Here is a 71,109-nt window from a genome sequence, read left to right on the forward strand (position 1 = left end):
ACTTAGAGTAAAGAAATAGAGCAGCTAGGGGGCGCCTGAGTGGCTCAGTCAGTTAAGCAGCTGCCTTCCACCCAGGTTGTGGTCCCAGGGTCCTGGGATCGAGCCCCACCTGGGGCTCCCTGCTCAGCGGGGAGTCTGCTTCTCCCTCTCCTTCTGCCTCTGCTCGTGCTCTCACTCTCTCTCTCAAATGAATAAATACAAAAATCTTAAAAAAAAAAAAAAAGAACAGGTGGAAGAGTGTGACTGCGTTTTTTTGCCCCAGCATGCTGGCAGAGAGAGTGTGTGCTGGCAACTTCTGACAACAGGAGGGAAGGGAAAGAGACAGGGAGATGTAGTGGTATTGTGGAAAATAACCAATGGATTCTTCCCCGTTCTGGGTGCTAGTGGTCAACCCGGGAAATCAACGAGGCAGGACTGAAGGACCGGGGCAGTAGGCATAGGACAGAGTGGCTGGGGGGCTCAGGGAGCAGTGCCCTCCACTAAGTGCTGGAGAGGCGGAGAGCCAGGCAGGAAGGTGCTGGGGTGCCACACCCGGCTCAGGGAGGCGGACAGCTCAGGAATTCACTGGAGGGGATTTGAATGGGCATTTAAACAATCACGTTTGTCCAGTGGGTGTCACAGGTTCCCCTAGAGAGTCCCAGTCATCATCGGGCCAGCTAGCTGGGCGAGGATCCGGGGCAGTGGCGCGTGACCAGCACTTCGAAGGGCCCTGCCCTCGGTATAATACTCTGCTGTAGCCCTCTGGAAAAGTCTTAGTGAGTTTTGAACAAGGGGCCCTGTACCTTCATTTCGCATCGAGCCATGAAATCGTGTAGCCAGGCCTATTAATGGTAAGTCGGACATTAGGGGAACCCAGTGCTATCAGCATTCACGGGAGAAGGGGAGACTCGTTCCCAGCTGAGGGTGGGCAGGGGAGAGGAAAGGAGGAGTCATGGATGAGGACACATTTTGAGTCTGACCCTGAAGGATGGACAGGTTTCAGACAGGTAGAAATGAGAGTATGGCTGTCTGGTTGGAAGTATACTGGCCAAGTCAAGGGGTGGAGACGGATGGGCCGTGTTTAGGGAATGGTAAGAACCCTTGTAAATGCGGAGTGCCTCTTCCTAGGGGCAGTGCCATGCTCAGCTGGCCTTTCAGGGGGCAGCCTTTTCCCCAGGGCCTTTCTTAGTATTTCCTCCAAATGCCATTCTGCTAGATGCCTGTCCAACCAGTAAATGAAATCTAGCCATGTTATTCGTAGGAACCAGAAAGCAAGGGAGAGGCAGGGATGGGGAGAGGCAGATATAACAAATAATCAAATAGAAACTAGTAATTGAAAAGTATGGCTATTGAAATAAAAATACTTAAGTAAAATAATAGATCAAATACAGACCAAGAGAAAATCCAATCTGGAATCCCCACTGTCTAACTTGTCTTCCGTCTTTCATAATGCAAATTCTGTGGGGGCATTTGCACAGCAGCCTAATGGTGGAGGAGGAATTCTGACCAGGGTCCACGTCTTGTCCTCTGCCCTCTACCCCACACGGCCATGGCCCCCATTTCATTCCATAGCGATGGGTTGCCCCAACGAGAAGCCTAGTGGTCCAGAAACAATGCAGGTGTTGGCCTTTATAAAATCACCTAGAGTCCTACCGCGACACAGATAAGGGACAACACGAAAGGAAAAACATGTTTTCTTTTAAACTTCTGTCTCTTCCTCAACCTTACTACCCTAAAATTGGCATTTAAAATTTTATTTCTGTTGACATATGGATCATGAATGACATGCCAATATACATTTTGCAGTATTCCAGTGTGATTTGCATACAGACTAAAGTTTGCCCCTTGATCAACATGCTTTGATTTTTTGTTTATTGATTGATTGATTTTTTTATTTTTCTTTTCCCATGTTTTCTAAAAGTTGGAGCTTCCTCTCTTAAGTTCAATGGGAAAGAGTGCCATAGATAGCTCGTGGGTTCTGTGTGGCCCCAAAGCCTCAGCCTTCTCCCAGGCTGTCCGAAGACTGGTGGGACAGACAACAGGACACCATCTGTAGGAGGGGTGGGGGGCCTTCTGGGGCCGAGCCCACCTCCCTGGAACAGAGCCAGGACTGAAAGTCCTGCCTGGTACTGAAGCCTCCTCCCTGGTCAAAGGGAACAACAAAATATTGTCTGTCAGTCAGCTCTGTCTTCCGCCTGGCCCTGCTTTGAACTCATTGTCTGAGCCCTATTATGAGAAAGAACTGAAGAGGGGCTGTCCCCAGAAGACCTCAGGAAGTTCAAGCATTTCTGTTTTGATGCCTGTTGACAGCCTGTAACACAGAAGAGCAAAGAGATCTTCCTACCCTGCCCAGAACTCACTGGGACTCTGGATGCTCCAAGAACAGAGCTGAGAGCAGGAGAGGCCGGTGTCTAGCAGTTGGGGTGCCCCGAAAGAGGGCCAGTGGTGCCTGGGGGCCAGCGGTGCTGGGGGGGGGGTGTCCTGCAGAAGAGCGTTGCTCTCTCAGAGCCTGTGTCATTGGATCACTGTCAGAAAACAATGTCCACTCACTCCAAATCACTATCAGACAGTATGTTTTGAGAAGTGGACGGACAGTATGACATTTAACAAAGACATGAGGGAGTGTCACATTCCTTTAAAAAGGAATAGGAATAAGAAATGGTTACCCAGGGCAGTTTAAACCAACAGAGACTACACGTCACCAGGACATTGGAGAGAGAGGGGGTGGTTGCATTATCTCTTTGTATAAAATCCAAAACTAACAGTTCAAGGTTGATTTACTTTCTGATGTAATAAAATGTAGGTCGAAAGTCAGTTTGTTATTCATATGTCTTCTGTCCATGGGCTCAGAGGCAAGTGCAGGGGAAAGTTACTGACCAGAGAGCCTGAGACAGGGAGGGCGGGGGGCAGAGCCCGACCTCCATAAACGACCCCCTTCCTTTGATATGACTGACTGCGGTTTCCTCTGTAGGCCATCAAATGCGATGGTGAGTTCCACTTCGTGACATGTCAGCTGCCTTCCGTCTCGCCCCAGTCAGGCCCCCCTGAGCCCCACCGCTGAGTGGCATTGTGACCCCGCAGGGCCTGCGAGCCTCCGTCCCGCCTCGCTCTGCCCCTCTGATGGTGTCAGGAATGCCCCAGGGCCTGTGTCCCCACTGGGGTGAAGAGAACAGCCGTACCCCCAAGGAGGCGTTTTTGTGCTGTGAAAGGCAGTGGCAGGGTCTAGCTCTGAGCCACACACAGGAGAGGCACGCAATACCATTTTCAAAGAAGGAGGAGGGACTGGGTGATGGAGGCCATGGTCCAGGCGGACTCACCATGTCATTAGGCACGGTCTTCCCCAGAAGCTGAATGGTCGTCAGCAAACACCGGCCCACAGTGCCTCCTTGTGTGCCCATGCCCTCGGGGACTGGCACGCCCCCTCCCCTTCCCAGGGGAAGCTCTGTGTTGGCCGGGAGTCTGAGCTGAGGCTCAGTGGGGAGGCTGTGGAGGGAACAAGCCTGTACCCCCACCCTCCATGGCTGGGTCTCCTCCTCCAGGGGCTGGCCCCTGACCATGCCTGCGCCCCAAGGCCTCCAAAGGTCCTCATGTATACAGTAGCCCCTTAATAACTGTAATGAATCAATATTGTTTTCCTCTCCTGTTTCCCTTGGACAAAGCCTGCAATTAGTCCTAATTGTTTTTATACCAAATGCAGTCTGTGAAGTCTTCCACGATCCAGCTCGCTCTCTCCCTTGCATGTAATTTTGCCCACTCCTTCTCGCCACCAGACACCAGTGGGCTTGTCTCGGGGTCGACGAGAGCACACACAGCCCCTGCTGGGGTCACACGGGACGGGGCAGGAGAGCTAAAATGACCTAGAACAAACTGGAAACACCGGCAGCCAGTCAGTTCGAATTTCAGGGCGGACTCCTTAGTCCTTCGGCGGTATCACAGCCCCATCCCCTCCGCGGTAGACAGCGCCCTCCCGTGGAAATGAAGAAACCTTGCGGGTGCTGGGCTCTCCCCTCTGGAGGGTTTTGTTTTGTTTTGTTTTTAATTTTTTTTTTAATATTTTATTATTATATTATGTTAGTCACCATACAGTACATCCCCGGATTCCGATGCAAAGTTCGATGCTTCATTAGTTGAGTATAACACCCAGTGCACCATGCAATACGTGCCCTCCTTACTACCCATCACCAGTCTATCCCATTCCCCACCCTCCTCCCCTCTGAAGTCTTCAGTTTGCTTCTCATAGTCCATAGTCTCTCATGTTTCATTCCCCCTTCTGATTACCCCCCCTTCTTTATCCCTTTCTTCCCCTACTGTTCATAGGAGGGTTTTTGTAACAGGTGCCCGCAAGCTCAGACGGCCACCGGGCCTCTGAGACCAGCCCGAAGGCAGGCCGGTGCTTGCGTCAGCAGTCAGAGCGTCCTGCTGTTCTAAACACAATAACACTGTTCCCAGCAACAGCTACTGTATTTGATTACGTGAAATTAAAACCCTTAATATGTGTCTTAAGCAGATGCCTGGCTCAAGACTCACAAAACAAATAACCACACAACAAACAAACAAAAAAAGAGAATAAAACAAACGAAAGTGGGAGAACTGCACCAACAATCAGAACAGATATTTTAAAAGATATTTTTAGAGGACTTTAAGCCCAGCACCAAGTAAGAGGCCTATATTCTTGGCATAAACGGATAAAGTTATTGAATAAAAGAAATGGAAAACTGGGAAATGAAAGACAATGACGTTTACAATTTATTCCTTTATCATCAATGTAATAGACCAGGTGAATATATAACTTTTACGAAAGAAAGTCACTTTCTCCGTTTCCTATATAATCATCCAAAGTGGAATGTAGTTTTCAAGGCATGCCTATCTTTGAACAGGCCCGGGAGTGGCACGCCACTGGCCGGCCCCTGCACACACTCGCCCAGTTCTAGTTGACCTTGACCCTGCTTCCCTGGGCCTCCGTGCACATTTCTCATGGATTGCTCCTTCAGGGAGCATTCTCCGGACTCAGCCTGGCTCTAGCCCCTCCGGTCCCTTCAGCCGTCCCTCTGTACCGGCCCACAACATAAATGACATGAGCTGCAGAGGCTTCTGTGCAAGCTTCCCCTTCAGTGCTGGACCTTAGCATGCCCGACCATCCTGGTTTGCCTGAGACTAAGGGGTTTCTGGGATGTGGGACTTCCAGTGCCCAGGCAAATAGGGAGGAGTTGGTCACCCCAGTGCTGATGGGAGTCACACCACGTACTGTGGGGCTTGCCTGTCACAGCTGCGGGAGCGAAGGCCCGAGAGACTGTTGTGTAAATGCCCTGCCGGTCGGCACTTGTCCAGGTGGGTTCTGGAGACACTGCTTTTATCTCCTGTAAGGCTCTGGCGGTGTTTTGCTTTTTCCACCTTTTACTACTTAGTACATGTCCCTCTTAGCACCTTCCTCTCTGTGCCTGGAGCTGACTGAGAATGTAGTTCCAGTTCCCGCTGGTTCTCTGCAGAAATCCTTCAGCGATGCTCCTGTTTGTTTTCCAAAGTGAGCATGTGGGGGGGAGAGGGGGTTGTCACAAGGCCAGAAAGCCGCACATGTGCAGGTCAATGTATGTTTTACACTATTTGACAGTGGGGAAAGCCAACCTGTTAGGGTTTCAAAAATATGATGTTTTACCAGAAACACAAATCGCTTCAAAAACAGTTTAGTCACATTTATTACATAACAGCAATAATAACTCTTGGTCAGCTCAGGCTGTTGTAACAAATTACCATGACCGACACTTTATCTTTTATTTTTTATTTTATTATGTTATGTTAGTCACCATACAGTACATCATTACTTATGACTGGCGTTTTACACAACAAACATGTATTTCTCACAGTTCTAGAGGTTGGGAAGATAAAGATCAAGGTGCTGGAGGCCCAGTGTCTGGTGAGGGCTCGCTTTCTGGTTAACAGACGGCTGTCTTCCTTGTGTCCTCACATGGTGGAGGGATCCTCTCTCGGGTCTCTTCTTGTAAGGACACTAATCCCATTCATGAGAGTTCCACCTTCATGCCCTAATTACCTCCTAAGGGCCCTCTGAATACACCTCTGAATACCGTCATGCTAGGGATTAGGTCTTCAAACTATGAAGTTTTGGAGGGGGGCACATTCAGTCCATAGCAATAACTAATATTTAAAGAGTGCTTATGGGGATCCTGGGTGGCTCAGTGGGTTAAGCATTTGCCTTCAGCTCAGGTCATGATCTCAGGGGCGTGAGATGAAGCCCTGCGTTGGGCTCCAATCTGAGCATGGAGCCTGCTTAAAATCCTCTCTGCCTCTCCCTCTGCCCCCCCACCCTCTCTCTCAAAAAATAAAGAGTGCTTGCTACACACCGAGTACTGTGGTAAGTTTCAAATACATCATGTTGTTTAACTGTCAGAATATGAGGTAGGGGAGGAGACTGAAGCTCAGAGAGGTTAAATTCTTTATCAGGGGACACAGAGCTGTAATTGGCAGAGCCAGGATTTGAATCCAGACAGTCTCACTGCACGGTCAACACTTGGACTCAGAACTGCAGACTTGAGGGTGTCTGGGTGGCTCAGAAAGTAAGCATCTGCCTCTGGCTCAGGGCATGATCCCTGGGTCCTGGGAGCGAACCCTGCATCAGGCTCCCCTCTGCTTCTCCCTCTCCCTCTCCCTCTGCCGCTCCCCCTGCTTGTGCTCTCTGTCTCAAATGAATAAATAAAATCTTAAAAAAAAAAAAAAAGAACTGCAGACTTGGGACTGAGCACGATCACGCTTGAGCAAACTGCTAAGAACCCTGCAGATTCACAGAGTGCTTTCTGGGCAACCGTGGGGCACAACAGTCAGGGGATCTTCTTCCTGGACCTATGTCCTGATCACTGATGGGGCTCTCAGTTTCTACTGAGAAAGTTAGATCAAATATATCTGTGTATCTGTATACCCAGAGTTTGGCCAGATAGTCTGAAATTCCATGATCATTCTGGATTTATATGCTGCTACCAAAATTCCAGGGATAACACGCCCATGGCTAGGAGCCCATAGCTGCTTCACAACTCAGTCAGTTCCTCTTGAAAATGAGCCACAGTGATAAGGTCTCAGCTTGAAACTTCAGATTCAACCAAAGGTTTATGTTTCAAAGGCCACCGAAGAAATAAAAACCTCATTGTGTGGTATTTTGTGACAGTTTGGGTTTGTATCCCCTTTGATCAAATTCTCTGCATGCTGGAAACGACTGCTCGGCTTCAAGTGCCGGTCCCACCACTTGTAAGCTGTGAGATGGGACTTAATTGCCTCATCCGTACACCGAGGGTAACAGTCTCCCTTCCACATAAATGAGCTCATCTGTATAAAGTACTTGAACAGAACCTGGCCCATAGTAAGCACTCAATAAATATTTTTTACTCAGTAAGAGGACAACTTTTCACTGTTCCTCACTTGACAACTCTGTAATACATAGAACCTTCTGGCTTGAAGAGAACATACATATGACTGCTATAACCTTCGGAGCCGAGAACCCTCTCTGCAATGTCCCTGGACAGATGCTTATCTTCAGTCTACTTGGTAGGGAGCTGGCTGCGTCAGGGACCAGCACTCCAATTGTGAATGGCACTAACTTCTGGGAAAACAATATTACCATTGTACAAAAAGCTTGGGCTCTAGAGCCTGCTTTTAAGATCTCCCCAGCATCTCCACCACCACCATTCTGTCCTAATGGTTTATAACGAGAAAAATCTACAGACCTTTGATACAAATCTTTCCATTTTACAGTGTGCTTCAGATAAAGCTTAAAGTGAACTGAAGCTCAAATGATCAAAGAATATTCTTTTTTAACTTTTCAAATCATGGTCATCTGGACCATGAATTAACAGGAGTGACAAAGCCCCATTAACACTCTTATGAGCAAGAACATTATCTCTATGGGGTTACTAGCCAGGACTAGTAACTCAAGCTTTTAGTATGTGACTGACTCTTGCAAACGATCATAGAAAGAGGGGGATGAGCAAGTGCAGAGAACAATCAAGAGTTCTCTTGGGCTAAGAAATGTATGGGAAATGATGATTATTTCTACAAAATGTTCAACTAGGTAGGTAACTCACTACATAATGAACATCAAATGTACAAAAAGTCCACTGAACTCAAATATGGATTTACATGGTTTCATTTGAATTCCAAAATAGATTTCCAGCATTTCAAATAAGCCTTTTAATTTTGTTCTTTTCCTTCACAAGGGAACACACAGTTGTACTCAAGTCCGAATAGTATCTGATTGAGGTTGCAAGTGTGCTCTTTTCATCTTGTTCTTAACTGTTTTAAATTGATGACATTTTCATTTTTTCCCCCCTATTCCACTCATTTTTGTAAATCGGGGGTGAAACGCAACAAAATGGCAAACAGTAGCACTGGCTGCCTGAACAAGGGTGGGAATGCTGCTGGAACCCCACGGATGGCAGGAGGGCAGCTCCACACACCCTGTGACGGAAATGGTTCACCACTGTCGAACAGCTCACTAGCTGAGGCAAGAAGCCCAGAAGGACACAAAGGGTGGTGTGACGGGCCTATAGAAGAGTGCAGGAGGTTCGAAAGTCAGACAGACTCAAGTCACGTGCTCTCTGACTCAGGGGCCACTAGGGGAGCCAGAAGTAATCCGCAGGTCTGCCTCACATTCATTTTCTAGAGCGAGTGGTAATGCTAGTTCCTAACACAAATCAAAGGCTTTTTACTCGTGAGGTCAACTGAGATTGTATATGTGAATAGTGCTTTCTAAACAGCAAAGTATCCATATCAGCTTATTCTCATATCAGAGGAAATATACTTTCTCGGGGACAATTAGATCTTTGTGTAACCTTGATTCATGTACCCCAATCTCTAATCTACTCAGTTTCTTCAAGCTCTTTTCTAGAAGATACTATGTGTGTTTAACTGGGGATGGGGATTTGATCATTACCACCTTTTCCAGGTTTGTGTCCATCTTGCCTGATGGGAGGACAACCCAACTAGTTCACCGGAAGTCAGGGGGACACTGAGCGCACCGAGGGAAAGTGACCAGATGGAGATGGAAGGACAACAGGGTAACTAAACCAACAAGAAACAGGAGTCAAGAAAAAAATAGCAACAAAATGTATTTAAAAACAGACTTCTCCAGTTGGCATTTTGAATGAAATAGCTAACAATGAACTCCAACCCTTTATGTTGTGTTTCTTTTGCTCCTGGAGTCCTCTTGCGGCTTTAATTCTTGAAACTCAGGCAGCAGCACCAGACATTAAATCCCCAAAGGGAGAGAGGTATTATTAAACCTTCTGCTGGCCATTCTTTTCTGAACACAAATGGACAAATTCTTAAGCCCTCTTATTCAACTCGTGATGATCATTAGGAGAAAAAAATTAAGACAAACTTGCATATTGAAAATAAGAACAAAAACACACACACAAAAAAACCCCTGTAGATAATAAATATCGCTGATTCACTTATTTTAAACAAAGTCCAATTTTATTCACTCTTAATATCCTTGCAGTCCATTGTATACCTTCTGCACTGATCCTTGGTTCAGCAGCTGTTTGATACCTAAAGAAAGAGGGAACAAGTGATTCCATCAACAAAAATGTGATTTCTCTAGAGTTTAAAGAGCAGGTTCCATTGGGAGGCTCACAAAAGGCCATGTGACAATCGTGGATCCCAATTAAACAAAGAACTACCCATGTTCGAGTTCAGTGTGTGTGGATCACCTCCACCCCACACAGGCACATTTATGTCCAAGATGGCCCCTGGTCTCTTTCTGTCTCTCAGGCACACAGATCACACACCTCCCACAAAACCCTATCAAATGAGAAATGAGAAGAGGCCATCAAAATGGAAATAAAGCTCTTCAGTTGTCTTCCATTCCTTCTTCTTTGTCCTCTTTTCAGTTTTGACCTCTTTCACGGTTCTCCTCCTTCTTCCTATTTAGGACGCACCAACTGGGCCCTTGCCTCAAGCAGCCATGGCTGACGCCACCCCTCTCAGCCACTAGCCCTTCTAATGTATACATCATCCTTCCCTTTATGGTTTGGTCCAGCTAATTTGTTTTATGTGATTCCATTTCACACTCACACCCACACACCCTTGGTTTCAAAGCCCAGCTCACACAGCCTTTTATAAAATAGTGACAGAAGAATTTTGAATATCTCCTTTACAGAAAGTCAAATTCATTTCCTGGTCCTGTGTTTGATGTCTGATGTCCCTGGAAGGTTTTGTTTGTATTGCCCGTCCTCTTTAACCGCTGTTCTCATACTCACATACCACAGATACATACGCACGCACGCTCATACTCTCTCTCTCTCATTCAACTGCTCACCTTCTCTTGCTTCCTCTGTTAACTGTTCTTTTGGAAAATCCACATCGAAAGTGATTATCAAAGAGCCCCTGATGTTGTTGTTGTCAAAGTTGGGGAGCCCTTCTCCTTTTTTCCATAGCTTGGCTCCTGGTCTGGTGATCTTATCCCGGGAGATATGTACCTAGAAAGCGAAAGGGTATGGAACTGGACTAGGACTAGGACTGATACTCTTGAAATTCTAGTGAGCACTGGTGTCCAGAGCTCCTGTCACAGCTCAGCACAGCAGCAAGGATGAAGGGACAAGGGAAACACCGTTAGGACATTGCAAGCCAAAGAAATAGGTTTTCAAAAGAAAAAGAAAAACCAAACATGTAATCTCCAAACCACCCACGTGAAGGCTTTAAAAGGATAGGAGGCAGGAAAATGGGTCTGTTTACCTTGTGGCCATCCAAGTGAGGAATATCCATATCAAAGCCCACCAGAGACTCGACTAGTGAGATTGTCACGTTTGTATATAAATCATCTCCTCTCCTTTCGAATATTGGGTGTCTAAAAACAGAACAAGGTAAAAATCATAAACTTCCATCTTCTTTTGGAAAGTGTTCAAAAGGGTTTTAGAAAAACCTTGCAAAAGGATGACTACCACTCTTTCAAACAATTAGCATTTATTAGATACTCCTTTCTGTGTAGTACTAATTGAAACTATGAAATTGTGTAAGATTTATTAAATCCTATGCTTAAGAAGCTAATAAATCAGGAGAAGGCAAAGCATATAAGTAAAACTATGAGTAATTAAGTTATAGAAAAGAAAGACAACTTCTGGCAGTGAGGGCTGGGTGATGGGCATCGGGAATGGGTTTGGGAAGGTCTCCAGAGCTGGGCTCAAGGTCAGGTCAGCTTTAGAGATGCAGGTAAGGTGGAAAAGGGGGAGGTGGGGGTTGGGGTATGAGGGAATTCTGGCAAAGACCAAGACCCGAGAAGGTACCAGGTTTAATAGCATGTGTTCCAGTTTCTCTGGGAAGATGTGAGAAACATAAAGTAGGTAAGGAAAGCTGGGGAGAGTCCTAGAGGAAAGCAGAAGGGGAAAGTCCCAGGCAGTGAGGGCTCATTTCTCGATATTTATGTAAGAAACTTGTTCCAGTGAATCCTTAGAAGCAGAGGTATCACTGCTTTCCAAGGTGGTAACGAGAGAAATAATAAACCAGAAAGCCCGAGTCCCAGGGAAAATTCTTGTATAAGCAGCACTTCATGCTAAAGAGAAGCTGTATATTATGTAATAGAAGGTTCTTTCTATGTAAAGTCTTCCATCCTTGAAGGGTGCCATGCTTCCTCAGTCGAAATCTCAGGTCTCCTTGAGTCCCATTCGTGTTTGCCTCTCTTTTGCAACTCCTTACTTATCTTGTCAATTCTTTCCTTCCAACATCTTTTGGATTTGTAGATCCCGAGTAAATATGTTAACTCCTTACTTGTCTTGTCAATTCTTTCCTTCCAACATCTTTTGGATTTGTAGATCCCGAGTAAATATGTTAAATTTGTAGATCCCGAGTAAATATGTCAATCCTCAGCCCCAATCCCAAATTTTCAGTATTGTTGCAGAGTTACAAATGATCATTTAGGGTATGAAGGGCACAAAACAGAGGGAAAAGTTTAGCAGTGTCCTGGTGGCTATCCCTCTCTCTTTAATCCAACTCATCTGAAAAGCAGGGGCTAATGAGAAGGCCTCCAGCATCTGATCACTTACTTGACAACTTTGATTCGGAACCGCAGGTCCCCTGGCTCTCCATCCACGTGAGGCTCACCTAGTCAGAAGAGATGATGGCATGTTGTAAGTCATACAAGACGCACGCCGCAAATCTATCTGCAGTTCAGGACAATTTTTTAAAGCCACTACCTTAGGTGTGGCCTAACAAGTCTACCTATGAGAGCAGTATCTCTAACTGGTTATATCAAGTTTCAGATTATTAGTGAAGATCACCTGTGTCTCAGGCACAGCAATAAATAACTTGACCTGTTGCCTAAACAAAGAAAGATTCATTGATTTCTTGAACCTAAAGTCTTAAAGCTGCTTTTCTTTCAGAAACCTTAAAGGTGAGGTCTGAGAGCATCTTATTAATGCCAACCAGAGCTACATATCTTCTCTCATTGCTGAGTTAAAATTAATCCATTAGGGTCTGGTCTGAATAACCTAAATTTTGATATAACTTACTAGATAAAAAGTTACTACATTGTAACTTTTGGCCATGATATTCTAAAGATAAACTGTAGTGCTACGGTTTAAGGAGAACATCCACGAAGGCCATGAAAGGCTCTCCGTACCCTAAAACTGATCAAAGAGTGTTGGAAATGACACATGCATTTACTTGGTGGCCATTAGGATATGGTGTGAGGTGGGGGTGGCTGGTATTCACAAGCACACAGAGAACAGAGAATTATGACAGTAAAACATTAGTATCAGTATTTCACCTTCTCCAATAAAGGGGTACTCCATGCCATCTCTCACCCCGGGTTCTATTTCTACCTCCAGTGTTCGTTCTTCATTCACTAGTCTGAGACAAAGAGAATTTAGAAAGAAAAAAATGAAAATATAAACTAAACCCCACATAAACATAACTGATTTTTTCTGCTCTATCAGAGTTTTTCTTAAAAGACTATTCCGTATCTCTAGTTGACACAGCCATCTGAGACCTATTTACTTCTTCTACATGCCAAAAGCCAGGGCAAAACTACGATATATTATATAAACTTGTAACTGTTGCCTCCAAAGAAGCCTGCAGTAGACTGATTACTCTGAGCTGAGTGATCAATAACAGAGAAAACTACTCACACTGATGTAAATTTTCACCTGGAAGGACAGGAATCAGAAGCAAAGTTTATCTTATCTTTTTCCCGATCCCACAAATAACTGATCTAGTTTTGAGATATATATAATGTACAGTTCAATTAAATAGTTACGTTTATAACATAATCAGCGAATAGTGCTTCTCCAATCTGAAATGTTAGCTGGACATGTATGACTGCTCTGCTATTACAAGCAGGAAAAATGAAACATTAACATTTGCTAAGTATATTCAGAAATAAAGGGCACAGCTTACTAGTTCAGAAACACAGAAGGAGGTATTTAGAAGAAATACTTTTGGGAAAAATAAAAAGGTACATGTCTTTGCTCTATCCTTTGGTGGAATGTGAAAGAGAGAGAGAGGAGGGTGTCAGGAGATGGGGGGGAAATCTCGGTATGGACCATTAGCACTTTATTAGACAAGTGAGAGGATGCAAGTGTCTCTTGGTAGAACAGAGAAGGTGCTCCACTTACTTGACATTAGGGCACTCGTCACAGACCACCTCCTGCGTCATCTGGAAGCGCCCTGGGCCCAGCTGGGTAGTCCTCATCTCTTGCCGGCAGTTGCACTTTCGTTTGCCCGGAGCCTGCCTTGCCACGGGTTTGTTCCTAACTACCTAAGAAGTACACAGACAACATCAGCTTTTCTGTAAAAGAGCCTTTGGTTTCCTTAACTGATGAGGGCTGCACTCGTGATGGAGCTGGAACGTTCCTTTCTCTGGCAAGCTATCCCCCAGGGAGACCTAATGCTGACAGAAGCCTTTGTACAGGAATGAAGCAAACAGATACTTAAATGACTCAGCATCTGAAGCTGGAGAAGAGAGAGGCGATTAAGAAAGAAGAGAACCGAAAAATAACGTGTATATCAGCATTTCTAAGGCACAACCAAATACCACTGAGTTAAAGCAGTTCACAGAACTGCTATCTTTTAAGAAATGTGAGCTGTGCAAAGCACAATCCCTGGAGAACAACCACAGCCTTGAAAAGCTGGTATTAGCTGCCACCATATCATTAGCTATGATAAATCTAATGAAAACACTTCCTTGTTTCAGGCAACTCCATCTAGGACTGTTTCCCACTGCGATCTTGATTCAGATACTTAACAGGTGAGGGACACAATGATCATCTCTCTGTAGCTGTGTGCAATGATCCCTCAAGGTATGTGGGAACCAATACACATGAAGAAATGTATTCCTGGTTTTGCCTGTTTCATCAGTCAAACATCTAATCACAAGGCACAGGTTCATGCTGCAGGACAACACAAATGCTTGAGAGAAAAGCCCCTTACAGCCTACAAATACATGAAAGCCTAGGTCAACGGAATAAAGGACAACAACAGTAATTACAGTAGACACTCTATACCACTTACTCCGTGCCGAGCAATGCTCCGATCACTTTTACATATATGAACTTGTTTGAGCCTTACAACCACCTCATGAAGTAGATGCTGATATGGTCCCCATTTTACAGGGGAAGTAATGAAGGCACAGAAAGGTTCAGGAACATGACCAAGGTCACGTAACCAATACACGGCAGAGTCAGTATTCAAAATCAGGCAGTCTAGCTCCAAAGTCTGTGTTTTTAACTACTATGCTCTCTCAAGGTCATTTTTCCTTGAAAAAGAATTTTCCATGGGGCCATTTAAATGGCAAGGTCACTGACATCCATTACAACAACTGGATTTTTGTTTAGGGACACACTAACTGCGAAAAGTGATGTACACAGTGTATTAGTGATGACTGCAGACAACAGGTCCGGAGGGAACATGGGAGCTCATTGGGCTCACCTCCTTCTCCCACCTCAGCAACCTATCTTGCTCTTGAAGGAGAGACGGCCCAAATACTTTCAGTGCCCTTTCCCCCACCCTTCAGTCTGAACCACAGTATTAGAAGCCAGTGCATCCTCTGTAACCGTCCAGTCCCCTTCTTTCAACTATTCACAGCAAAAGCACAACTAAAGAAAATGCTTCTTGTCAAGCTGGTACATATGCATGGACTACTGGCTATCTCTTCCAAAATCCTCGAAAAACTAAAAGAAAACATGGATTCCAGGAAATAACAAACACACAATTGGTTAGAAAACTCGAGAGATGGAATGCTGTTTTGAACTGGCATGTGTACTGGCGGCTACACCTCGGGGCGGCAGCTAGCAGGGCCGCTGCGGACACCCTAGAGAAAAGTATTTGAAGTTGTGCTCTCATCTCTCTCCTAAACTGCCTTGGGACAAGCACTGTTTGGCCCCCCTTCTTCAAAACAACAGACCCCAGACACTAAAAAACCAAAAAACCTCCAAGAATACAAACAAATAGAACACAGTTAAAACCACTACTCAAAGGCTTGCCCCAAGACGCTTTCCCAGGGAAAGAGAGTTGCTGATACCCATGGAGGAAATACGAGCCCAAAGGCCAAAAAAACATCTAGACACCCGAGGAGTCCAACTATATGTCCCCCACTCCCCAGAAAAGACAACAAACTGAATGAAACATATATTTGAAGCAAATGTATTAGAGAAGATAATCAAGAATTTAAAATAAGCATGGTAATATTTAAGGAGATAAGGGAATACATTAGCAATAAGATAAGAAATAATGTAAGGATCCAGTAGAGATATTATGTATAAAAACATAAATTGAAATAAAAACCAGACAATGGGGTATTATTTAGGATGGACACAGCTGAAGAATATAGTGAGCCGAAAGTCCAAAATAAGGCACTCTCCTAGAAGGAAGCAGGGAAGGCTGAAGAACTAGAATCATTTTTGTTTTGTTTTGTTTAATATTTAAAAGAAAGTTAAGGGGCGCCTGGGTGGCACAGCAGTTAAGTGTCTGCCTTCGGCTCAGGGCGTGATCCCGGTGTTATGGGATCGAGCCCCACATCAGGCTCTTCCACTGTGAGCCCGCTTCTTCCTCTCCCACTCCCCCTGCTTGTGTTCCCTCTCTCGCTGGCTGTCTCTATCTCTGTTGAATAAATAAATAAACACTTTAAAAAAAAAAAAAGTTAAGAGCAGATAGATGGAGAAATGCCAACAAAGAGGATTATATATTTGAAAAAATAACAGAGATAAATTTTCCAGAACTAGAAAGAGATGAATAACCTCAAATGAAAAGATCCCAAAATTTTAGTAGAAAATACAGGTGAATTGATTTCCGATTTTAGGGTAGAAAAGAATTTCTTAAACAAGACACAAAAACTAACCCTAAAAGAAAAGACTGATAAATTTGGCCACCTTAAAATTAATGACTTCTGTTCATTTTAAATGAATCTTCAATATAATGAAAACAAAGTTACAAGCTGATTGGCTATATTTAGCCAACAAATGTTAATAGTAAGAATAAGCTATTCTTAGAAATTACTAAGAAAAGGGCAAAAAAATATGGGCAAAATATGGACAGACATTTCACAAGAGAGGAAACAAATATGGCCACTAAATATATGAAAGTGTGTATCCTAATTATGAACTGAGAAAATGCAAATCAAGACCACAATGAGATAAATTCTGCCCACTTGATAGGCAAAAATGGAGAAGTCTAACAATTCAGTTTGAGAGAGAAGTCTAACAATTCAGTTTGAGATCACAGGATCTCTCACAAACTGCCGGTGGAAGTGCTGGCAGTATTCAACTGAGAAAACGATATGGAGTTATCTTGTACGAATGAACATTGGTTCGTATTACCCAGCAATTCCACTCTCCCGTATATGCACCCAAGAGAAATTTTTGCTCACATGTACTTGGATATATGTACAGGAATGTTCGTAAAAGCACTGTTAGCAAGTGAAAAAAAACCCGGAAATAACCTACATGCCTGATACAATGTTGTCATGATAAAATTCTGTTCAGCAGAATTACAGCAATAGCAAGAGGCACCAATCTTGGTAACGTAATAGTGAGTGAAAAAAGCCAGTCCCAGAAGATAAGGTATGGTATGATAGCATTTTTACAAAGTCAAAACCAATAAAAATACAACATTATTCAGGTATTCATACACATATAATACAACAAACAAACAAGAGTGACAAGGGAACAATAAAGACAAAACTCAGGATAGTAGCTAGCTAGCTCTGAAGGGAGGCAGAGGAATAGAAGAGGGAAGTAGCATGCAGTAGATATAAGTTGTGGTCTTCTTGTCGTTAGTTCTTGGGCTGGGCGATGAGTTCATGAAACAATAACTGTGTATCATGAACCGAGGATTATGACGAAAACAACTCAGTACATCTGGTCACTCTCCCGACTCCCAAAAGAGAGAAGGTACTCAGAAATTTGTTGTGTTTAGTCAAAAGAACAAGTTCTGGGAGTTAATATAAATAGCCGTATTGTGTGAACTTACTTCCACAAAATTTCCTGCGTATACTTCTTCCAAAGTGACTTCTAGATCTACAATAATATCACTGCCTCTTGGAATATTTCTGTCTTGCTGACGAGGGGTTCCTCCAAACATGAAACCAAAATCTCCGAAGAAGCTGTGCATAAGTGTAAAATCATCAGGAAAAGAAAGCAGAGTTCACGTCTTCAATGATTTAGTTTTCTTCACATGGATACGATATTGTGTCCTACCAACATATTGTATAAAACCTGATATTTTTAATACACCAGTCATACATCATACACAATTTTTAATTTATACAATATCAACTATATTGCCCCCACCACAAAAAAATTTTTCCTTTTAATAAATATTGTCCAGACATATAGTACAGTGCATAGAGTGTGCTGATGAATTCAAAGGTGGGCTTCGTCAATGAAATAGTAATCTGTTTTAATATCGAGGAATATCAGGATATAATGGACTTATGGAGAAAGGGCATAGTATATATAAACTCAGGTAATGCTGACTCTAATGGTAATTTTGAACATTTGTAGTGTTCACTTTGTATATTTAGAAACAAGTTTTAAAGAAGCTACTGTTCTGTATAAAACTCTTGGGTACATAATTAAATAGGCTAAAAAAGCATCAGCCTTAGTAGAATTCTGGACCTTAAGAGAAAGGAAGTTCTATTCTCTACAAAACCAAAATCAATTTTTGTCAATAACAAAAGCATCACTTTGAATTAATACAAACAATGACTTTCAAATGTGCAGGTATTCCAATCTTAACATTAATTTTTGATGTTAAGAAGCCTCAGATGTTAGCATAGTGATGACAATTAGGTAACTCCCTCCCACCCCACTAACTAACCAATCTTGGCGAATAGATTCCCTGAATCTTTTTTTTTTTTTAATGATTTTTTATTATATTATGTTAGTCACCATACAGTACATCCCCGGCTTCCGATGTAAAGCTCGATAATTCATTAGTTGCGTATAACACCCAGTGCACCATGCAATACGTGCCCTCCTTACTACCCAACACCGGTCTATCCCATTCCCCCACCCCCCCTCCCCTCTAAGGCCCCCAGTTTGTTTCTCATAGTCCATAGTCTCTCATGTTTCATTCCCTCTTCTGATTACCCCCCCCTTTCTTTATCCCTGAATCTTAAACAAAAACAAAGAGGGAGGATTTGCCGGAGTGGGGGTGGGGTGGAGGGGGAGGTGGCTGGTGCAGATGGGAGCTTTCTCTTTCTGGTATCACTTCTAATAGCCAAGGGGAACAGGACACTTTCCTAGTAGGCTACAACAATCAAATCAATCCTGGGGAAGAGAAGGATTTCCTAATCATATTACTCATACATCTTCACAGGTCCTGAAAAATCTGTCAACCCAAATACTAAATGGGGGAAACTACTGTATGCAACAGTGACTTACTTCTTTTGGGAAAGGGTTCACAAAACCCTTTAAGAATCTGAAGCAAGCCATAAACCCTCTCCCCATAGGAAAGCATACTCAAACATTTTTTTGTTTATAACTTGATTTGAAACCCCAGATTAAGATCTTATATAGCTCATCAGGGCATACAGAAATTCACTAAGAGGGGTTCAAAGGGCGTGAGGGAAAGCGTGTATTATTCCAGCCATTTAGCACTCCCAGAAAGTCATGTGTAACAGGAGATAAAGGGCCGCTACCCTAATCCCTTCCACCAATGCCAATTACCATAACTGTCCCTCTCTTGTTGATAGAATGAAAAAGAGGCAGAGGGAGTAGGAATTTCTCTCTCTCTCTGCTTAGAAGAATAATTTTGTGTATTAACAGTTTGCAGATTCTAAGACAGAAAAGAGACAACATATAGTGGTTTTCCAACATATAGGGAAACCGTATATAGGGACCCCCCCAACATTGTCAGGGTCAATTTGGTTGACACAGTAAGCTGGATGGACAGCACTTTCAGTGCTACCTGTCTTTTTTGGAGCTATATGAAAATAGAAGGGTGCATTCCCACGGGGAGGAGGATGATTGACCTTTTGGTCAAGAATCAGTTGAGTTTTATTCTCATCAAAAGCTCCCGACCAAGGGAGCAAGGATAAATCTTTCATAATCATCCAATGATCCATTCTCAGACACTAACACTTTGCAGATGGGCAAATTACTTACTGTGAAAAAATGTCTCCATGGGAGCTCTGATGACCATCTTTTAATCCCTCTTCACCATAAGTATCATATTGTTTCCGTTTCTCACTATCTGACAGAACCTGGGGACAAAAGCCCGTGGAGGAAAAGATCATGAGTTGGAAATATGCGATGAAGGTACATTCATATTTATGCCTTTTTTTAGAACTCTGATACTGTGTCTAAGATTTTTGTGGAAAGCAGTTTTCATCATGTATGGTATTAAGACACATATATATTTTCTTCAGCAGACTACATCCTTTGACGCACTGTCCATTTTGGAACTTCCACAGTGCTCAATTAGTATCTTTACCAAAATTGGCCCAGTCACATAAAAATCCTATCTGAGATTCGCAACGTGGCCGTGAAGGGGAGGGCAGCAACTGGAAAGACAGGAGATGAATTCCTCAGGTTACTTCCCATGCAGTTTGATTCTTGCGCTCGTGCTGTTCACCGCTATGCTACAGTAGCTCTCTGAATCGTAGATTAGGATAGGACTACGACAGATTATCATTAGTGACAGAAGCAGTAAAATGGGACAGCCTTCAAATCTGTTCAGGCCTACACGTCCACACCATATAGGTGCCTCCCCTCATACACATTAGGAGACTGACAGGTCAAGGGAATCAAATGATAGGCCCTTCAGAAAGGTCTATACTGCTATATCTTCATATTCCCTTTTCCATTTTGGGGGTATGTAGAAATCCTTTTGCAGAAGAATGCTGTCTGCCATATATATGTTTAAGTTTGTAACCTTCTGAGTCTGAATTAGAGAGAGTAAAACAAACAAACAAACAAAAACCACTGCCCTATGAAGACTGTTCAAGGACTATTTCACAGCTTGAAAAGATTGGGCCCATTCTATTTATAATACCGAAGAATATAAAAACAAAATAAGATTCCATACTCATTAAAATCTGCTTTCAACATGCCAAAAAAAGTGAAAGTTTCCCATCTATTTAGAGAAATCTGAAGTATACCCACACATATAATTTTGACAACTAAATAATTTTATACCTTTGTTATTTTAAATCTCCTATTTGGACAGCAGATTGAAGGGGAAGGTTATTTCAAACCCACACTTGCACTGGCTCAGGAAAAGAGGCTGGAAGGAGATGGGGCCTTGTTGACTCAGCAAAAGAAAGGGAAGACCTGCCTGGCATATATAAACAGGATACACTTTGGCTCCAGGCTGAATGATGTGTAAGAAGCCACTGCAAAAATTTTCTTTTTCTAAATTTATCTTAAATGTTATAAGAAATTGAGTGTATGAGAGACAGCAATTCTTTTTTTTTTTTTTTAAAGATTTTATTTATTTGTCAGAGAGAGAACGAGAGCGCACAAGCAAGGGGAATGGTAGGCAGAGGTAGAAGCAGGCTCCTTGCTCGATCCTAGGACCCTAGGATCATGCCCTGAGCCACAGGCAGATGTTTAACTGACTGAGCCACCTAGGCATCCTGAGAGAGAACATTCTTAAAAGCAGAGACAAATGGGTTAGTTCAAAAGTGGCTAAAGTACTTGACTAAAGGCACTATGATAGTTCACGTGAAAAAAATATTTTGGTAAATATCCTTAAAAAAAAATTAGCTACTTCGGGGAAGTAGAAATGGGCAGAGTTAACTTTAAAAAAAAAAAACCACCCAAAACTTATTATCATGTGATCTGGACTTCCAATATGTTTACTTTCAAGTCTCCTGTGGTCTTGTCTTGACAAAGAAATGGACTCCACATTTGGGTCTATAAGAAACACCACTCCAAAACCCCCAAACAGGGACACCTGGGTGGCTCAATCGGTTAAGTGTCTGCGTTTGGGCTCAGGTCACGACCCAGGGTCCTGGGATTGAGTTCCGCGTCAGGCTCCTTGCTCAGCGGGGAGCCTGCTTCTCCCCCTGCTTGTGTATTTTCTGACAAATAAGTAAATAAAGTCTTTAAAACACACACACACACACACACACACACAAACACACAAACCCCCCAAAGACTATTTTAAAGCCTCTTTATGGAGAGCAGAGGATCCTGGAATAACCCCCCCCAAAACTATCCTTAAAGTTATCTGTTACAATTCACTTCCTCCTCAATTTTTTGTTTTGTTTTGTTGTGTGTGTGTGTGTGTGTGTGTGTGTGTGTGTGTGTGTGTGTGTTTTGTCCAAGGAATGCAATTTTATTCCATGGTCTTGGAAACTATTTTATTTTCAAAGGAAAATAAAGGTTCTTGGATGACTGGCCAATCAACCCAGAATCTCAACTAATTAAAATGCAGCAGTAATTCTAGTTCAGTAGAGAAGACGGATCTGCATTCACAAAAGACTCTTCTACTTAACTGGGATTTTGATTTGTGAACACTAATTTATTTAAGGACCAAAGGCAATGAAGTGAGTGATACAAAGAAAAAAGAAAATTTGAACTAGTGACTACAAAGGTTCTTAGAGTTAAATAAGCTGCAATCTCATGAATGATTTATGTAGAGCCTGCTTAGGTCGTAGCTAAAGAACATGGCAGACTCTTTAAATTTTTTTTTCTTTTTTCTTTTTTTTTAGAGACACACAGAGAGAATGAGTGAACACAAGAGTGGTGGCTGAGGGGCAGAGGGCGAGGGAGAGAGAGAATCCCAAACAGGCTCCACACTCAGCATGAAGCCCGATGTAGGGCTCAATCCCTTGACCCTGAGATCATAACCTGAGCTGAAATCAAGAGTTGGATGCTCAACCAACTAAGCCACCCAGGCGCCCCAACACGGTAGACGCTTTAAAGAACATGACAAAGTCTTAGCAACAGTTCCCTAAAAAACATTTTGGACTGTAGGTTCTTAGCAAAAAAATGGGAATATTTATGGGAAAAATAGTGCAAAATATGGCAATCATATTATCAACAAGAACCAAAATGTTACATATAATTTAAGAGAGTTCACCAACGCTCTCAAATTTATTTGTGGGCCCTAGGTCAGGAATTTCGGTCCTATAGGATCCCTGAAGGTGTCAATAGAAGAAAGTGGGATCCCATTAGCTCTAGGTTCCTCCAGGGTATAAATCACTGCTTTAGTTCACTGGATTCTTTAATCTAGGCTTTGGGATCCCTTCCTTTGGGGTTTTTCTCACTACTAAAATATTTTTCATATTTGGTTCCAGCCTTCTCACTATCCAAGGATTTAACTTGAATTCAGAAGTTTTAGCTCCATAACTTTCAGAGTTAAATTATTTTTCCTGTGTCCTTTTAGAAAATGGGAATGTTATCACTAGAGTGATAACGCTGCAGTGCGTAACTGAAATCTGCTAAAAAAGCAGAACTTAAATGTTCTCACCATAAAAAGAAACAAGTAAGTGAGATGCTGGATGTGTTAGTTATTTACATGGGCAGAGTCCTTTCACAATGTATACATATATCAAATCATCATGATGTACACTTTAAACATCTTATAATTTTGTCAATTATACCTCAATAAGGCTGAAACTCCTCCCCCACCAGGATCTCTTATTCTATTTCTAGAGGAAAAGTGAATTGCAACATATGAAAAATAGCTACCTCTTAATTTAATAAATGAAAGATTATTAGAACTTATTTGTAAAATTTTTTCACCATAGTGTTAAAAGAGCCTCTGGGGGCGCCTGGGTGGCACAGCGGTTAAGCATCTGCCTTCGGCTCAGGGCGTGATCCCGGCGTTATGGGATTGAGCCCCACATCAGGCTCCTCTGCTATGAGCCTGCTTCTTCCTCTCCCGCTCCCCCTGCTTGTGTTCCCTCTCTCGCTGGCTGTCTCTATCTCTTCAAAAAAGTAAAAATAAAAATAAAAAAAATCTAAAAAAAAAAAAAAAAGAGTCTCTGTACCAGTTTTCCAAATAGTAAGTAATTTATTAAGCATTCAAAAAATATTCCTCGGTGTAATTAAAAATGAAAAAAGAAAAAGAAAATGGGAATAAGAATATGCCCAGCTCTACTATATTTCATGGTATCCTCGTGCAGATTAAATGAGATGATACTGATGAAAAAGTATCTTCATCTCCTGATTAGAAGCTGCAAATTACAAACTGTAGTTGTGTTTTGTTTGATCTGCACAAAAAAGAAATTTATTTTTTTTAAGATTTTATTTATTTATTTGACAGAGATAGAGACAGCCAGCGAGAGAGGGAACACAAGCCAGGGGGAGCGGGAGAGGAAGAAGCAGGCTCATAGCAGAGGAGCCTGATGTGGGGCTCGATCCCATAACGCCGGGATCACGCCCTGAGCCAAAGGCAGACGCTTAACCGCTGTGCCACCCAGGCGCCCCACAAAAAAGAAATTTTTAAATTGAATTAGTTACCAACATTTTCCAATCAAAAGAATTACATAAAAATCTGGATTTCCACTTCTTTTGAAAAACTACATGATCTGGCAACACTGTGCTTCCATTTGCACGTGGCAAAAACTGGCTGGGGTTGAGTAAGAGCTGTCCCCTTGAAAATGGGCAAGAAGGCTTCAGTTTGTCACAGTCCTCATCAATCCCTGTTGATTCCCAACATGGAGGTAGAATATTCACTGTCATGTTCACTTATAACTGCCCTGCATGTTATGTGTCTGGTCCATGTGGGTATGTGGATTTGTAATCCTCACTTAGATTTTGTTTCTATTTCTGGCTCTAGCTCCCAAACGGATTGAATGATGATTCATCTACTCATTAATCTATCAATATTTCTTTCTTTTTTTTTTTTCATCTTTTTCACCTTACTCTCCTTAATCAAACAAAAACTAATATGAGAAAATTAGGAAATAGCATATACTAATGTTAATTTTCAATACAGCACCCAGGGTGCTTTTAATCTATTGCCTATTTTTAAAAAGTGACCTGGGGCGCCTGGGTGGCTCAGTCGTTAAGCGTCTGCCTTCGGCTCAGGGCGTGATCCTGGAGTTCTGGGATCGAGCCCCCCGTCAGGCTCTTCCGCTGGGAGCCTGCTTATTCCTCTCCCACTCCCTCTGCCTGTGTTCCCTCTCTCACTGGCTGTCTATATCTCTGTCAGATAAATAAATAAAATCTTTAAAAAAAAAAAAAAGTGACCTGAAAGAAAGGAGTGTTACTTTGTGTTACACTGTCTTTTCTCTATCTGTAGGTTTTATTCAAACTTCATCCTTTTTCCTGACTCACCTCATAAGCAGCACCTAGATCCTGGAATTTCTCCTGAGCTCGAGGATCATCAGGGTTCCGGTCAGGATGAAGCTGTAGGGCTAGTTTCCTGTAGGCCTTTTTAATGTCTTTTATAGAGGCACTGCGAGGCACCCCTAAGATCTTATAGAAATCTCGCCTGGGGAATAGGGAGGGGGAGAGGGTACTTCATTAAAGAGTTATACATCACATTTTTAAAAGTGAAATTTTTTTCCTTTATATTTAGGTTTGTGTATGATCAAAGAGGTAGGAAAATGAAAGTATACATGTGACACACAAAAAAGAATGACTAAAAGAGAACACATCAGAATTTGTCATGAGTCTTATATATTCAAGTAGTCACAATGAGAGGCTATGCACTTTTCGAACTTTGTTAGAATTATTCAAAACATCTGTGGTACACTTCTCTTAGAACTATCTTCAGGCAGAAAACTATTTTATTTATGGTCACACATTATTTTCAACCAATAACCGTATGATCAAATTAACTCTCTCCTTTTTCCTTCCCCCTATTAGTGACTTCCAATGACTTCTGGCTGTTTCCAAAGGTCAAATAAAAACCAAAGGATGATTTTCTTTATTCAAAAAGATTACATCACACATATGTTCGAATAGTAGCTTTGTTTGGAATGTTAAACATGAAGCGACTGAAATTAACTTTAGAGGTTAACATAGAGGTTAAGCCAAAATCCAGTAAGAACCCTGAAGAAAGAATAACATCCGTTTGGATGTATGAGTTGTGGTGTTTTTTTGCTAAAAGTGAGAGAAAGTATCAATCTTGCAGTCATTGCTGGTGGTTATACTGGTTTGTCTTGGTCAAGTCTTAAATATAGCCAGCTGCTGAAGCCCATATGCAGAAGCCTAAAATCTCAGCAGCTACAAATACACATATGGCATGAGCTGGGAGATAAGGTAAAGAGTCACTGACCTCCTTGCAAGGGACTATGTTGGAACCAAATTAATTAAAAAAGGAATCTTTGCAAGAAGGGCCAATGGATGGAACAGACTATAATAAACTTTCAGGGCAGAGACTGTACAGCCCATAGAAGACACCAAAAAGTAATCGTTGAATGAAATGAATAAATAAGCATGCTCACAAAAACCTACTCCTTTTGCCAGCGTCACTTTAGCCATCAAAAATTATTCTGAAAATGCATTTCTCAACACAGGGGATGGGAAAGTTGTTCACAATGGACATGCTAGTGTAGTAGTGATGGTGATTTTAAAATGCAATGGGGATAAAATGCATTGGGGTCCCAGGTGACATAATACAGAACATTCAAAAAATTATTTCAAAAGCTCTTAGTCTCATTTTGGAAAGTCATTTAATCATTTCAGGTATAAGTTTGTAAAAGTATCACCTCCAAGGGATTTCACAAGAATTAATTAGATGCTTTATCCTCCCCCCAAAAATCTGCAAACACCCCTGAGATCTCGAGACAAGGACTAAATAAATCAAAAGGTTCACTAAAATTAATAACAAAAGAGCTGCTTAAAGAATGAGGCTTACTTAGAATATGCTTAATATAAAAATGGCTAAGTAACAGCCCAGAAAAATCAGGGAAAAGATGACTGGCATAGTTCAGCATCAATATTACAGTTCCCCAAAGACTTCTTTATAAAAAGGCTGGTATTTAAAGCTACAGAATTAACAATATTCATACTGACATTTTGTTTAAACATCTTTGGATATGTGTTGCTTTAAGTGAAGTACTAACAAAAACATACTAAGAAAAACAATAAAGCATTACCTAGAAGAAATTAATTTTTTTTAGTAATTTAAAATGTTTCACAAGAAAAAAATGACAAAGTTTAAGCATATATGCACAGGGAAAAAAACTTTTAAGAAATAACAAGCACTTTAAAGTTTAAAGCTTTGCTAAGCAGCATCTCCTCCAGTTAGAGAAACTTACAGACTGTTAGAAGCTAAGACTACAATTTCCCCACATTCTAAAATATGAGCCTGGCATATCATATCCTGTGGTCACCAGGCTTTAGGATCACAGATCTAAAGGCTGGAAGGATCCTTAAGAGTTCAGGTGGCCCTACTCCCTTCATACAGGGGACACCTTATCATCTTCGCGTTACAGATGAGAATTTAGGTGGCTCTTTCGGAGGCACAGAATTTGTAAGTGGGGTGGGGATGGGTGGTGTTGAACGCTAGTTGGCGAAATGCTCTTCGCGTTCATAAGATCATAAAGCTCCTCAAGAATGTACCATGGAGAGAGACAGTGAAGCATGATGAGGCTTAGGCTGAATTATCTCAAGAAGCTGAGAAGTACAAGAACTCTCCAAAGAGTCTGCCTTGCTCCCTCAATCCAATTTCTTTCAGTCCCAGCATGGCTTCCCTACCTTTTCTCACTTCCTCACTCAGCCTCCCATCATAACCCACCCACTTTAATGTCAGCCGCCCCCCCCCCAGTTGCTTGTTGCAGGCTCAACACTGTATGGCCCTCTTTTGCAGCTCAGCAGCAACCCCACCCCCACGGGGGGTCTGGCAATGCATCCAAATCCCACTCCTTTGGGCAAATCTAGCTCTAAGGGCCTCTCGACCTAAGCCCCTCTCACTCATGCCACCCACTGCTCCACCCCGCCGGCCTGGCCCACACGACCCACCCCGCCAGCCTGGCCCACACGACCCATTCTTCTGCTCCCACCGCCTCACCTCAGCAACTCCCACCCCGCCAGCCTGGCCCACACGACCCATTCTTCTGCTCCCACCTCCTCACCTCAGCAACTCCCCTCTCCACTCCCTCAGTCTGGCAATGCTCCCTCATCCCCAGCCAAGACTGACAGACTCACGGGCCCCGTGCCCGCGGGTGCCTGTTCCTCACCCGGCGATCACGGCCCCGAGGAGGTACAGCAGCAACAGGCAGAAGGTGCCCAGGTTCTGCGGGGCCATGATTTCTCGGTGCCGGCCTCTGTGCCGGTCCCTAGCCCGCACGCTCCTCACAGCCTCCGCCGCCGCCGAGTCGGCTCACCAGCCCACCCGGAGCTGAGAGGCCGCCTCACACCGGGGTCTCCTCCTTGATCCGGAGCGACAGCTAGCTCGCCCCCTCCTCTGCCAGTCCACTTCCCGGGAGTCCCGAGTCCCCGTGAGAGAAGCCCCCCGCAGGCGAGAGCCAATCGCTGGTCGGGACATCACACGCGGCCGGCGCCTCGCAGCCAATCAGCGCAGTACACTTCACCTCCGAGGCGGTGCGGGCGGCCAGTTAGGCCTCCGAATTGCAGCCGCAGCTCCGGACCAATTAGAGGAGGAAACGTCAGACAGTCGCGCCGCCGCAGGAATCCGCTCAGCCCCGGTAGCCGGGAGTCGTAGAAAATTACGTAAAAAGGCGGTGGGCGCGAACCGGTGCCAAGAGAGGGCACCCGAGGTACATGAATTCCCCCCCGCCCTCCACCTCGGACTCTCCACCAATCACAAGGCTCCTCTTCCAGCACTGACCAATTACGGGAGGGAGGGTTTATCTTGTTACAAGTCTGGGAATTTCATTCATATTGAGCTTTACGCTGGAGGCGGGAGCGGTGGGACACAGGAGAAATGGACGGAGACAATTACACTACGGCGGCCGGAGGGCGGACACATTGCTTAAGAGATCTTATTTTACCCTCTTGGAACAAGGCCGGAAAAAAATTGCCTCAGTTTCACCAAGAGGCCGTGGAGGCAGATTAGATTCGGATTCAGCTTCCATAACTTAGCGTTGAGAACATCCCCCTTTCCTTGCCCTCCAGTCTAGCCTTAGCTTTATTTACAAACCTGAGGCAGAACATTTTACTGGCAGTGTTGTGAAATATTAATGGGAGAAAAGCTGTAAACCTTCTAGCACAGCGTCTGACACAGTAAACACACAATGAATAACTATTATCACACTTAGGAGAACTCTTTGATTCCCCCACCTACTGTTCATGACAAAATTCTAGGTGTCTTCCTTGATTCCGCCCCCGTATTCCCGATCCACATCTTTGCCTTTAAAATATATCTTGAATCTGTCCATTACTGTACATCTCCAGTACCTCTCTAGGCCAAGTCACACCATCACTTACCTAGCAAGACCTCCTAAGTGGTCTCCCTGCCTCCACTCTTAATATTTTACTATCTCTTGTTAACTCCTGACCCCCAGCCCCATGATTTTTTGCAAACATGTCAGAGCATGTCATTCCCCTGCTCAAAACCCCGAATTGCTTTTCATTGCACTTAAAACCCCAACTCTTTAGGCTAGCTTACAAAACTCTGTGTGTCTTAATAAAGCTGGAAAAAAAATCTTTAAGCCTAATATGATCTGTGCCCTCACCTAATATACTCCTTACCATGTTCCAGCAAAACTGGTTTTCTTTTTCTTTAATACATCAAACTTGTTCCTCCCTAAGGCCTTTGTTCTAGCTGTTCTCTCTGCCTCAAGCACTCGTCCCTTAGTTTCTAAACATGGGTGACTCATTTGTACACTCAGATCAGTTGAAATGTCACTACTTCAGAGAAGACTTCCCTGACCAATGAAAAATAGCCCCTGCTGAGTCCCTTATTCTTACACCATCCTATTTTGTTTCCATCCCTACCCCCCACACTCACACAACTGTATGCCAGTTTCAAGAGAGCATGAATCTAGACTGTTCTGTTCACACCTGAAGAGAACAGCATCTTAGAACGGAGCCGGGCACAGAGTAAAAGTTGTTTCAACTGTGATCTTCCTATGCTGGCTTCTTATACTTAAGTCCTCAGATCTAATTCCACATTGACTCCCTCCTCCCCCCCTCCAAATTTATAGCATTTATTAAATTCTGAAACTGTCCAGTTTTTTCCTTAATATGTATTATCCATTCTCCCTACTAAAATATGCACTCCAGGAAGGCGGAGATCTATTTTGTTCACTGCTGTGATCCTAGTGCCTAGCACTGTGACAGACACAGTTGTACTCAATAGTAATTGCTGTTGCAGAAAACAAAGGCATAGAGGTGACAGAATCTGTCCAAGGTCACTGAACTATTTAGTGGTGCAGCTTGAATTCTCACCCAGATCTGTTTGAATCCAAGGTCCCTATCTGCTCTTGGCTTATACAGAGGTAAGGGAAAAAGACAAGGTTACTGCTTTCAGGAAGATGCCTACTGGAGGAGAGAGGCCACATAAAAGAGGAACTAAATTGCACTTTATGGTCTTATTTACCCTTGTAACTCCCACACCTTATACAAGCCATAAACGAACTAAGAAACCAGGAAATGGCTAAAAATCATTAAGTGGAGGCTTCGAGGAAGGAGTGGTCTTCTGCACGGTGGAATCCAAAAAAGCTTCAAGAAAGCGGTAACGTGGCGGGAAAGCTAATAAAGCTAGCCTGGGGGTTCTTTTGTTAAGGAGCTAATAACCCCGGGGGCTCTCGCTTCAGACCGCCTGGGTTTCTATGCTGGCAGCTCTCTTGCTGTGACCTTAGGAGTGTGTTACTTCTACCTCTCTACGTCCTAGTTTAGTTGTCGGTAAAACAACCGTACTTAACTTAAAGGGCTCTTGGGAAGACTGAGATAATGCACATAAAGGTGCTTTACACAGGGCGGGCCCGCGATGAACACTATAAATGTAAACTGTCATTGTCATTACATTACTGATCAAAGCGTGCTGACCTTACCAGCAGCTATTGGCTGACCATAGATGTGTAGAGCAATAGAAAACGTCCTACTTCTCTGATTTGAAAGGCACGATACCAGAAGCCGCCGGGTCTGGCTCCAGGTCTCAGCACCGAGGACCCTTGGCCTCAGCCACGTATTTCTCAGCCCGCGGGAGAAGCGGGAGGCCGCTCTAGCAACGTCGGCCTCCAGTTCTCGGTGGTGCGAGGCCTGGCGCTTGCGCAGTGGGTGAGGCGGGCGAGGGGCGGGCCTGGCGAGCTGGGCGCGGCGGCGCGCGGAGGGTGCGGCGGAGCGGCCCTACCTTCGCAGGTAACCGCGCGCGGGCCGGCGCCAGGGAGGGACGGCGGGCTGGGGAGGCTGCCCTTTGGATCGCCAGGTCTCGGTCCGCTACGGAGCCTACCGGCTGGGGCTTACCGGTTCCCAGAGCCCGGCCCGGGAGCTCGTGCGGCCCGGACTAAGACAGCGTCGGAAGTGGCGGCAAAGCCCTCAGAGGACGGCTGTGGGTCTCACGTCCATCTCCCCGCCTGAAAAACCCCCAACCCAGCGCTCTCAGGGGCTGCTTTTGAGAGGGAAAAAGGCCTTGTTTGTTTAGGAATTTAGCCTTCTCGAGTCTGAGTTCATTCCCCAGGATCTGGCTTTCGATCGCATCCTTGAGGAATTCAGGATCTCACAGAGCAGCCTCTTTCTGTCTTGGGGCGAATAAGATCCTCTCATAACTTTTCATCTCTTGTCCTCAGAACAGCGCTAAGCCATTCCCGTATACGGAGAAAGTTGCCCTTTACCCTCTCACACCTTTCTTTTGGGTTTCATGCTCCCACGTTCCTTTACCTGGCGCTTATGGGGCCTCACATCTAAGGCCCCTCGTTCTGGTAATCCTTTTCTGAATCCACTTCAATTTTCCAGAGATTTTCCCAAAACTGGGTTCCTAAAGTATTTTTGTAAGTAACACAGTCCTCAAGTCAGACAGACTTGAATTCTAATCCAGGGTCGTCCCAACCTAAGTATGTGACTTTGGGTAAGTCCCTTAACTTCTCCAAGCCTCAGTATGCTCATCTGGAAATGGGGACAATCATATTATCTCTAGGCGGTTGAGAGGACGAAAGGAGGTGAAGAATGAAAATTATTTAGTGTGCTACCTGGAACACAGTAAGCACCCAGTTGATGTCAGTTATTTTTTGAGCAGATAATTCCCCCCAAAAGCATGACAGTCTTGGAATCAAATGGAAAGTATCATAATAGCAATAAATAAATAAATAAATAAATAAATAAATACATAAAGAAAAATAAATAGCATTTTCCATCAGTGATATAAGAAAGGTTTTTAAGTGATGTTACTTAATGCTGAGGAGTGCTCAATGGTCAAATGGTACTCGATGGTACCTTGGTCAAGTGATAGTACAGTTTGATACAGTCATCTTGGAAAGCGATGGAAATATGTGTCGGGAGCTTTAGAAATGTCATTTAATTCATTTCACCAGTGCGTATCTGAAAATTTTCTCAGAAATAATCATAGTGCAGAAAACATGCAGAAAGATGGTAATTATAGCACTATTTATAATTGTGAAACATTTAAACTTTTTGTGTTATTATTTTAATTGAAGTATAGTTGATATACATTATATTAGTTTCAGTTGTATAACATTAGTGATTCGACAATTTTATACATTTCAAAATACCACTGGCTCAGGTCTCGATCTCAGTTGTGAGTTTAGGCTCAGTGTTGGGCTCCACGCTGGGTGTGGAGCCTACTTAAATAGAACAAAACAAAAGGAAAAAAACACGCGCAATAAGTGTAGTTGCCATCTGTTACCACACAAAGTTATTACAATATTATTGACTATATTCCCCATGTGTACTTTTCTTCGCTGTGACTTACTTATTTTATAACTGGAATTTTATACTTCTTAATCCCCTTCAACCTTCACCTACATTTAAATTTTCTACAGTGGAAAAATTTAACATATACGAAAGTAGAATAGGTAAATAAACCACCGTGTGCTCATCACCTCACTTCAGCAATAATTAGTATTTTGTGTAAGTTGTTTTTGTGAAAAATTTTAAACCTACTTAATGTCCAAAAATAGGAGAACAGGTGAATAAACTAGGGTACCTTAATTTAGAGTGCAATGAAGCTTTTAAAATAACAGAATTGTATATATGCTGTTATCACAAGCTTGAAAATTCAAAAGCTAACATCCAATCTGTGTAGAAAAAGAGATGGAAAGGAAGTACAATTGACTAGTAACTAGTTTCCCTTTGATGGTGGGACAGTGGATGATTTCCTCCCCTTCTATTTTTAGATATGGTATAAGTATTCCATAAAAATTATGTACTGTTGTTATGACAAAGAAACAACAGTGAAATCTGAAAGCATTGCACCTGAACTAAGCACAAAGATGCCAGCGCAGCTTCACTGTTACAGAGACTAAAGGTGATCTATTTCTGCAGCCCACGCTTGTGTGAGCATTCATCCGCCGCATCATGTTAGTGCTGCCTAGTGAACTATATGTCAGCTAACACGTCTAAATCTTTAACCCCCATCCTCTATGTGTAAGTGATTTGACTCTGAAATTTTATTCCCCTTATTTTGACTAGCCTCACCTCTCAGGGAAGGCAAAGATTTCCTGTGAAGAGATGACTCTCTCATTTCTTCTTTAATTCCTTTCCTGTGCAGGATTCCAACTCATACTTCACACATTTATACACTCTCCCTAAAACAACCACTTTGAACAATTCAAGTAAGATAATTTTGTTTTATCACAAAATTTTTCTTGTTCAAATCCATTATAGTGACATCTGACCAAAAATTCATTCTGCACTTGGTTGATAAACTAGATCTGCTTTTTAAACTGACATGGTACATCTTAAAACAGTGAAGGGAGGGGGTCACCTTAAAGAAAACGTATAAATGGAAAAAACAAAACAACAACAAAAAGAACATGTATAAATGAGTTTTGTTTCAAATCAATGTGTGAAAAAACTTTTGTTTCCTAGGTATGCCAAGAAGCCTTATGACACAGATGTCTTTCAAGATAATATGGATCAGTCCGGAGTTCTCCTCTGGGTGAAAGCAGAACCCTTTATAGTGGGTGCCTTGCAGGTCCCCCCTCCGTCCAAGTTCAGTCTTCACTATCTCAGGAAGATATCCACGTATGTGCGAACCCGGGCCACAGAAGGAGCTTACCCACGCCTGTACTGGTCTACGTGGAGGCACATTGCCTGTGGGAAGCTGCAGTTGGCTAAGGATCTGGCGTGGCTTTACTTTGAAATATTTGATAGTCTTACAGTGAAGACACCAGAGGAGCGCCTGGAGTGGTCTGAGATTCTGTCCAACTGCATGTCTGAGGATGAAGTTGAAAAGCAAAGAAATCAGGTATGGATTTATATGTATGTTTAACTCTTTTTATATAAACAGAAAATAAGCTATCTTTACTTTTTGTACTAGCTGTACAGTGTGTGGTTTTAGGTTAATGACTATTGTGATCCGAAAGTGCCGTTTTTTTTTTAACCATTCCAGTTGCAGTATTTAATGAATTACCCCTTACTTAGCAATCCCTATTCACCTACTTCCTAAGCAATAATGTTACAAGAACCCTGTAACCCTGACTTTAAAAATATTTTAAGGTGAGTGCGTGGTTATGAATCATTGATATATTACAGTCAGAGAACCTGACTATTTTTAAGTGAGCATCTTCTATGTGCTGGGATTCAAAGATGATTGGAACAGCATCTCTGCCCTCATGGAGCTCATAGACTAGTAGGGGAAATTGGTGTGTAAAAAAAGTGCTATTTGATAGTGTGGAATGTATAATAGTAAAAGTGTGCATAAAGTACAGAAATAAGATAAGGAAGAGAACGGGTAGTTCTGGTGATCAGGAAAGACTTCACAGAGAAAGTATATTAATCAGAGTAGGCTCATTATAGTAACAAGCAATCCTGCCATTTCAGTGGCTCAGCACAGTAACAGTTTATTTCTCATTCATGTAGCAGTGTAACAACAGGGCATCTGGTTGGATGAGTCTCTAGACTGCTGTTGTCCAAGCAGTGACTCTCAGAGATCTAGTCTTCTTCTGTCTTTTGGAACCACAATGTTATTAGCTTTGCTGCAGTTAAAAACAAACCAAAATGAAATTCCGATGGCCTACAGTAACAAAGGTTTGTTTCTTGCTTATTTTACATGCAGCCTGCACTTTAGCTAGGGCTAAAAGTTATGGCTATCCTCTATGTGTCTACTCATTTGGGGACCCAGGCTGAAGAAACATATTCTATATAGGTTATGCCTATTCCATGACAGAAGAGAAGAGCAGCCGAGCAGGAGAAAACTCATGATGCCTCTTAAAACGTTTGCTCTGATGGGACATATACTATAATTAGTTTCATTCCATTGGCTGAAGTTTTGTTATATGTCCATGTCTAAAATCAGGACGATGGGGAGGTAAACTACCTTGCAGGAGGTAGGGAAATCCCACGGCCATGGATCGGGCTGTATAAGCCTCCTAGAGGATGTGGAAGTGAGTAATTGTGGGTATAATACAGTTTGCCCCAGCCATGCCCACTAGGGCCTCAGAGTCCTTCACTTCCATTTTTTGCTGGAGCCTTTTTGGGAGACTTGAAAGTGACGTATGTCAATCCACCCACATTCCATTGACTGCAACCCAGTTATACCACGTTTAACTTCAAGGGAGGCTGAGAAATGCCATCTAAATGTGTGTCCAGTGTTTACCCCAAAGATACAGACGTAGTAAAGAGAAGGGCCATATGCACCCCAATGTTCATAGCTGCATTGTCCACAATAGCCAAATCATGGAAGGAGCCGAGATGCCCTTCAACAGATGACTGGATTAAGAAGCTGTGGTCCATATATACAATGGAATATTACTCAGCTATCAGAAAGAATGAATTCTCAACATTTGCTGCAACATGGACGGCACTGGAGGAGATAATGCTAAGTGAAATAAGTCAAGCAGAGAAAGACAATTATCATATGATTTCTCTCATCTATGGAACATAAGAACTAGGATGATCGGTAGGGGAAGAAAGGGATAAAGAAAAGGGGGGTAATCAGAAGGGGGAATGAAACATGAGAGACTATGGACTATGAGAAACAAACTGAAGACTTCAGAGGGGAGGGGGTTGGGGGAATGGGATAGACTGGTGATGGGTAGTAAGGAGGGCACGTATTGCATGGTGCACTGGGTGTTATACGCAACTAATGAAGCATCAAACTTTACATCGGAATCTGGGGATGTACTGTATGGTGATTAACATAATATAATAAAATAAAAAAAAATTAAAAAAAAAATAAAAATAAATGTGTGCCCAGGAAAAAAAGAAAAGGTATTTATTTAGTATCTAGCCACACTCTGCCGCATGGGGTAATATCTAAACAAGGTTTGGAAATTGAAAAGTTTGGCAAGAGAGGAAGGACATTATTGTCATTCATTAATTAAACATTGAGTGCCTACTGTGTGTGAGGTACAGTAGTGGATGCTGGATACAGAGATTAATAAAACCTTCAAGAAGCTCCAGAGTTTTTGAGTGCTTATTATGTGCTAGATTCTATGCTAGTTACTAGGAATATAAAAATGAAAAAGATGAGGATCTTATAGTTTCACGAAGAGGAAGGTATATGAATAATGATAATATAATAAATAATTGTTAAATGGAAGTATGTATAAAATCAAGGAATTTTGCTGAGTAAAAAAAAGCCAATTCCAGAAGGTTATGTATTGTATGATTCCATTTATATAACATTCTTGAAATGACAAAATTATAGAGATAGAGAACAAATAAGTGATTGTCAGGAATTAAGGAAGGGGTGAGGGTGGGAGGGAAGTAGGAAGTAGGTGTGGCTATAAGGGCAACATGAGAGATCCTTGTGTGGATGGAAATGTTCTATAACTTGGCCGCATCGGTGTCAACACCCTGATTGTGCTAGTGTATTATAGCTTTGCAAGATGGGAAACTGCCTTCAGTGTACACGGATCTCTCTGTTCTTACAACTGCATCTGAATTTACAGTTATCTCAAAAAATTTAATTAAGAAAGTAAGCATTAAAAAAATTATGTAGGTTTATGGGGTTCTGATTGCTAGTTGATTAAATGGGTTTAGGTGGTCCTGAGAATCTGTATTTTTCAATTTCTTACTTATAGCAATTTTGAGCCGGGTTGGGAAGCATGGTGAATAGAGCTGTAGTAGCAGATGTATTACGTTTTTGTGTCTCCCGTCTGGGTATGGAAACGGGTACATGAGGATAATCCGGAGCTTCAAACCATACCCTTCTTCAAATAAGAAACGACTTATAAACATCTATCAGACCAGTGGTATTTTTTTTAAGTCAAACACTCTTTTAAGAACTTGATGAAAACCTGAGTCCTCCTCACCCACAAAATGTACATACACCAAAAACTTACATACAATTTCAGGTGTTGCATCGATACCCTAAACTTTATTGATAAGTCTGTGAGCCTTAGGTTAGACTAAACTGCATATTTTTGAAATTTCCATCTTCTTTTCTTCCATTTATTTATTCAAATGACTAAAGCTTGTCTTTTTTTTAACTGCGATTTTAAACTTCTGAAATACTATACTTTTAAAAAGTACATACTTCATCCTCTCCTCTCATCGATTTTGGGGAGAGAATGCCTATGCCGTAGATGCTACATAGCTTTCCGAGAAGGTGAGTGACTCTAGTTTAATTAGTTTTATAAGCTCCTATATCTGGGTATCAGAAACATACATATCAAATGCTAGCAAGTTTCCTTTTTTCTTTTCTTTCTTTCTTTTTTTTTTAGGATTGGCAAACTGTTGTGAATTTATTTTACTGTATCTGCTTAGTTGTAGACGAGGGACTGATGTGGTTTAGGACGTGTGTTCATCATTTCTTTTCTTTTTGGCCAGCTTTCAGTGGACACCCTACAGTTCCTGCTCTTCTTATACATACAGCAGTTAAACAAGGTCTCCCTGAGGACATCTTTGATTGGAGAAGAGTGGCCTAGTCCCAGAAATAGATCTCAGTCTCCTGACTCGACTGAAAAATCCAGTTGCCATAATAAGGTACTGTTTAAATTTTGGTCTCCTTCTTTGAAAGGGACAATTTATGAGGGAGATGATTTACCTTCATTAAAAATTGTGTTGGGATTACTTATATAAGCCAGTCATTTGCTGGCGTGTTTTGTTTTGTTTTGCTTTTTCGTTTCTTTTCCTTATTATAAAACAAAATAAATATTTGCAGTTAGTCAAATAGAGAAGTAATTTCCATTCATTTCTTCAATGACACAAAAATCACATGATTTGGGGGCAAATTATTCACTGTACTCTCATTAGCATTCTCATTTTTGCCAATGTTAATGAATTTGAATCTACTTATTTGACTCAGGATACATGAGAAGATGTAGTGTCTGCAGTCTGTTGAAATTTATTGAAACAGTTTCGAGAAGAATATCTTGTCATGTGTTTAAGTGCTGTGCTTTGGTATACCGGAGCTCAGCATGCTTATGTCATATTATATGATGCAACAACCTAGAGGTTAAACTTAACTGCCTCACATTGTGAGTTCTAGAAATTATGTTATTTCTTCTTTCTGTTTTGTAAAGAAAACTGAAACATTTTTACCTGTTTATGTAAAAGTATTCTAAAAAACTTTAAGTAAAACATAGATCTCAGTATTACTGCCATGTGCAGGTTCTTTAAAAATGTTCTGAGGCAAACAGCAACAACAAAAACTTCTTTGATATTTGGCACTTTTATAATCTCCTTTTTCAAGTAAACCTGTCCACCCTGTGTTCCACGATACGATTCCCTCCTGGTTTTGCTTCTCATTTTTCCTTCTCACTCTTCTTCATGAGCCTCCGCACTGGTCCATACAGGCCACTACTCCCCCAGGATTCTGCCTGGGGCAATGTTGTCTTCTTGCTAGACATATTCTTTAAACATAATTCTTCTCTTCCCATGACTTCACATATCTCAATGACTCCTGAGTTTGTCTCCATCCTAAATTTCCCTCCTCATGTAGATGCCCTATCTGTACCTTAAATGCAGAATGTCCAAGTCCAGATGTATTAGGCCAATCATTGTCTGTTCTCTCCGTGTTGAATGGGCACCATGTCGAGATGGTGTTTGGAATTAAGGTAGTCTGCATTCAAATTGACTCTGCCACATATTATTATGATTTTAGGCAACTAGGCCTTTGCTTCTGTTTTGTGAATGGGGATGATAATGCCTATTTCTGAGTGGCTGCGAAATTTCAGTAATACATTAGCATGAGACTTGTTGCGTGGTAACCATCAGTATATGGTGACTCTTTGTTTGTGCTATAGCATGACCTCTCCCAACAACTGATTAGACCAGAGATGGACACTTGACTAGAGTAACCCATTCATAGATATGTATTTGAAATTGGTCTGATTTGGATTGATCACCTGGCCCAATCAGTGCCTCCAGGAACTGAAGAAATTACCAGTTTGTGCTGGGTGCTTGAGCTGGACGCTCAGGTAGCACTGGTACGAGAATAGCCACCATGTTCACAAGTGACCTGGAGTTATGAGGGATTAGAAACCCTGAGGTAATCAGAGAAAAAGAATAGAATGGAACAGACATGGAGAGACACTGGCGTCTGAGAGAGAACCAGGCTCCTGATGGCCTTCCAGTTCCAGTTCTGATGAGGCCTACCTGTACTTCAGTTTGGGAGATGACTGTGCGTCACTACGGTAAAATCTCCCTTTACCTGAATTGACTTATATTCCCAAAGCCAGAGGAAGTTACCATCAGCTACCCATGCTCGTTCTCTCAGCACCCATACCTACTTTTTTGTCAAGTCTTGCTTATTCTGCCTCCAAAATAACTGATTTAAAAATCTGTCCCTCTTTGGGTGGCTGGCTCAGTTGGTAGAGCACGCAACTCTTGATCTCAGGGTTGTGAGTTCAAGCCCCGCATTAGAGACTACTTAAAAATAAGATCTTTAAAAATAAGGTCTGTCTCTTTTCTTCCTCTTATATAGGCCATACTGACATTGGTGGGGGGGCTTGATTTCTATAATTAGGTCCTACCTGGTCACCCTGCTTTTAGTCTTTACTCCGCCTACTACACTGGACTTTCCAAATGCAGAAGGATTGTATCTGTTTCCTGTCAAAACTCCCATCAGTAATTATCGTTGTCACTGTTGTTTTCACCTTGCGGTCCATGGAGCCGCCTCAGGGCCTACTATGGGTGAGGGGGTGCAGTAAGAGAGATGAAGAGCGACAGCTCTGCTTCGACATGTTCTATGGTATCCAAATGAGCGTTTACCAAAAAGAAAAAAGGTATAGCTATTTAGAAAATAGTTTTAAAGTCCCCGGCACATGAAATAAAGCCCAGATGCTTTAGTGTTTCATGCAGGCTTTTCATGATTGGCTCCTACCTATCTGAACACAGCAGATAATTTTACTGCTGTGGATCTTTGCATATGCTGTTCCCTAGGCCTAGAATGCCTTTTTTCCTTGTCTGTTTGCATAACTACCAACATGAATCAAGAATCTGTTCTAATAGCACTCCATGATGGTATTTTTTCCCCAAGAGGGGTTCCTTATTCCTCTCAGGCTCATAGCATGTCTTTACAGATCTCTGCTGTAGTTCTTATCTCATTGTGTAATAGTTGCTTGCTTGTATTGTCTTATCACTACATAGGCTTTGAGTTCCTTGAGGACAAGAACTGTGTCCTATTCAATTTGCATAATTCATCACTTAACACTGCATAAGAGATATTCAAGAAATATCTGTCGAATGAGTGAGCCAAGTCATTGAGACATCTGCCAACTCAAAGCTTATTCCAAAAGTGATAACTTCTCTTAAATCTAGCTACTGTAAGGTCAGTTGCATTGTTTCATCCAGTGGAATTTGAAACTCCTCCTGTAATATGAGAAGGTAACTAGAGAAACCCAGTGTTTCATGGAATGAATGTCCAAGGTGGCTATTTTTATGTTAGATCTGAAACTTTGAGTATTTACTAGTTGTGGGACCTTGGGCAAGTTTCTTAACCTTTCTGTATCTCCAATTCCTCATTTGTAAAATGGGCATGGTAACGGCAACTTATGCAAGATGGTTGCTAGGATTAAATATGGTAAAGTTTATACAACACTTTGTGGTTGGCATGCACTAAGGGTTAGCTGTAGTATTACTTTTGAATTAGCTAAGGAAAGGAGAGAATCTGTTTATGCCTATCACATAATATTAAAAAATCTTTATAAGGTTTATAGTGTTGCCTTAAATGCTTTTTTAGGAGGTGAGGCAAAATAGAAATACAAAATAATTAAAATATAAAATTTTCAAGTCTTGTAAAATTTGTTCTGTTAAGAGTGCTTTATTTTGATATTTTTTAGAACTGGAATGATTACAGTCACCAAGCCTTTGTCTGTGATCATCTGTCAGATCTCCTTGAGCTGCTTTTAGATCCAGAACAACTCACTGCATCATTTCATTCGACCCATAGTAGCCTAGTCTCTCGCGAAGCTGTTGTGGCCCTCAGCTTTCTTATTGAGGGTACAGTGAGTAGAGCCAGGAAGATATATCCCCTTCACGAGCTCGCTCTGTGGCAACCACTGCATGCAGACAGCGGCTTCTCAAGGATCTCTAAGACCTTTTCTTTCTACAAGCTGGAAGCCTGGTTGAGAGCCTGTTTGACCGGGAATCCATTTGGTACATCTGCTTGCCTCAAGTCTGGAAAGAAATTGGCTTGGGCTCACCAAGGTATTTTTTCAGTATTTTAATCCATAGTAAATTGAATGACAACTTAAGGAACCTAGTGTTTTCTGGTGCATTAGTAATCACACATCTTCTGTAGAAGACATAAAAATATTGCCACTATAAGAGAGAAGAAGGGAACCGCTCTCTTTCGTCTATGACTTTTTCCATCAAGGCAGCAATAGTCTAAGAGAGTCGATTTCAGAGTCCAGGTCATTCTGGTCACAGTTAATGGATCTCCACATTCAGTCAACCGTCTCTTTGCTCTGCTTTTCTCTATTCTGACTCTTTCTCCCTCACCCTTTCACATGCTCATGTGTTGAGGGCCTTCCTGTTTTCTCTGCACCACAGCCAAATTTGGCCATTCCACAGTGACAACCTCAGAGAGTTGGTGTAAAGATGGGGTCCTTTTTAGGTACACAGACACAAACAGATTAGACTTTTCTGGATTGGAAATGTCAAGTTACAGTAGAGAAAATCTGGCCTTGGTTGTATCAGATACCTATTCCTGACTATCCAGCGATTGCTAACAGGATAATTTCAGGGGCTGTATGACTTCTGGGGCCCAGGTATGAGTTTAAAGAGAAGTAGATGCCTACACTGAGACAAATGCCGGGCAAAATTAATGAAAAACAAACAAACAAACCTAGACTATACTTCCACAATCTCTGAATTTCAAGGATAAAGAAAAAATAGGTTCTGTGTAATTAAAAAATCAGTTTTGTGTCAAACTTCTATAATTTGACATATTTTTATAATTTGATGATCATGAAAAATGATTCAGCAATGTCTACAGAATCTCAAGCAAAAAGATTGTGATCCAAGAATTCTAAATCCAGCCAAGCTATTGCTCTAGTAAGAGGTCACAGACTTCCAGATATCTAAGGGTCCCATAGATATATAGGATATGCTACATAATTCTTGATGGTGATTAAAGAGTATAGGCTCAAGCAAGTTTTTAAATGTCATTACAGTAGTCACTAGTAGGTAAAAGAGGATATCTAAACTCTTAGGATTATATCAAAATGTTAGCAGAGGTGGATAATAGGATCACAAAAAATTGTATCTTCTTTCACCACTCGTATTTAAAAATTGTCTCCAATAACCATGTATTTCTTACTTAGTAAAAGGAAACATTAAGAATTGTTTTTTTTTTTTAAAAAGTAATAATGTACTTATGTGATCTCCTCATATTTGGCCAGTATTCTTTACAGGGGTATCCTACTGGCTTTCAGAGAGGTGCCGTTTGAGAAGCTAGTCCCATAACGGTGAGACTGTATTAGAAGGGCAACCCCTGCACAGAGTTTTTGAGTGTCAGTTTGTGCAAGGCACTGTGTGTGGAAGGAAGATGTGCTCTCAGTTACTAGCGATGCAGGGGTTAAAGGCATGAATCCAAGTAGAATTCATGGAATGATATGGTAAGTAGCTTAGGAAGGGTTTGAAATTAGTATTATGGCAATTTAAGGATTGGGATGATAAATTAAGGCAATTTGGGAAAGATACTTGAGTTATTTGAGTTGGGCCAGCTCTGTCCCTAGCCATATGACCTTAGGCACATTACCTGAAAGATACACAGGGGAAAAAAAATCTTAGATCCATAGGCAATCTTGTATGGACTAGAGGTTTTAAAAAATTTTTATGACAAAAAATTATGAAATATTGCAAACATACAGAAAAACACAAGGAACAGTATAGCCAACACTTCTTTACCCAATGCCCAGATCTAATGTTTTCCCAAACCTTACATGTATCTAATTTTAGACACTTATACACTTAGACATATGTAACCTCATATGGTTGGTTGTTTTTCTTTGATTTGAAACGATCTCATTTATTTATGTTTTTCTTAAATAGTTGAAGGGACGACCAAAAGAGCTAAGATTGCTTGTAATACGCACGTGGCCCCTAGGATGCATCGCATGGTGGTGATGAGCCAGGTTTACAAGCAGACCTTGGCCAAGAGCTCAGATACTCTGGTGGGGGCACATGTAAAGATTCATCGTTGCAACGAATCTTTTATATATCTGCTCTCTCCCTTACGGTAAGCACAATTCTGATATTTTGATCTTTTCTGTGAACTAGGGTTGATCCTTTTTTGCCATCAGAGAATGATTTTGTAGTCAAATATTCTTTTATCTTACTCTCATTCAGCGGAATTTACCTCATTTCTTCATTTTTCAGATCTGTGACCATTGAGAAATGCAGGAATAGCACTTTTGTCTTAGGCCCTGTACAGACTGCTCTTCACGTCCACAGCTGTGATAACATTAAAGTCATTGCTGTTTGCCATCGTTTGTCCATCTCTTCTACAACAGGCTGCGTCTTTCACGTTCTGACGCCTACACGCCCACTTATTCTCTCTGGAAACCAGGCAGTAACTTTTGCCCCTTTCCATACCCATTACCCAATGCTGGAGGATCACATGGCCCGGACCGGCCTCGCTACGGTGCCTAACTATTGGGATAAGCCAATGATTGTGTGCAGAGAGAACTGCAACGCAAGTGTCTTCCGACTCTTACCACCTTGTGAATTCTATGTATTTATTATCCCCTTTGAAATGGAAGGGGACACAACAGAGATACCTGGGGGCCTTCCATCTGCATATCAGAAGGCACTGGGTCAAAGAGAACAGAAGATACAGATCTGGCAGAAAACTGTGAAGGAGGCTCGTTTGACAAAGTGAGTGTTTTCTAGAGAATTTGTCTTATGTACAACTCTATGGGAAAACAAATTAATCTGTACATGTTTACAGCTGTACTGAAGTAATAAAAAAGATGTAACATGTCTTTTGTTAAGGTCAGTATTCCAGGCTGTTTGGTTGGGGGATGGGAGCAAGTAGGTGCTCAAGAATTAGACTCCCTTCTTTCCAGAAGCTTTAGTTGATAGAGAAACAATTTGTATGTATGAAAGATTATATATAGAACATGCCACATGAGCCAATACTTACATGAATTGGTTTTAGTTTTTAGCTCTCTAAACTGTATTGGTGGTTCTCAACCTCAGTTGTGCATCAGTCATCCAAGAGGCTTGTTCGAAATACAAATTTCCTGACTCCACCATATCACAGATAAACTCTCCAAGGGTGGATTCCTAATGCTGCTCTGTGGACTAGTGCTAGTTTTTGTCCAGATTTTCCCTAATCCATGGTAAAATGTGAAAAATAAGTACAGTAGTACAGTGTTTTAAAACAAAGCTAAATTTAGTCCACTTAAAATAAAATTTTTTCTGAAATTATATCCTTCCTAAACTTGGGGTGCTAAAATATCTTATTTTTTAAATTACATGTTTGTGGTAGTAGATGAACTCTAGAAGCCAGGGACACGCCATATGGTTAATAGAGCTTCAGAAAACATCAGTGTGGGTAGTCAGGGAAGATTTATGGGGGAAGTAGAATTTGTGTTGGATCTGGAAGAATTAGCAGTGTTTGGATAGGAGCTGAGGACTGGGCAGAATACTTTTGTATCTGACCAATCGGGGTGTTGGTGGGCTCCAATGTGCAGAACTGAGCAGAGCAGTTATTTGGAGGGAATAAATGGATAACCAGAAATAATTTAATGTCTATCCCATTAAAGTACTTTATAATCATCTGGAGTAAAATGAACATGAATTTAGTGTTCTTACATTTTTTTTGCTCTTGATGGCACTTTTAGGGATCAAAGGAAGCAGTTCCAGGTACTTGTGGAGAATAAGTTTTATGAGTGGTTGATTAATACGGGACATCGCCAACAGCTGGACAGTCTTGTGCCCCCTGCCGCAGGCTCCAAACAAGCAGCAGGATAGACTCCCACATGGAAACACTGGTGGGCATTTATAACGTAGACCACTTACAAGAAATTATCTTGGGAAAACCTTACAAACATGCAGAAAAGCTGTGCAGAATATTATGTTACTGGCCACTGCCTCTTTTTCTCTGCCAAACCCACTTGTATGTATAGACTTTACATACCTATTTTTGCCGCACTTTACAGTAAAGACCAGCCAAACTGTTCCATAGGTGGAGTCTATGGAATAATGGGCAAATATAATGGCCAAGTTTTGTCTTTTTTCTTCTTGCCTAGTACAGGTTTTCTACTGCCCAAAGATTCTACTTTCCCCATACATAGCTTTCAGTTGTATTTCCGCTTTCTAACACATCTCTCATCTTTCCCATCACCCACACGCGAATCCATTAAGTTAACTGATCTTTGTTAATTGCCCATATGACTATTCATAAATTACCAGAATTAATCCAAATGAAGATTTGAATACTGAACTCTGGAAGATCACAGATCCAATAGAAGAGAACATGGACACAGACAAATTTCCTAGAAGTCATTTAATCCAAATATAAAACATTATTTTTTTAAAATAGAAATTACTTTTCTATTTTGAAGTCTTTTTAAAGACTAATAATAGAAACACAAAGGATATCGAATAGTTCACAGAAAAATACTTATAAACACAAAGATAACTTTACAATTAAAGAAATGTAAGATACTATTTTTCCTCTATCAGATTAGCAAGGATCAAAAGCTGGTAGACAACACTGGTAAGGCATTTTATTTACCACTGGGGGAAGTGTATACATTTGTACAACATCTTTGGAGGATAGTTTGACAAAATACAAATTGTAAATGCACACGGTTCTTTGACTTTGCAATTTCACTTAGCATGTATCTTATAGATACACTTATGTAGGTAAAGATCTGTTTAAAAAATATGTTCATTGCAGCATTGTTTGAAATAGCTGTAGACTAGAAACAAACCCAGTGCTTCCCAGTAGAGGGCTGATGCCTAATGCATTGGTTCATCCATGTTAAAGAATGCATCTTTAAAAATAGAATGTGGTCTGTCTGTAGGTGCCGATACTGAATCTCTAAGCTGAAGGTTTGGAAGGGTGAAGGCAGAAGAGGAGGAGTAAAATATTGCCTTGTGTGTCTGAAAAAAGAGGGATAGTTATCACACATAGTTATTTGCTTATTATATGCCTTAAAAACTTCTGAAAGGACAAAAAAATTATTTTTTATTTTTATTTTTTTGAAGATTTTATATATTTATTTATTTGAAATAGAGTGAGAGCAAGAGAGAGAGCACACGAGCCAGGGGAGCAGGAGAGGGAGAAGTGGACTCCCCACCGAGTAGGGAGCCTGACATGGGGCTCGATGCCAGGACCCTGGGATCATGACCTGAGCCAAAGGCAGACACTTAGCCAACTGAACCACCCAGGAGCCCTGGACATAAAGAAATTATTGAAAGTGTTTGTCTTTGAGGAATGAGATTAGATGTCTACGGTGATTGAAAACTTATTCTTAATTTTTGTTGATATAGAATTCACATACCATGAAATTCACCTTTTTAAAGTGAAGGATTCAGTGGCTTTTATTAATATAGTCACAAGTTTGTACAACCTTCACTACTAACTAATCCAGAACATTTTCATCACCCTAAAAACAAACCCCATACACACGGACAGCCACCCCTTATTCCTCCACCCCCTCTTTCTCCAGTCCCTGGCAACCACTAATCTACTTTTTGTCCCTTGATTTGTCAACTCTGGACATTTCCTATAAATGGAATCTTTGGACATGTGGCCTTTGTGCCTGGTTTCTTTCACTGAATATCATGGTCTTAGGGTCATCTCTGTTGTAGCATGTGTCAGTCAGCCATTCCTTTTTATGGCTGGATAATATTCCATTATATGGATATACCACACTTTGTTCATCAGTTGATCTGAGATTTGAATCGTTTCCCCTTTTCAGTTGTTTTTACTTTTATTGTGAATAATATTGCTATGTACTTTAGTGTACAAGTTTTTTTGTAGACATGTTTTCAATTCTCTGGGTATATACCTAGGAGTAGAATTGTAAGGTTATAGGTTTAACTTTTTGAGGAAATGCTGAACTGTTTCCCAAAATTGCAAAAACTTTATTGTTTATAGATTGTTTGCATTTTCAAGTGTGTATTACTTTTTACAAAAAGGAATTTTATAATACTTATTTAATAAATGCTGAGATTAAGAATCGGGAATCTGATGAAGATTATCCAAAGGAAATGGGAACTATGAGAAGGTGAAATTTTAGTTGGGGCTAATCCCGATAGCCTGCCACTTTTTCATGCCTTCTATTATGAACTAATGTGACCCTCAGAAAAAAGGAATAAAATTAACCTTAACTCTTATGTATTTAATACTCTAAACTCTCACCTGACCTTGATTTACATGATTTTGTAAATACAAGTTTTTTCTTATTATTTGCATGAAAGCAATAGAAAATTAAGTTATTGATATTTTTCTCTTGTTATCTCCAGGGCCCTGGAAGCAGGAGGATGCATGCAAGATGGTACACGTCTTGAAACTAAATGGGCAACATGCTCTTGCTGCTTAAGAAGCATTGGGGCTTTTTCCTTCCTATTTAAGACCGTTCCTTGATTTCCATTCCACACCGATGTATTACTGCTTAGGTCGAATTTTAGATGAACTTCTATCATATAAACATATTGTTTATAGAAATCAGAAAGCTCATCTTTGTGTTGCCAAAATGAAGAAGTTGATGAAGACGGTTTCATTGTAGGTTAATATTAAAGTGACTGAATGTAGATTTACAAGTAAATTTCACATTTTAATTTCTATGATGAAAGGATCTCATCCTTCCTAGAGTTGAATAAGAGTTTCATAGTTCTTTGAAACTATTTAAAAGGAAATTGCTACTCCTTTTAAAAAATAATTGGAATGAAAATATAGTTTGTTGGTGTATAAATATAGCAGAAATAGTTTTATACAAAGATATTTTAGTCCTTAAAACTATGAAGCAATGAAATTGTGTTAAAATCTTTATTTTTCATTTTCTGCTTCAAATTTTCAATAAGCAAACTCTAAAAGGTAATTTTCTCCTTTTGAAAAAAAAAATAAAGCTTACTTTTAATTTTAGAAAAGGTTTTATGGGGGAAGGAAAGAATTTTTCCTCTATCCTTCTAGGTTCTTTTGGCTTTAGTCTATTAATTAAATGGACATAAGATAGATTAACAGGAAGAAAACAATTTTAATTACATATCTATGGGAGACTCTTAAGAATGTGAGTCCCAGGAACAAGTCAGGCAGTTGGTTTATATGCCACCCTGAGCTAAGGAAGGGGGTATGGGCCTCGGGCTTCAGAGGGGAGGAAGGTAATACACAGGATGTTAAGGAGAGCAGATGTGTGGCAGTTAGATGTTTGCCTCGTCATACAGACGGGCCATTCAGATTAAAAGTTCCCTCTGGTAATAGCTCTTCTGGGCCAGGCCCCCATCTGAATTATTTTAGGTAAATTAAGTTTTTCTTGAATCTGCGGGGTCTTCGTCACCTTTAGCTCAAAATAATCCACATGCTACAGTGGCACGTTTTGGGGTCATGTTTTCTCCCTCTCAATTACCAATGTCACTTTGTGATGTTATCAAAATAAAGTTTACATTTGATTGGGAAAGCGGTATTCTTTAAGATAAAGGAAAAAGAAGTATTAAATTATTAAAGATTATTAAATTATTAAATGAATCCACTGATAAACATTGCTTTGTATGCTCACTGGTCAGTGAATTAGTAATTATATCAAAAAAGGGCTTGATCTCAAGTGAAAAATTAACTCTCAGAATGGGTGTTAATTCTTATTGAGGTTTTCATAGTTTTTATTTTAAGATGAAATTCAAGAGAGAATTCAATAAAGAAACACTGGAGTAACAAGTATGTTCTGGAAATTGCTACTGGTTAATGAAATTAATGGTATTACTTACTTTCTTTCCAGTTTACCAAATTTAGAAAGCTAAGCAGATAACTTACTAATTTGTTTCTCAGTCATCTTCCTATCAAGGCACATTTACCATTTTCTGAATTGACTATAATATATCTTGGGGGCATCCCATTTGTTGGAGAGCTTAATTAGTGAAACCATGAGGAAGATGGACTTTTAGAAAGGATATACTTGACCAAGAAAAAGAAAATGGAGAAGGATTGATTTGTTGCTTCTTTGAATTTACATAAAATGTAATCTCATTCCAAAAGTCAGAGGTGTAATAGGTGCCAAGAAGTGTCCTCTGAACAGGTTCCCATAGGATATCATGGCAAAAAAATGCCACCAAGCTGGCAGCACGTTGGGCTTAGCTCAACCTTGGCAGGACCGTAATTCTCACGGTAGCTTTCTGTCTCTCAGGCTACATTCTGTGTAGCCCTTTCTTGTGAATTGTGTGTCCTGCATGTGTGTCCTGAAAAATTTTCAAACTTAAAGAACAGTTTCAAGAATCTGAATCCCCACATACCCCTTGTCTAGATTTACCACTTGCTAACATGTCTTCACATTCACTTTACCACTCCGGACAGCAGTAGTATTTTCACTCAACAATTTGAGTGTAGGTTGCAGACATCTTAAAACTTTACTCCGAAAGACATTAGCATGCATTTCCTAAAAAATAAAGACATTCTCCTATGTAGTCAGAATATAAATTACTAAATTAATTAAATTCAGGAAATTTCACAATGGCGCCATATACAGTCTGGGTTAAAATTTTTGCTAATCCTCCGGAAAGTGTCTTTTGTAGTGACATTTTCCAAATATAAGATCATGCATTGTGTTTACTAGCCATTAAATTTTGTTGCTTTGGAAATGTCACTTCTGTTCAGAATTAGAGGGTGGTCTTTTGACTCTCCAGCAAGCTCTATTGAAATAAAAAGAAGACACTGGGGATTTCAAGGTGGCGGCTTGCTAGAAAACCAAATTGCCCAGGTAAGGCGGACTTTTTGTTTTTAACTTTGAAAACTTTGGCTGGGTTTTGGTGCCTTGACTCAGCAAAGTCTATAATGCAGCAAGGCTTGGTAAGCATTAGAAGGGGTACTGAAGCTTTCCTTTATTTCATAATCCCAATTGTTTTTCTAGAAACCATCAATAGCCTCTAAATGACTGACTCAATTTTTGGATCCTATTCTCATGACTAAGCAAATGTTTGATTTGAAACCAGCCCAGTATAAATGTCTCTGTGCCTCTAACTCTCTGTAGCTATTCCGGATTCCAGCACTGGGGAAACCAACCTATGCACCAAAATGTCTAAGTCTGGAACCAAGGTAAGTAAGCGGTCATACTGATTTGTAGCCTACCACTTTCTTTTCCTTCGTACCTTTCTTTTCCCGTTTTTCCTTTCTTTTGGAATGTTTCTTCTTTTCCAATGTACCTAAAGATACATTGAAAGAAATGTGGAGAAAAGCTTTTGCTTCTTTGCCTGGAGGTGAGTATGATAGTGGTTTGGAGGCTGGCATTGGGAGAGAAGATTAAGAAATGCTCATTATATTTTCTACTCTAACAGAATTCCCCAAAAGTTTATTAAGGGTTTATCTTTGTGTGTGGGGGGGGCGATGTTTAATACTGTGCAGGTATATAACGTGTAAATATCATCATGATTTCTGCCTTCCAGCAACCCATATTCTATGAATTTTCCCAGGAGTAGAACTTGCTGATAAAAGGAGTACATGGAGTAGAAAACTTTTAGTATTTAGTTAAAAACTCTGCTCTGTGCAGGGCACCTGGCTGGTTCAGTCAGTAGAGCATGTGACTCTTGATCTTAGGGTTTTAAGTTTGAGCCCCGTGTTAGGTGTAGAGATTACTTAAAGATAAATTCTTTTTTTTTTTTTTTAAGATTTTATTTATTCACTTGACAGAGAGACAGCCAGCGAGAGTGAACACAAGCAGGGGGAATGGGAGAGGAAGAAGCAGGCTCCCAGCAGAGTAGGGAGCCTGATATGGGGCTCAATCCCAGGACCCTGGGATCACACCCTGAGCCAAAGGCAGACACTTAACGACTGAGCCGCCCAGGCACCCCTTAAAGATAAATTCTTAAAAAAAAAAAAAAATCTGCTCGGTAAAAGTTAGCCTCAACCAGTAATGTTCTAAAAGACCTTCAAATGAATTAAATCCTACATAACCATTTCATTCAAGCAGTTACTGTTACCCATTTCCTGAAATAAAGTGCTTACTTACATTAGGAAAATTGCCTCTAAAGTATTTGATTCACAGTTAGACTGGAAATTGATTCTTAGGCAGGGCTTTAGGAATGAGGGCAACTACCTTCATTCTCTATTTTAGCTCTTCCACTGACCAGGGAGTGTAGGCAAAGCCATCTGTGCCTGATTTCTGCCCCTCCTCCCAACTCTTTACTTTGAAAAGTTTCGAACCCATTGAATCTCTTTTTTTTTTTTTTTAAGATTTTATTTATTTATTCGACAGATAGAGATAGCCAGCGAGAGAGGGAACACAAGCAGGGGGAGCGGGAGAGGAAGAAGCAGGCTCATAGCAGAGGAGCCTGATGTGGGGCTCGATCCCATAACGTCGGGATCACGCCCTGAGCCGAAGGCAGACGCTTAACCGCTGTGCCACCCAGGCACCCCTGAACCCATTGAATCTTAAAAGAATAAGAAAGAAATGTTGAACGAATGCTTGTATATCCCTCACTTCTATTCTCCAGTTGTCAGCCTTTTGCTATATTCGGTCTCTGTCTCTCTCTTTGTACATTTGACAATAAATAGACTTAATTATTTTGCCATATTTAAGCGTGTATCTCCAAAAATAAACACACTAGCGTTATCTTGTCCCCAAAGTTTATAACAAATATGATACATAATATTCAGACTATAATCAAATTTCCCCCAGTTGCATCTCCAAATGTGCTTCATGGCTGGCTTTTCCCCGATACAGGATCCAGTCAAGGATCATGCATTGCATTTGGTTGCTGTGTTTCTTTAACCATTTTTTCCTTTAGCGTCTTTTATATGGAACAGTCACCCTACCTTTTTGTTGTTGCTGTTTGAGTCTTTAACATTTTTCAAAGTCCAGACCAGTTGTCTCGTAGGAAGTCCTGAAATCTGCATTTGTCTGTTTGTTTCCTCATGTTTAGATTCAGACTAACCATCTTTGGCCAGAAAGTTACATAGGCAACATCAAGTATTTCCCATCATATCATGTCAGGAGGCACCTGTTAACTTGTTCCAGAACTGGTTAGTGCCTGTTTTTTTTTTTCCCACTTGGAAAATAAAACTAATAATCATACTCATCATCTTAAAGATTACAGGAGAAAAATGAGACAGTGTCTTTAGTGCTCTGAGGTTCTTGAAAGTAGGCCATGCAAATTCCACCGAAAAGAATTGTAAGTCCTTAGAGGAATATCCATGGGCCTTGAGGGAAGTCTGTTACAGAACCCTCTTAGGGGTGCCCGGGTGGCTCAGTCGATTAAGTGTCTGCCTTCAACTCAGGTCATGATTCTGGGGTCCTGGGATTGAGCCCTGTGCCAGACTCCCTGCTCAGCGGGGAGTCTCCTTGTCCCTTTCCCTCTGCCCCCCTGCTTGTGTGCTCTTTCTCTTTTCCTTTTTCTTAAATAAATAAAAAATAAAATCTTGAAAAAGAACGCTCTCAGATGAAAACACCCCTGCTTTCATAGATTTCCACAGTAGTAATAGTGTGCTCTCTGATTTCTTGTAGACGCGCTGTTTACGTGGTTAGCTAATTTGCATGCTAGGCCAAAAGAGCAAGTTAATCTCTTTCTCTATTGCTTCTCCCTGTCCCTCTATCTTACTAGCAATTTAATCAGAGTTATGGGCTTGGCGAAAACAATGCATTTTACTAAATTTGTTTTCGTTACCTCTGGAATACTCAACATTTTTATTTCTGCTATATTGGATTAGTAGGCTATTTTTCAAAAACTAAATGAAAATGAGAGGAATTTTGTAACAATTTTAGGGAAATCTCCAGCACTATTTCTTAGTCTTCTCTACAAATTTTTTTGCCCAAGATTCTCAGCTCACCATAGAGTAGATTTCATGGTTCTTCTGCAAATGGAAATTGAATAGAAGTACAACATCCTCTGGGCTCTGAGATTTGGAAGGTCTCCTACTGAAAGGAAAGCTTGGTTCTGGAGCTCAGTAATGCTCCATAGCAACACTGTACTTTGTTTCAGCCTTGGGATGGTTGGCTAGTCTGCCAGAAGGGTGGACAGCAAGGTGACCTTATAGAACATGGTGTATATTTCCACTTCTCAAATAGAGATGTTAGCCAGGCAGATGTGCAGAGGGCACTAAGTGTGAGAAACATTCAAGTAACAAAGGTATTAACTTTATTTCCTATAACATATCCCTTGCAAAGCCTCTTTTTTGGTGACTAGTTGACCAAAAACCAAAGGTAAATTGAATTAAAGTTACATTAAGGAGTTTAGAATCTACTAATTCTTAGTGAAGCTACCTTAGTTTTTCCTTAAGATCTTTCCACAGGCTTTGGGGAAAGCTTCTCAGACTCCACTGTTCCATTACTAAGAGAGTAAATGGTGCTTGTTGAACAGAGCTAGCTGTGCAGGCGGGAAGACAGCAAAGGGAGATAAGATAAAATGAATCACAGGTCACTAACCAGGAGTTTGGCTCGGCAGTCCACTCACTTGCCTGCAACAAACTGGTAACTGGCTATTGACCTTGGGCAAGTCATTTAACTTCTTTATCTGTAAACGGTAGCAAAGGTTTATTGGCAATTGTGAACCAGATTAAACTAAGCGCTTTATTGGCATTATCCCTCCTCAGAACACCCCTCTGCCCTGGGTATCGTTATCCAGTCTTACAAAGGAAGAGCCTGGGCTTTAGCGAGAGGTTCAGTGGCCTAGCCAAGGTCCCAGAGCTAGTAACTAGTGGTCTGCAATTTCGTCTTCATCGGTAACCTGGGACCCCATGTATCTCTCAGTCTGCTGTGCTGAAGTGGGAAATGGAGCTGGAAGAGAAATTTGGGAGGGGAAGAAAGGAAATGAAGGAGATGATGTAGGGGTGGGAAGGGGTAAGGAAGCTCGTAGGGAACAGGAAACAGGAGAGAGACAGGAAGGGGAGATTAAGGTGGAAGGAAATCACCATCAGTAGGCTATGATCTAGAAAGGTACCCCTGGGGTAGAAAACATTGAGGTTTTGTGGCCTTCTGTGAGTCATTCTTGGTTTCTGCCTCTCCATCATTCCTTACGTCTGAGCAGTCACCTAATCCTCCATTCCTTTCGACTGTGTGTTCCCTCCGTGTCATTCAGCTAGCAGTTGCCGTTTGCTGGCCCGCACCAGCTTTCATCGCACCCACAGCAACCACCTGCTTCCATGCACAGACCAGCCCACCGCACCGCGCACGGCGTCACCAAAGGGATTCTAGCATGGCGTCCATGTCAGGCTGCCAGCTTTATTTCCCAGCACTTCACCATATACTCTGTATGCACCAGGCTCGAGGAACTGCTTGTCGCTAGAGTGGGACATGTTCTTTTATTCCTTTATGCCTTTGAACAGGCAATCCTTTTCCATTTGCCTCTGGAAACCCCCTCGTTATCCTTCAGTCTTCACCTCAGAGATCCTCTCAAGACTACCTGGCTCTAGTCCTTTCCTGTGAAATGCTGGACATGGTTTTTCTTCTTTTAAACCGATAATGCAAATTAGCCACAAGGTGGCAGCATAACCCTAGGGAATTAACTGCCTGACTCCATGACACTTGTGCTTTCAAGGATAAACTAGCATTTATCTTGGATTGTAGAGTTATAGAACAAGAAGGGGCAAACTCTACAGTCCATTTGGGCTGGTAGTTTTCAGAAACTGCGTTACGAAGCCCCAGGAGTGCCTGGGAACTCTATCTCCTGTTGCAAACGGGAACGTTTTATTTTTACAGCCAGGGCTTCAATCTAGTCTAGTCCTTCATCTGACAAGTGGGAAGCAGGAGCCCACCGAGGCAGCTTGCCTGAAGCAGTGAGTCTGACCTTAGAGATGCAGCTCCAGAGCCCAGGTTTATCAGTTCCCGGTTCTCAGGGCTGTATGCTGCCATGCCCATCAGAGGTCTCAAGTTTACCCCAAAGATTGTGGGAGAAACTTGGTGAGAGTTTGAGGCAAAGAATATTCATGACTTGTCATTTTGTTACTTTGTAACTACTCTGTTGGCAATACAATAAAAATACAGAGCATGAAATATTGTCATGTGTATGCTCTGTATCCATCTAAAATAAACTCTCTAAAGCTAAGGTCTGCTTTATTTTTCTCTGTGTATATTCCATATCACCTAGAGTGAATGTCTGCATTTGGAACTCACTCATCTTCAACCAACATTTATTGAGGGTTTGTCCAGTGCTGGATACAGGGGTCCATAGCTTAAATAAGGTTTGGCCTTTGCTGCTGGAACAAGTCTAGAAGGAGTCTGATGGGAGAGAGATATATAAGTGGATAATTTATTTTCTTATGCGTTAAGTACCGTGAGTTATGGGATCAAAAAGGAGGAAGCCATGAACTTGGGTCTGGCTTATCTTAGTGGCACTCTTTTTGTTTTGCTTCGTTTTAAGCCTTCAGAAAGTTCTCATTCCTGTTGTTGACAACTAAAGTTGTCTTCCAGAAGAGGGTGGGTGTTGTGAGGTGAGGTAGAACTCTATACTTCCTCAAAATTGAAGAGGAAGGAATTTCCAAAGTGGGGAATATGTCCTCGGTCTTTATTTTTTCGTGAATAACGCCGCCCAACTCCCCAGTTCTTGTCTTTGTTCGCCCCACGCTTCAGATCACTTTCTATGAGGACAAGCACTTTCAGGGCCGCCACTATGAGTGTGACTGCGACTGCGCAGATTTCCACATGTACCTGAGTCGCTGCAACTCCATTCGAGTGGAAGGAGGCACCTGGGCCGTGTACGAAAGGCCCAACTTCGCGGGCTACATGTACATCCTACCTCGGGGCGAGTACCCCGAGTACCAGCACTGGATGGGCCTCAACGACCGCCTCAGCTCCTGCCGAGCTGTTCACCTGGTGAGTCCAGGGCCCCTCCGATCCCGCTCCTTCACTCGCTCGCTCACCTGCTCCAGCTCTCTCTGTCTCTTTCCCCTACTTCCCACCCCCCCACTTTTTTTCTTACTTTTATGTGAAAGCATTTTCTTAACGTTTTCCTACGCTTTATAAGGGTGTTTTCTTCTGTCAGCTGCTGAGGCTTACATAAAACCTAAGGTCAGTTCATCACAAGACTGAATACACGAATTATTTCCAGAGCACTCTCTCTACCTCCCGAGTACTTTAAGGCATTAAGTTTTTCTTACCAAAAGTCGGCTGTTTCAGTCAGTCCACAGGGGGGATGGGAGATCAGATCATCTAGCTTTCAAGATGGTGGGTTCTGAACCACGCTGTTCTCAGAGTTCTTGACCTGTTGGTGGTTTTCATAATCATCGTGGTTTATTTCCTCCTGTGTTTTTCCAGTCTAGTGGAGGCCAGTATAAGATTCAGATCTTTGAGAAAGGAGATTTTAACGGTCAGATGTACGAAACCACTGAAGATTGCCCTTCCATCATGGAGCAATTTCACATGCGAGAGGTCCACTCCAGTAAGGTGCTGGACGGAGTTTGGATTTTCTACGAGCTGCCCAACTACCGTGGCAGGCAGTACCTCCTGGACAAGAAGGAGTACCGGAAGCCCATCGACTGGGGTGCAGCTTCCCCAGCTGTGCAGTCTTTCCGACGCATCGTGGAGTAATGATGTCGATGGGGCCACGAGTTTCTTCCTGGGGGCTACATGCTGGCTGGCTTTGTCATCCAAATAGGCGTCCTAAATAAAACAACTGGCATGCATTTCACTGTTGACTGTAATGCCTCTCCTTAAACACTCTGAGGGACCAGTACCGTAGTGCCCACCAGAGTGGGCAGTTACACAAAGCAACTCATCCTTCAGATCGCCAACCTATAACTCTGTGCCGAACAGAACGGGACTGCATTAAAGGCTAGAAAATCACACTGCCATGTGGTGGTTCTCCTTGCTTAAGTTTGGTATTGATTCAACAGGTACAATAATAATAGCCACTGCTAATTGAGTGCCTTCATTATTCTATTTTCTCTTTCCAACAACCCTGTAGCAGAGGTAGTTTATTTGCATTCTACAAATAAGAAAACAGAGGCTTAGAGAAACTAAAAACTTGCCCAAGTTTACCAGCTGGTGATCAGAGGAACTGGGGTTTGGTCCAGGATATTTGTTTCCACAGCCCCCGTTCTTTTCTCTTCATCTCCAACTCATTCATTGAACACCTGCCAGCTGGGGGTCCGCGTGCATAATGGAAATACAAAACGCTGAGAAATGTAAGAGGTGGAAAGGGCAGGGTCCCCTTAAGTTCTCGTGGAGGAGACAGAATACCTATCAAGAATGGACAGTGAAAACAGAGCCATCACTTGAAAATTTTGGAGCCATAAGTCACCTGAAGGCCTTTGTTTAAGATTCAGAGGTTGCTGGGTCAGTTACTTCTCAACTTTAAGCTCAGTCTTTCTGTCAAAAGCACATCTCAAATAATTTGTCCTGACTTTACAGTAGTTGAAATGGAGTTTTATTGAGTTTTACTCACTTTGAGTAACCCCTGAGATTTTCTGTTTAATCTTGATGAAGAGGAGAATGGTGAAGGAAACCTGGCGTCATTGGAAATACTTAGTGAGAACCTGAGTCAACCTGGGGATGTTCTGGATGCACCTGTCTTTAAAAGAGAGGACAGAGCCCAGGTCTCCTAGGAGCTTTTCCAGAAAAGGACATATTAGAACTGCTAATGATACTCCCTTTGTGTGCACTTCAGTCTATACACTCGTGTGTAGTGCATTCTCTCGCCCAAATATTTTTTTTCATTTTGTTAACTTCCCCAGCCCTTTGTCATTTTCTCTGTTTTGAGTGAGGGACCTTGAGAGACTTGGGTAAACGTAAGGGAGGGAGGCAAGATGAACCATAGACGAAGAATGGGAGGCCACCCACTGAGCCACAGAGAGCTCTGGGCCTCATCACCCTACCAGGAAGGGAACTTGCTTTATCTCCAAAATGAGGGAGTTGAACCAAATGCTCACTCAAGTCCCACTGAACGTAAACATCCTAATTCCTTGGAGGTCAGGAGGAGGCTAGCCGATGACCAAAGACCACTGACACTTCCAGCGGCACAATTTCTGGAAATGACCTCAGAGGTCTTGCCCCTCCTTTTCTGCAGAAGAAACTGAGGCTGTGGTAACCATGCATTAGGGCCAGCCTCTGCTCTCCTATCAACTGCCACCATGTTCCAGGCCCTGGGGAGTCGGTCACGGCCTGTTCAAAACAACCAGAAACGCAGCAGCAGGATAGGAAAACAAGTGTCGGGATGACTTACCTCAGTCTCAGGGAAGTAGAAGATGGCTTTTGACAGATAAAGCAGAAGCATCATTTGGGGATGTTGGATGCCTCTTGGCTCATGCCCTCATCCAGAAAGGGATTGCCGCCATTCTCCCCGGCTGTAGGCACGTCAATCAACTTGCACTTAACAAGCATTTTACTAGCAATTGACAGTAGAGGTCAAAAACCTTTTATGTCCTTACCTGTCAATCAATCCCACTTCCGGTAGAACATTCTGCTGTTCCATCCAGCACAAGCCAGCATCCACCTGTCACGCACAGCAGAATAGCACCCAGCGTTGTTATTGAGAATTATTACCTCCCTCTAGCTTTTATTGTTTTGTCTCTCTGAAATGGGGGATCTCAAGAAAGTAAGACAAGGGCCTATTTAGACCATTTTAGCCGTGTTTCCATCCCTAGCATTCCTCTGAGGCAAGTCGTTGAATATTTCCCAGATATAGACCCACTTCCTCAAAACGCAGCATCTGGGGCTCCTAGTTCAGGCCTCCAGGGTAGGGCTGCCAGATTGAATATGGGACAGTATTAGTAAATCACAAGTACTGGGATATAACTAACTATAGAGACAGTATAAGTATATCCCAAGTATTGCATGGGACATAGTTACATGAAAAAGGATTTGTCATTTGTCTGAAATTCAGATTTAACTGTGCATCCTGTATTTTTATTTGCTGAATCAGTCATCCCTGTACCCGAAGGGCATGTCAAGTTACACATGAGTGACAGAGGACTCGAAGCACAGGGAGTGGCACAAGCTCCGGAAACTGGAGACACACGTCCCACAGCAGGGTACTGACATACAATTTTTCAGAAATGCTGTGAAACAACACAGTGTGTCTGCAGCCGGATTTAGCCTATGGACCACCAGTCCCCAATCCTGGCCTGCTGGAGAGCTCTGAGTATCAGAAAATGGTGTTTACACTGAGTCACAAACTGCTTCCTGTAACTCTGAACCTGCTTTCTTTCTAGTTCTCATTCCCAAGATAGCCCTCCCATAGGTCTCCACACTCTCATTTCTAGGCTGAACAATTCCTGTTCCTTCCATTGCTTCTCTCTTGGTGTGGTCAGCACCCACGCTCCTCGTTCTGGTGCCTCTCTTCTGAGCTGTTCGTGATGGTCTTTTCCCCACTGCTCAGCCAGAGGCTGACCAGACGACACCTGGAGGATCGTGTCCAGTTCTTTCGCCTTCCGTTCTCAGATAGGCCCTGTTCTTGATGACACTCGGCTCTCCCGGTGCCCTCCCACCAGCCCTGATATAGGCCTGGTCAGCCTTTTCTAAGAACTGGCATTCCAGCTCCCAGGCCAGAGAGTTCCCTTCCTCTCTGGAGGGTGAGAGAGAAATGGATTCAAATCCTCCCACTTCCACACGGGAGCTCTAAGTCACGTTAATATAGCTAACCTCAACTTCCTTACCTAGAGCACAAAGATAACACCTACTTTGTGGGTGTTTGAATGAGACCATGCATTAAAAACACAGAGCACATATGGCCAGTGCTCATGCTCATGGTAGTTGCGGCCTGTAAAGACTTGAGTGCTGGAGAGCAGAGAGCAGTTCCTGGAGAAAATGCCGGGTGAGGTGCCTGGGAACTTCTGGTCACAGCATTTTTGTCAGCTGATCAATACTGAACCTTTTTTCGTGTGTGTTTCGGTTTGGAGACACCTTGTGTAATGTAGACTGTTGATGCGTTCACATTGCAGGCCTGAATGAAGATCGACAAATGGATGTTCTCTGTAGGGCACATGGCCGCTCTCTGAGGAAAGCTTCCTCAGGAACACCAGACAGTATTTCAATGCTACATCCGGGGGTGCTTTTAGGTAGTGGACTCCCCAACCAAGAGGGAAACAAGGCAGAAAACACAGCACTACATAGACAGCAACAAAACAAAACAAAACACGTGTTTACAGTAGGAGAGCTGAAACCAGAAGGCCAAGCCTTCGTCTGACCTCAGCTGGGAACACGAGCACGGGGTGACTCAAATTTTTTGCTGCTCTGCTCATGTCCTTGAATGCCCTCAAAAGTACCATGAGGAGTGATTTTGGAATTAACAGTAAATTTTAGTGAGCGGGCGAATTCATAAATACAGAACTCGTACTTGACCACTGTGGCTGGCGTGTTAGTACCATTCTCCTAGGATTTAAGTACCTCTGTTACCAAATGGTTTGGGGTTTTTTGCTTTGTTTTTTACTTGTCTCGCTTTTTTTCATACCTCTTTCTATCCTCCAGTTGTTTTCAGAAAAGCATCTGCATTTTTGGCACATGCTTCAGCGTTGGGAAGGCATACATCAGAACCGTCCAACCCATCCCACTGTCTTGAAAAAGAGCTACATTTCTATGGGAATCTGGCCTCCTCTCCGCTCTCTCATTTGTCTCACTCCCACCGGTTTCCAAGGGCAGCAGGGCTGTCCCTAGAGCTCACACAAATCCCCGTCTTCTAACTTCTACCCCATCTCTCTTATGTGGGGAGGTGATGGGGGCAGTGAATCCCCAAAGCCCCCTTCTAGCCCTCCGGCTGACCAGCCTGTGGTCCACGCAGGAGAGAAGGATCCCTCGTGGGCGTGTGTGACTTCAACTCAAGGCGAACCACTCTGTCCGCAGACAGACACCACCCACCCCTTCCTCTTCACTCAAGCCTCACACTTCAAAATCAGGGCATGTTAGAGCTGGAGGGGCCGGGGGCTTTCCTGTACACCGCAACAACTTGGTAAGGCATAGGGGGGCTTACTAACCCCAGTTTACAGACAGGGAACCAGAGCTGAGACAGGCTAAACAAGTTGTCCAAGGTCACTGATTCCAAAGCTCTTGCTCTTTCCACGGCCCCACTCAGCCTCTGCTTCTCAGTCTTCATGAGCCAAAACCAGCACAGGACATACGAGAGCCTAAGAGAGTCATGCTAGGCCAGTCATAGCATGGACCATCTCTCTTGAATAGCTCTGCTAAGACATCATCCACATGCCCTACGAGGCGCTTTTTAAAGTGTACGACTCACGGGATTTTAGTATCTTCGCAGATTTGTGCAACCATCACCACAGAAAGAAACCCTATACCTTGAGGGATTGCCACCTTAGCCCCCCATTTCCCCCCAGTCCTGAGCACTCACGAATCTGCTTTCTGTATCTGTGTAATTAGTTATCATATACTAATTCACTTATTGTGCATTTTCACATATAATTACTTCTATATCAGTATTTACATATAGATACTTATTCTAGACATTTCATATAAGCGAAATCCTATAGTATGTGGTCTTTTGTGGCTGGCTTCTTTTATTTAGCAAAATGATTCCAAGGATCACCCACGATGTAGCATGCATGAGTGCTTCATTCCTTCCCGTGGCCAAATCCTCTTCCCCCGTATGGATGCTTCACATCTGGTTTGCCCAGTCGTCAGTGGATGGACATGTGAGTTGTTTCTACCGTTTGACTATTGCTATAAACAGTTATGGACAAGTTTACATGTAGACACATAGGTTCTTTTTCTTGAGCATATATAGCTAGGAGTACAACTGCTGGGGGCACGAGCTCCTTCTTAAACGCTGGCAGCCTGTGGGGCCTTGAAGCCACACAGACCTAGTGTCGCTTCTGATTCTCCTGTTTTCTAGCTGTAGTCTTTCAGCAAACGCACCTCTTCTAGACATATGAGCCTCCTCATATGTCACATAGACATTTGATTATACCTCCTTCCCCGTGGTTTTGTTGGCACTGGACGAGATAATAAGGAAGAATTCTCAGGCCAGTCAACAACCCAAAGGAGCAGGTGTTCCTTAAAGGCAGCTGCTTTAAAGTCTCCCAAAGGTGGGATCCCTGTAGAAAGGGGCCTCAGAAGAGCTGGTGGTGAAAAATTTGGGCACACACGGGCCGGCGGTGTCTCCAGCCCCTTCCCGCTCTAAGGATCAAGGACTTAGGTGCCCCCGAGTAACTGTGAGGTCCCGCTTGGCCAGCAGGTGGAGTGGGGGGAGGCCTTGGTGGGAGCTACAGAGGGAGGAGAGCTCTAAGCGCCTGAGGGGAGGGGCTCCCTGCCCAGAGAGGCGCTTAGCCTCCCTCACTTCAGTTCTGCCCGGGCTTGGGCTGTCCCGTCGGTCCTCTCTTATCTCTGCTAAACGATCTCATTTCCTTTCCCTTCGGTGCAATGGTTTCTCATTTCCCCAGCGCCAGTGTGGCCCTTTGTGAGTCAGCGACCTTGGAGGCTCAGCACCCTGGTTGAGTGGTTCTGGAATTGATTAGCTCGGGGGGAAATCCTGCCAGCACTTCGCCTCTTGGGAGCACAGCCGCAGAGATTTGTTCCCATTGTTCGTGCCCCACCTCCCCGAACGGGCCCCATTAGCCTGTTCACTGACCCGTGGGGCCGGACAATGGAGGGCCCGGCTGTAGTGCTGACCCCTACGGTTTCTCAGTGCGCACTGGTGGTGGAGCGAGCTCAGGGTAAGCTGGGGGACCCCAACTGGCCTGGTGCTCCAGGATCCCATACTCAGGACAGACACCGAAATCTCTAGACGGTGTTCCTGTGAGCAGGAGGAGGGGAAAGGGGGCTGCCTGCGGGCTGGTTATAAACCAGAAAGAAGAATATCGCTACCACAAACAAGTTTTGGGGGCCTCCTCTAAAGGCCAGGGGGCCTTGGCATTGGGAGGGAGTCACATTTTCGTGCCTGGCTGCCTGTGACTCAGAGCCACCCAGCAGCAGCTGTCACTGGCTCGTGCTGTTGCAGAGTTCATAAAGCCCTTTCCCATATGCCTCGGACCCTCACCCCGGTCATGCGAGAGAAAGGAAGAGAGTTCTTGTTATTCCCATTTGACATAGGAGTAAATTGAGTCACTGAAAGGCTATGCGACTTCAGGGGGGATTACAGACTTCCTAGACCCCCAGAGTCAAAAGCAGCCCTTTGGTGTGACAGGTGCCGAAAGTCATACCCGTGGCATGACAATTTTTAAAAAGCCATTGCTCTCATTTTTATTCCAAGTATAAGGTGTACTTTCAAAGGAAGTGGCTCCTATGATTTCATGTAATGTAGTGAGATATAAGACTGGGAGGGATGTGCGAGCATCTGCGAGCCCACATCAGAGAGATAAACAGAAATGCACTGTGTTTATCGGGTGTTTTCTATCATCTTCTACCCTTCTGCCTTCTGTTTTTCTGGTTTTCAGTTGGGCCCCACCACAGGGGAAACACACTCATGGCAAATCCGTCAAACAAAATGGAGGCACGATGGCTTATCTGTCAGGTATACTCCCTTAGAAGCAAATCCAACCCATGAAAAACTTCAAATTTGCCAAGCGAGTAAATTAGGGGGAAAATAGTCATTTAAAAACAACGACCTATGGAACTCCTTAAAAACACATTTGAAATTTCAAGAAAGACTCCACATTCATAGACGGGTTACGATTAAAGAGCTGTGTGGGGGTGCCCGGCTGGCTCAGTGGGAAGAGCATGTGACTCTCGATCTTGGGGTTATGATTTGGAGCCCCACGCTGGCTGTAGAGATTACTAAAAATAGGCAAGCAAACAAACTTAAAATAAAAAGAGTTGCGTGATGAGAGAATTTATTGGGTGGTAGAAGTTGAGGCATATCCAGATTCATCAAAGGAGGTGTTTTCGGTCTGTGACGTTCTCCTGCTGTTCTTCAGCCCTGGAAAGATGACCCACACTTTCCCTGCCTTGGGCCTGCCCTTAACAGGAGCCTACATCTCACTGACTGCAAAATACAAGAATGTTTTCTATCTAAATCTCTGTCTGTCTGTCTCTCTGAGTGAAGGGTAATTACAGGAGAGGGTCACTTGGGTTGAAATGGACCCCATAGACCAAGGAAGAAGGAGAAAATCACAGCCTCTGTCCTGGGAAACCAGAGAAAGATGGTTTGAATGAATTACTTATTTACTTATTTGGGGAGTTAGCTTTATTAAGGTATCATTTATAAACTATAAAACTCACCCTTTTTAAAGTGTTAGGTTTGGTGAGTTTTGACAAATGTATACAGTTGTGTAACCACCAACACCATCAATACATAGAACATTTATATACCCAAATTCCCTTCTGTCCCTTTGCAGTTAATCCCCTCCCACCATCCCACTCTGGCAACCACTGATCTGCCTTCTCTCCCTGTAGCTTGCCTTTTCCAGAATGTCATATAGGTGGAATAATGCAGCATGTAGCCTCTGTGTGCCTGGCTTCTCTCACTTAACATAATGCTTTTGGGTGCTTCGTGGGTTGCTTTTTACACGTCGTTGCAGATATTCAGTTTATTCTCATTACCGAGTAGTAGTCTATTGTCTGGATGTAGCACATTTTGTTTTACCATTTACCAGTGGAAAGAGATTGGGTTGTTTCCAGAAGGACCGCTTTGTTTATAATTGCTTCAAATTATGCAAGGTGGGGATCTAGCCAGAGAAATTTCCACAGGATACCTCTGTGCTTTGCCTTCTCTCTCCTCGGGTGATGTAGCACTGGGAGGTGCTTCAAACTGCCTGGAAATCCTGAGTTGGCAAAATGACACTGAGGGAGCAGTACATGCCTGCCTAGGCTTCCTGGGGACCTTGATTGTGTCAGTCCCGGTCCCGAGTTCAGAGGGTCTGGTCAGAGCTGGCCTGGCCTGAGCCAGCAGATCTGAGTCAGGCCCAGGCTCACAGGCGGTGGGCTGACCGGGGGAAGGGCTCGGCTCCTTTCGCCTCTGGGATGCAAGGGTGAAGATTGCTAAGACGTTTCAAGGCCCTGGCTGGAAATACAGGCCAGCTAAGGGAATAGCTTAATTTATAGTTTCTAAATATTTAGACATCTGGCATATGCACCTCCATTTATACCCTTGCTCAGGCCTTCCAAGGTGATGGAGGGCACGTTCCTGGTTGTAACTGGGACGGGCATCTGGGAGCTTCCTCCTGAACTCCTGTAAGCAAAGGACCGCATTGGCCCCAGTGGCCCTCTAGTGTTTCAGGGAATAAATTCTGTGTCTAAAAGCACCTGCCTTGCTCCCAGAGGGTAGCTTCTGTGCTGGGAGAATCTTACCTCATTATTCCATCTGGTTCCCTGACTGACAGCAGCTGTCAGGCCAGGAGAAAACGATCCGTGCCTGGCAGTTCTTCTCGGTGTCCCCAGTCTACAACCGCACACAGCCACCCGCACGGCATCTGTTTCCTTCTCTCGGTCCCCCAACACCCCCCGCCCCCACCCCCACTCAGCACCCTGGTCGCTACAGATACCTCGCCTCAGACTGAGTGGGGGCAAGAAGGACCAGAGGGCCAGCGTGTAATCAGCCTCCACCCCGCTCCCAGCACATTTCTTTCTGTCTCAGAAATATCAGGGTTCGCTGACATCTTGTTCCAGGTCCTCTTTACTGCCGATTCTTGGATGGATTCAATTTCTTCTCTCTCCGTCTGTGTGAGTCTCACATCTATGTCCCCTGAGCCTGAGAACCAAGCTGCCATCCGGTCCTCACCCACCCTCTCTTCTCTCATGTCCGCTTGGATTTTGTAACCAGTCTGCCCTCCAAGCACTTCTCAAAGCCTTCCTTCTGCTCCCCTCCCTGCCTTGTGCCTTTGCCCGAGTCTCCATGTACTGCCCGAGTCTCCATGTACTGCCCGTGCCCCAGATCCTTCGCCTTCTCTTAGACTCCTCACCAATGGGTCAGCCTCTTTGCTTCCCGAGTATTCTCTCCAAAACACAGTTGTGCTTGTGTCACTTCCTTGATTTAAACCCTTCTAATGGGGTGCCTGGGTGGCTCAGTCAGTTAAGTGTCTGACTTTGGCTCAGGTGTGATCTCAGGGTCCTGGGATTGAGCCCCACAGCAGGCTCCCTGCTCAGCGGGGAGTCTGCTTCTCCTTCTGCCCCTCCCCCCACTCATGCTCTCTCGCTCACTGGCTCACTCTCTCTCAAATAAATAAAATCATAAAAAAAAAAATAAACCCCTCTCATTAATCTTTCAGGTTCTGGATGTTCTGAACCAATTCCAAACATCTAGAACCATGGCACATGTCCCTGGTGATAGAGTACACCGCGCCAATGGCCTCAGTGTATAGTTGCGCAGTGTGTGCACAGAGCCATCCAGCCAAGGAGAGGTGCTCAAGTGCAGCTGGAGAAAGGGGCACCTTCTTTCTAACTGGGACAAAGCCTTATCTCTTTCTATTCCCACAGATCCCTCACATACACACTGTCCGTCCCTCCCCCTTAATATACTGCACTCCTGGTGAATTGCTGGGAATTCTTCAAAGGTGCCGTGCTGTTGCCTGCTGGCAATAACCCTCCCTGCCTTTTTGCCTGTGAGTCTTCTCCTCATCCTTTATAACAGATGTCCCCTCGGGGGAGTCTTCTCTGGCATCTCCCCTCCCAGGATGATGACGCGTGCTCTTCCTTGCTCCTATAACACTCCACCCTCTTGCCTCTGTCTCAGTTCCAGCATCCTGGGTCATAGTAACCTATTCACCTTTGCCTTCTTCTTTGGACTGTGAAATTGCCCGAGGTCAAGGACTGTGTCTCATCCAGTATGTCGCCAGGGTAGGTGTTTGTCATTAGGTGGGCATTTATCATGCATCTACTATGTGTGGGGGCTTTGTGGTCTGTTGCTAGGACTGGTGGGCTAGGAATGATGAGAAAGATTTCTCTTAAAGATTTCAATTTGAGCATAACTGGGGCACCTGGGCGGCTCAATCAGTTAAGTGTCCAACTCTTGATTTCTGCTCAGGTCATGATCTCAGGGTCCTGGGATCGAGCCCTGCATTGGGCTCCACGCTCAGCAGGGAGTCTGCTTGAGGATTCTCTCTCTCTCTCCCTCTCCCTCTGCTCTTGCCCCACTCATGTGCTCTCTTTCTCAAATAAATAGATAAATCTTTAAAAAATAACAGAAAAATAGAAAAATAAATAAATAAATAAATTTGAGCCTCAATTTATTAAGAATTACAGCAGAGATCTTCAACGTCATCTCAGGGAGATAGAAAGGCTCCCCATCCTCCAAGTTCTACTATACCTTGTAGAAAGCAAAAAGGACTCTTATGTGAAGAAATGAGTTAATAAGCAGGAGTGGATTGGTCAGCCATGGATCCTAGAAAAGTCAAGTCCCAGGGACAAATGTTGGGCGAGAAGGGGGGTGGACAGTCCATATGCTGTCCCAAAGAGGAAGCCTTGGAGGACCTTCAGATTTCACCATCCCACAGGTGAAGCAGGTAGGAGGCACACGTGTAGAGCCTGGGTTCATCAGCCGGCAGCTGCCAGCCACTGAAATTCTTGAACGCCCCTCCTTCAGAGCCCAGGTTTTGCAGATAAGCTTCTGATTCTGACTTGGCTTCCACGTATAACGTGACTGCCATCGGTCATGACAGCTCGAAGGTTCTGGTTCCTGTGGTGGTCAGTACTCACTGGAAACTACTGACTCAGATGGGCCCGTCTTCACCATGTGCACAGAGGCTAGCCTCTGGACTTGCAAGGCTGGAGGCCAGATCTGGGACCGGGACAAACTTACCAAAGCCGGGAGAGATGCTCTGTGAAAACCTGGGGATACAGACAGCATCCCCGTTGGGTGACATGTCAATGTAACTGTATAACTATGAATGAGAACCTTGTTGTGTTTGGACAGGCAGCCGAGTGTACTGGTCGACCACGCAGGCTCTGGGGCTGGATGACACGGGTTCACATTCTGACAAGTTACTTCATCTTCCTGGGCCTCAGTTTCCTCATTTACTTGACACGAATAGTAAAACTACCTACTTAGCTAGAGTCATTTTCTCCACACCTTAAGCTCATTCCATCCTCAAAACAAATCTCAGCCAGAAATGCCAGGCAGTTACTGGCCAGGAAAAGAAAGCTGGGAGAGGCCCATCATCAAAGGGCCTCAAGTGACAGAGCCCAGACTCAAACTTGGGTGCCGAGTCTCTTTCTGCTCTACTGGTTACTTTAATGTGCAAGATATCCTGGCTCCCCGCTCCAGTTCTGGGCCTTAGACCTGGCAGCGCCCCCTATCGAGGGGAAGCCCCCATGGGCAGCTGGCCAGCCTCCTCAGATGTTTCCATAGGCTCAGGGGAGGTGGGGCACATGTGGGCTGGCTTATTTCTGGTGCACGCAGTGCTTTCCCCCCTGTAAAAACACTGGCATAGACCTCTCTGTTTCTAAAGCAAAAAAGGTTGGCATTTTAATAAACTTAAATATGATAAAAAAAAATCATCTCAGGCGATGGTAGCAGGAGGCACAGAGCCCCCAGGGTGCTATTAGCAATTTGGCATTTCCATTTCTGATGGGAATGTTAATGGCACTCTGGAAGCAGTGTCATTATGATTAAGACATTGTAACTGTAGAAACTTGAAAGTGTGAACTTCAGCATAGGAACAAATGCAAATATCTCGCCAGAGCCTGTTGTGTACCTAAGTTTCTGATGGCTTCCCTTTGCAACTAAAGTTCTAATCTCATTGCCAGGAACACCTAGACGTTTCCTAGGATCACAGAGTCTTTGAGCTGCTGGGGACATGAGACCATTTAGTCCATATCCCCACCTCGCAGAGAAAACTGTCTGCCAGAAAGGAGGCATGACGTGCCCAAGTTCACAAAGGTCATTGGGGGGGGGGTGGTAAAGCCAGGGGTAAAAGTCAGGCCTTTCTGCTCCCAGACTGGTGCTTTCTCTCTTACACCACGCTGCCTCCATGTGCCCATCTCTGAGCCTCTGTTTCCCCCTTAAAATGGTGTCTTAGTCGCTCCGGCTGCTCTAATGCATTATTATAGACTGGGTGGCTTAAACAGCATTTACTTCTCAGTTCTGGAGGCTGACAAGTCCAGGATCCAGTTTCCGGTGAGAGCCCACCTCTGGTTTGCCGATGGCCATCTGTTCGTTATCTGCCTGCTGCAGAGAACCGAGGAGAGGAGGTCTCCAATGCCCTTCAGGAGGGCTCCCCCTCACCACCCAGTCACTTTCCAAAACCCCCCTTCCAAAGGCCATCACATTGTGGATTAAGCTTCAACATACAAATGGTTTGGGGGAACACAGACATTCAGTCCTCTGCAAATGGGAATGAAAAATAATTCCTGGATTTCAGGGTTGCGAGGACGAAAGGGGGTAGTTCACATGAGTTGTTTGTGCGCTGCAGATAGCATACCCTCGCAGGGAGGCAGCAGAATAGGGTGGAAAGAGTATTTATAGAGAGGCCTGGGGAGGTGGGTGTCCTTGCTGTCTGCCTGCTTCTCTGAGCCCCGATCTCTATGAAATGGGATGATCCCATCTCCGGCCTAAAGCTGTTATGGCACTTCAGTGAGACATTTTACGTAGAATTCTAATTCTCTGTCAAAGATAGAAACTGCTAAATCTCTGCCTTTCCTCGGCTCCCCACCTTTTGAAAGGAGCACTGAAATGGGACATGTGGAAATACCGCTAGAGCTGGAAGAGTGTCGTAACGGGAATTGGCTCCGATGAAACACCCAGGGCTTTTCCTTTTCGAAGGGTGCCTACCATTTCCAGAGGCGTCCGTGAAACCAGCTTCGTGGAGAACAGGCAGAAATGACTTCAGTATTCAAAGCAAGTAGGCTGTGCTATTTACGGGAGCCTTATTTGCCTATGTCAGGAACGGCTCCGGAGTTTGCCATATTTACAACCAGAATCAGTCGAGCCCCCCAGGGAGGCCAAGCGAAGGGGGAGTGGGGGGAGGGGGCTGCTAGTCCTACACGGCACCCTTTTCTCCCCCACGGCAATGGCGTATGGTATCAGTAGGAGACTCTTGACCAGATCTTATGTTTTTTTGACGTGTTTTGAGGCCCGAAGTGTCCTGCTCTTTTCTTTCTCCGCCTTATTTTCTTTTTAGAGGTAGTACAGGTGCAAAAACTGCACTCGATACACAGAGGTGTTTGTCTCCCGGTCGCTCCTCTACCCTGATGCCCTCCCCTCTCCCTGCCAACAGGCTCCCGCCCATACCATGTGCCCACGCAACTCTTCAGGAATATTCTTTCATTCTGTTCTCTTACTTAATAAAGACTTACTGAGTGCCTACTCTAGGCTTTGGGAATAGAGCAGTGATAAAACGGTAGGACGTTCCTGCCCCCAAAGAGCTCCCATTCAAACGGTGCCTCCCTCCTTACCTTTCGTGTATGTGTTCCGCGCTTTCTCAACCTCGTCTGCTTCCGCTTCGGTACACCAGTCACTACTCATTATACACACTTCTCCGTGCTTTTTCGTTTTGCTTTTTCCGCTTCATACTGTACCTAGGAGGTTAATAACGGCCACGTGTAAACCTAGCGCAGAAGCTTTTCTGTTTGAATCGCCTGGGCTCCAGACATGAGCCTCGGCCAGAAGGAAGGTAAAGGCCACAAATGACTCCTGAGCAGACAGAGGTGAGAAAGAAGGGCTAGGAAGACAAGGCTATTTTGGGGGATAGGCCTTGGTGATCAAGTCTAGATTCCTGCAGGAGGTTTCGTGTTGAATTAATCACGGTTCTTTGGGTTTTCAGTGTCAGAAGCCCAAACCAGCTTATCTCTACTTTCTGTCCTCCTGCAGGAACATGGTGTGGGGGAGGAGGGGGGGTGGAGGTGACACTGAATGAGAGAACGAATGGAGAGCCAGACAAAGGCTGATGGAAGAGCCCGGCATTCCAACCTGAGAACTCCTGCATGAGGACCAGACTTCATGGAAGCCAGGCCATAGCAGTCTTCCCAGGAAGCAGAGTGAGGCCAACTGGCCACACACGGAGGTCTGTCACCGCCAAGGGAGGGCCAGTTATTTCTGAAGGAGCAGGAAGGGATATATGGCTGACCTCAAAAGAGGAGGCGGATTCCCACCCGAGGACCACCTGGCAGAAGAGTCCCAGAGAGCTCTGGGAGGAAGGCTGAATCAGGGCGACCAGAGGAGCAGAAGGCTTGCAACCCTCTACAGGGCGTCCGCTGTACAGGCCAGTGAGTCTCGCTTTGAGGGAAGTGCAACAGAAAAAAGAAGGTCCTTGCAGTATGAGTTGTACACCCACAGAGCCTGTTTTCCCGGAAGC

The 71,109-nt window shown here is 43.2% G+C and overlaps 3 protein-coding genes across 4 annotated transcripts; 2 read left to right on the forward strand and 1 right to left on the reverse strand.

The window, feature by feature from the left end:
• Positions 1-9,431: 9,431 nt before the first annotated feature.
• On the reverse strand, positions 9,432-27,847 carry DNAJB11 (DnaJ heat shock protein family (Hsp40) member B11). The gene is made up of 10 exons (XM_002914818.4): positions 27,554-27,847; positions 24,702-24,858; positions 19,575-19,672; positions 17,437-17,569; positions 13,587-13,729; positions 12,740-12,822; positions 12,018-12,075; positions 10,714-10,825; positions 10,298-10,457; positions 9,432-9,528 (listed from the first exon to the last, which is right to left on the reverse strand). The coding sequence occupies exons 1-10, from the start codon at positions 27,619-27,621 to the stop codon at positions 9,464-9,466; spliced, it is 1,077 nt and encodes a 358-aa protein (XP_002914864.1). The 5' UTR covers positions 27,622-27,847; the 3' UTR covers positions 9,432-9,463.
• Positions 27,848-30,486: 2,639 nt separating this feature from the next.
• Positions 30,487-48,549, forward strand: TBCCD1 (TBCC domain containing 1). The gene is made up of 8 exons (XM_002914819.4): positions 30,487-30,638; positions 33,324-33,702; positions 37,230-37,385; positions 40,685-41,051; positions 42,900-43,086; positions 43,227-43,724; positions 44,696-44,845; positions 47,331-48,549. The coding sequence occupies exons 2-7, from the start codon at positions 33,367-33,369 to the stop codon at positions 44,823-44,825; spliced, it is 1,674 nt and encodes a 557-aa protein (XP_002914865.1). The 5' UTR covers positions 30,487-30,638; positions 33,324-33,366; the 3' UTR covers positions 44,826-44,845; positions 47,331-48,549.
• A 152-nt stretch (positions 48,550-48,701) lies between these two features.
• Positions 48,702-56,622, forward strand: CRYGS (crystallin gamma S). 2 transcript variants are annotated; one of them, XM_011219213.3, is made up of 4 exons: positions 48,702-49,771; positions 50,042-50,106; positions 55,571-55,813; positions 56,255-56,622. In XM_011219213.3, exons 2-4 carry the CDS (start codon positions 50,086-50,088, stop codon positions 56,525-56,527), a joined length of 537 nt encoding a protein of 178 aa, XP_011217515.1. In that variant the 5' UTR covers positions 48,702-49,771; positions 50,042-50,085; the 3' UTR covers positions 56,528-56,622. The 2 variants fall into 2 exon arrangements, with proteins under 2 accessions (XP_011217515.1, XP_034517430.1); XM_034661539.1 differs by having other exon boundaries at positions 48,702-50,106.
• Positions 56,623-71,109: the final 14,487 nt, after the last annotated feature.

This window comes from Ailuropoda melanoleuca, chromosome 1 (assembly GCF_002007445.2).
Source record: "Ailuropoda melanoleuca isolate Jingjing chromosome 1, ASM200744v2, whole genome shotgun sequence".
Classification (NCBI taxonomy): Eukaryota; Metazoa; Chordata; class Mammalia; order Carnivora; family Ursidae; genus Ailuropoda; species Ailuropoda melanoleuca.

Coding starts and splice junctions, on each gene's coding strand:
- TBCCD1 (XM_002914819.4), top strand. CDS start 33,367: ATGGATCAGTCCGGAGTTCTCCTCTGGGTGAAAGCAGAACCCTTTATA. Junction 33,703..37,229: donor TTGAAAAGCAAAGAAATCAG/GTATGGATTTAT, acceptor CTTTTTGGCCAG/CTTTCAGTGGACACCCTACA. Junction 41,052..42,899: donor ATTGGCTTGGGCTCACCAAG/GTATTTTTTCAG, acceptor TTTCTTAAATAG/TTGAAGGGACGACCAAAAGA.
- CRYGS (XM_034661539.1), top strand. CDS start 50,086: ATGTCTAAGTCTGGAACCAAG. Junction 50,107..55,570: donor TGTCTAAGTCTGGAACCAAG/GTAAGTAAGCGG, acceptor CCCACGCTTCAG/ATCACTTTCTATGAGGACAA. Junction 55,814..56,254: donor CCTGCCGAGCTGTTCACCTG/GTGAGTCCAGGG, acceptor GTGTTTTTCCAG/TCTAGTGGAGGCCAGTATAA.
- DNAJB11 (XM_002914818.4), bottom strand. CDS start 27,621: ATGGCCCCGCAGAACCTGGGCACCTTCTGCCTGTTGCTGCTGTACCTC. Junction 17,570..19,574: donor CATGGAGACATTTTTTCACA/GTAAGTAATTTG, acceptor ACTTATGCACAG/CTTCTTCGGAGATTTTGGTT. Junction 13,730..17,436: donor ACGCAGGAAATTTTGTGGAA/GTAAGTTCACAC, acceptor TGTACTTCTTAG/GTAGTTAGGAACAAACCCGT.